Source organism: Schistocerca americana, chromosome 6, assembly GCF_021461395.2.
Source record: "Schistocerca americana isolate TAMUIC-IGC-003095 chromosome 6, iqSchAmer2.1, whole genome shotgun sequence".
NCBI classification, from domain to species: Eukaryota; Metazoa; Arthropoda; class Insecta; order Orthoptera; family Acrididae; genus Schistocerca; species Schistocerca americana.
Genome location: NC_060124.1, coordinates 302,083,484 through 302,155,572, shown reverse-complemented (window position 1 = coordinate 302,155,572; position 72,089 = coordinate 302,083,484).

Sequence of the window (72,089 nt, the reverse complement as noted above, 5' to 3'; positions counted from 1 at the left end):
TGAAATCATTGTGCAGTAACACAAGATGAGCGAGTGCAATGCTCGTGCCGGCTGCTGTGGCCGAGCGGTTCTAGGCGCTTCAGTCCGGAACCGCGCTGCTGCTACGGTCGCAGGTTCGAATCCTGCCTCAGGCAGGTATGTGTGTGATGTCCTTCGGTTAGTTAGGTTTAAGTAGTTCTAAGTCTAGGGGACTGATGACCTATTCCACGGTGCTTAGAGCCATTTAGAGACAGCAACGCTCGTTGTTATCGCACCGTAACACGTAAAAACGTGTCACAGGAATGCAAGACAAGTGACTGCAGTGCTCGTTGCTTTCAAAAAATAGTAAGTAAATTATCCTTACAGATTGACAGTGTGCACGAGGGCAATCCCTACACAGTGAAGTCAACCAGTTTGTATACAGTAGGTTATATTTATATTTTTAATGCATCCCTTAACCAGGACAAGTTGTAGGAGACGTTAAAAGGCCTTGAAATTTCAGTCAAAGCTTAGATTAAAAGTTGTTTATTTGCTATAATGTTTGACATAAATCACAATGAAATTAACAGAGAGCAAATTTCTATACAACTCAAATCAAACTACAAAATAATGCTAACATAATAGGGAGTTACTAAAAGGCGTGGATGACTGTGTCGAGTAATTGGAACAAGATCTGCTTACCTGAGAAGTTTGCGAAAACAAAGTTAATGATACAATAAGAAGCCACAAATTTTAACCAAATTAGGTACTACAAGTTGCGTGGCAAAGTAATCAAGTAACGATCTGCACAGAATAGGGATCGCGCTACCGCAACTGCGATACTTATATTCCCCTAAACAGGTAGCGTGTACTGGTCAACACCATACGGTGACCAGAGATGATATCTTCTCTATGACGGATTGGAGCAGAAACTGCAGAATCAAAGTTCACAGCCCACAGCTCTCTACTTTCAAAAAACGCTACATGGAGGGGATGACTCCATGCTGTTGCCAATGTTACGAGCGAGAACTGTTGCTAAGGTCATGAGAAAGCCGGGGAAACCACACGTAATTTACCTCCTTTTGCGTACAAGACGCACATTTTTAAACACGAAGTACGTACCGGGACAAACCAGTGTCTTCACGATTAGTATGCCTTATTCGCCAAGAAAGCTGTGCAGAACAATACAGTACTATTGGCTGAACCAAATATTTAGAGAGAGCGCAACTGACTGTCCCATGCTGTTGGGGCGGTGCCGTAGCGTGTGTCTCTCTGAAATGCACGTAGAAAGCAAAAGTGTCATTCTCAGTTATTCTCTAGGGATTATGTTGGAACTGTGGCGGTTCATTGACCATAGGGGATGCAGGTGCCTGCCCCGGATTCAGCGAATTTGCTCGTATGATGAAACCCTCTTGACCTAATGAGATTCACAGACTGCCTTTTGCCGACAGAACAGGCCATAGAGACGTTTTTGGCATCATGCCACCCCAGCGTGGGGAGCATAAGGCCGCCTTTCCAAACACATCGCACCAGAATCCTAATTAAACTAACTGCGAAGTAGCAGCATGAAACGAATTAATATCGCATAGCAATAGGTGACAGTAACGTCCCATCGCGATTGTAATGTCACAGTGTATTGAACGATTAATAGACAATCTGGACCTCAACATGTGTTTGGCACACAAGACCCTTTGTCTCGTAACGAGTGGAAGAACTGCCAATTCCACTTGGTTGACAAGTATGGGTGTCATTTTAATACACCCTCCGTAAATACGCAGAGCTGCTGTTTGCATATGGTTCAGGACCATCAATCGTGACGTGGGAGCGGAGTGGGAATGATTGCTTCACTGTTGACCGCCAGCCTAGTTGATCAACTTGTCTGACTCCGATGCAGAGGAACCACTTTAAATTCTCGGGTAATACCAAGGATTTTCATTTGTTGGGAGGACTGGAGTAGGGTGGGCTCAGCCTTGTCATGTCAGCTTAGGTGTTGCTTGAATAAAAAGTAGCGGCTCCGAGGTCTGGAGGGCTAACAACGTTCTACAGGAGGATATTCCGACCTCGTGCTCTTTTGTAACGTATTTAAATGACGCCACCAGTACATGGCGACAGAATGGCCGCTCGGCATTGCAGGGTTCGAACCTGGAGTTGGCATTTCACTACTAACCAGGATGTCACTAGTTACATGACATATTGTCTTAACTTTATTGGTGTTCCGCTATTCTGGCGAAATGCGTGGTATGCTGTTTTATATGTTTGATTTTTTGATTATTGAATGTTGCCTGGTGATATTTTTATGTAGACTCTATTTAAGGACTACAAATAAACCACTGTCATTACTCTCACATTAGCTGAACCAGCTCTTATTGATAGGAAGAGCAATACTGTTATTATACACCTTGCTTGCCAATACAGGCTGACACATACTAGGTGCAGCTGAACTGTGTCTGTGTAACGGTGAGCTGTGTATCGCTTGTAGACAAATAGGGCGATACATGTGGTACTTTACTGGCGCTGTTGATCAGCTGCTAGTCATCATTGGTTGGAAAGGCTTAACACAGGATAGGTCCATATTCTTTTACTGTATTGTTGACAAGGCGTGCTGAACATGAGCAGCGCTTCACATATTGAGAGGTGGCAGAAGCCCCCTCTCATATTTCTATCTTACTCTGAGTAATTCGATTTTCCTCTCTAATTGCATGCTGTGAAAAGGTGCTATTCCTCCACACGCGGACTTCCCACACAGCGTCTCTCGTCACCCGGGTGGTCCGGTGACAGGCGGGAACTGCTGATCTTGAAAGGGTTAAGCCGACGGGTGTGAGGGAGTCGAGTGAATGCTTTCCAGACGTCGACATTGTCAGTAGAGCGGTGGAGACACACCCGCAGGGGCCTGAAGGAGCGGCTGGGCTAGAGATTCCGTTACTTCACAGAAACTTGGCGAAAACACTTCCTGGCCGGCTACCAGCGAGGCGTGGGAATGACTTGTCCCCATGCAGTCTTGGCGGGCAAATTCCCGCGTTTTCTGCCAAATCGTAACTGTGATTGGCTTGCTCAGGACATAGCTCCGTGACGTAGCAAAATCGGCGCAGAAATTGGCGCCAAGAATCTCCATTGGTGGAATGGTAGTGCTTCGGCAATAGAGTGGAATTTTCCGCCGTTCTCGAGTTGCTGATTGGAATGTTTGACCATAGCCACTGTCGTGGGGGCGGGCATGTTCTGTGTTCGGTTTGTACGGGTGCTCTTGTGGGAGTCGGCTCTCGCCTTTCGGTCGGAGTAGGTTACAACACTGAGCTCTCTCTGCTCTGGACAGCCTGCCTTCCGTTGGCTGTCTAATATACTTTTTTTTGATTGTAACTGTTTAACGAAGTTGCTGAAGTTTCGACTTCAACGTAACTTTCCGAGTACAGTTGGCAGTTGAGCGTTCTGCGTACAAGCGGCCTATGTTGTCTGTCTTGGGCAGTTTTGCCTAAAGTTGACTGTATCGGAGTTACTGTGTGACTTCGCTTGTGAAAATCAATCACTGTACCGTCAGTGATTGTGTGGCGAGCCTTCTTCTTCTCCCTCAGAGGCGCTTTTGCATTGATAGGAAGTCTTTAGTGTGGAAGAACCAGACCAGGACAATTTGTTTCAGGCTATACTCGCAACATTATCATCCCCACAACGGGACGTTGAAGCAACCAGCCATCGCTTCCAGTAGGCCAGGTCGTGTCCTTGCAGCTAAGAAGACAGCTTTGTAATGTACGTCCGCAGCACCGGCAAAGCAGGCATTTTTGCTAGGCGATAATCAGAGCTCAGCAGAGCGCGCCTGTTCGTCTTTTCTAACTTTGTTCTATCTTGGATGATCATTGTCTGAGTTCTCACTAATGTAGCAGCAATTAATGTTGGGTTGGCTGTGTGTTTCTCTTAAGATTCGAGTTGCAGGGAATTGGCTCCACATACCACTTCGTCATAAATGTCACAATCTAGTTTACGGACAACTTCACCTTCACAGCATTTATTTGAGTATCCAATTTGAGCCAATTTGATGTATTGTAAATGTTTCATGTGTTTTGTTTATTATTTTGAGTTTAGTAATAATAAATCAAATTGTTATTTTGGACGTTACTGAAACTTTCCTTTATTTAATTAATGTCTATCAAATTAAATTATTGTAGGTGCCAAATTCATTTCTACTCCACTTGCAGGGTCGATTACAGTCAGTTCGCGTTTCTTCTTAATCAATGTGCAACAGCAAAAGTAGGAGTTAGAAAAGGGGGGGGGGGCTTAGAGGATCGTTTCCATATGAAAATTCGAGAAGAATTTAGTGTTAAATACACTGCTAGCCCCGGCACCTCGCAATATGAATGATGCAATGCTGTCATGTGTAAAGCAAAACCTTTCCTTATGACAAAAAAGTGAATTTTGAACTAGAAATCGTCATTGCCTTACGACGATGGACCCAGGCGCGAAACTTGTTACGGTGAAATAAATCACAAATTCGAAAAGCCGGCCGCTGTGGCCGAGCGGTTCTAGGCGCTTCAGTCCGGAACCGCGCAGCTTCTGCGGCCGCAGGTTCGAATCCTACCGCGTGCATGGATGTGTGTGATGTCCTTAGGTTAGTTAGGTTTAAATAGTTCTAAGTCTAGGGGATTGATGACCTCAGATGTTAAGACCCAACGCTTTGTTGGTTGATATTACAAGCCCAGATCAGTCAATCATGCAGACTGCTACCCGTCTTCAGGAAGCATAAGTTAAACAAGTCTTGCTACAGATATCATTCTGTTGTGATTAAAACTATGGCATGGCTATCTGTATCGTTGAGACAGGCAAATCACCGAACGTTGGAAAAATCGATGTTTCGTGTGGCGGGAAATGGGGGGGGGGGGGGGGGGGGGAAGGGGACGTGCTCAACTCCTCACGGACATAAACTTTTTAAATATACCCCAAACGACCGGTGCCGTTCCAAGCTGTGTACTTTTAGCGTGCCGAGCTACTGTCTGTGGGACCTGTTAAGGGACACTGTTGCCCTGCTGTCGACCCGGTTGCACGAGGAGTCTCGTTAATAGGTCTGAGGAAGACAATCGGAGGACCACAACAGATGATCTCTTTTATTTGATCTCGTCTGACAACTCTGGCCTAGCGTCGCGAGGACAATTGGAAAAGCATTTGTCTGATTAGTACTGAAGACTGAGACAGCGGAGCGGCGTTAAGCGGCTGGTGAAGCTGTCACCGGAAGCACTTGAGCCAAGAGCGGATAAGGCGCTCGAATATACAAGGTGTGTCCAGTCTTTATGGGAGGTTTCTAGAGCGACGGATTGTTGTGGATAAAGTGTCTTGCCTCCAAACTGCTCTCGAATGGCAGCAGAAACCGTTTTTTGAGTATATCAGTACACGCTTGAGCGGTTACGTAACCTGCGTATAAGAACGGACAGAGGTGGCGCATTCGTGCTTGCCTGAACGACATAAGGCGAATGCTGGGATGGTTTCTTCGAAAAAGATATCCCCAAATTGTTCCGTATCCATACATTTCTCGGCGTCGGCTGCGCTTCTGAAGACCACTTCGTCGATGGGACGTTAATCATTAACCTTCCTTCCTTCAGATACGACGAACAAAATTTACACTAGGCGAGGAATCGAATCCGGGTCCCAGTTTTCGCAGGCAGTACTCTTATTGAGGAAAGTCAACCACAGTCTAGAGCAGTGGTTCGCAACCTTCCTGAGCGCTATCAAACAGTAAGTAGTACCCGTTCCCCCTCAGCACCATCAGTCATCATCAGCATCAACATTAGCGCCTAACTAAGCTTCGTAATGAAAAAGGATTCCTTTTGAACACTTTCCTTTTTAAAAAGTCGGAAGATAAATGATATTTAGTTTCTGTATGTGTTTTATTACACGACTAGATAATGAGTTAATTACCCAGTTGATACTGCTTATTTCTAATAGCCTTCTTTTTTATAGAATGATGAAGCAATTTTCAGTGCATAGCGACTGTCATCTAGTACTCCTTCTCAGAAAAGAAAGCTAACTATTCACATTAAAGATAGATACTTGTTACAAAATATGCTACCTCTGCACAGTTATTTTCCCTAGCGGTATTTGATTCACCCACACACCGCACTCCCATTTACGATCAGTCAAATTAAAATATCCACACTATACTTAGGCTTACTGTACGTATATCATTTGAATGCTGACCTCATTACCTCTCAACTAGCGGAAATTGGAAGACTTCAGGCAGACATTTACTTGTGCGTGACCACTACTACTCCACCTCCTACTCCTCCTATTCTTCTTCTTTTGCGTCTTCCTGGTCTTTATCTCGTATACACACAGGATCAGCAAGCTGATCTGGGTGTGGTGATGTCCCCCCTTTCCCCTCCCCTCCCCTCCCCTCCCCTCCCCTCCCACGGGACGGAAATTGCGTATGCCGCCTGTTTGCATCTAGTGTTGTTCATGAGAAAGAGTGAGAACGTTTCCGAAATATTTTCGAATCGTGTAGTTGAGGTGGGACATGGGCATCTGACCGGTATTCAGCAAGTCTGTTGGAAACCAGCTAAAAACCTCCTCCAAGGTGGTCGGCTCACCGACCCTCGCCGTTAATCCCCCGGGTGGATTCTATCCAGGTCCGGCGCTCCCCAGAAAGCAGAGTGCTAATGAACGCAGCTATCCGGGGCGGGTGTTGACCACTGGCACTAATAATAATAATAATTAATACTTACACATTTTGAGGCTGAAACTCTTCTGTTCCTGTTTGCTCAGAAATAAATTTGTCTTTGGAGTGGGTCCGCAAAACACAATTTTTTTCTTTTCGTTTTTTAGCCAGACTTGTTTCACTGAAGTTTTAGCATCATCAGTGGGCTTTTTTTTTCCTTCATTAAACAGGAAAAGTGCTTTTTACTACTTAGACATAGATAATGCGTGCAATTTATTTAGGGACGGATTTCACACTCATACAAAACACTCACCCTGGCGTGCTTGGGGTCACAAGTAAGTAGTGTACATACCTGCAAAATATTCGTAAATCACCGAAATAGTGCAGTACACTGATGTGCAGACATGCAAACAACTCGTAAATTGTAAAAAAATAATGGAAGTCTAACGTTATCCAAACACGCTCTCAACACTTAAATCGCTGAAAATAATGCAGTGCACAAATACTCATTGCACGTAAAAAACGCTTTCTAACTATCATCAACTGTAACGTATCAGCAAACTCTTCCCTACAAAGGTCCCAAGGCATGAACACCGGTCGACGCGCTCGCGCCGGTAGCATATGTGAGACGTCTCTGGGCCGCGCACACGTGTTTTCCGTTGCTGGCGCGATGCCTTTCTACGTGCGGTACAGTAAAGACCTAATTGAAAATGGCTCTGAGCACTATGGAACTTAACTTCTGAGGTCATCAGTCTCTAGAACTTAGAACTACTTAAACCTAACAAACCTAAGGACATCACACACATCCATGCCCGAGGCAGGATTCGAACCTGCGACCGTAGCGGTCGCGCGGTTCCAGGCTGATGCGCCTAGAACCGCTCGGCCACTCCGACCGGCAAAGACCTAATTACGGAGTGACTCACGATCGTAGGTGCAGATAAAAGGTTCTCAATGTTATACTGACGTCGCATGTATATGTAAATAACAGCCAACTCTCTCTCTCTGAATGCGCTATAGAAATCTGTTGCAATGCTTCCCAGAATAGCACAGAATGCATTGTTCCTAGCGACTCTAACGGGACGTGAGAGATGCGTCTAGCTGTGCACGGGCTTTCTGTGGCTAACGTATAGATTTCAGAGATGAGGGTCCAGTGAGAAACGTTTGCATAGTGGCTCACCCATGCAGGGGCAGCTAAAAGGTTGTCAGTGTTATACCAACATCATGTGTCTATGTAAATAAGAGCCAAGACTACCTCTGGTAAATCGTAAGTGCAACAGAAATAGCTAACGTTCGCATTTGTAGGAACTTTCATGATATCTCTGCTTGTCTGCAATGGAAATTCTTGTCCTAACAGGGCCTGTTAAGAAAATAGTTCAGAATAACATTGAATTAATTTCTCCTGATGCTCCTAACGTGGCACCCCGTCCATCATGTGTTACCTTTCCTGGAAATCGTTAAGTCCTGCTTTCAACAAACTTCTCCAAAACGCAAACGTTCTCGCCGCTATGTAGAGGCTCCTATGTACAAGCACAAAGAATGTCTTTCGAATAAATGGAGCATTCTGATTTGCTCTTACTGCATTTACCCGCAAAATTACTGATGCTGGCCGTTTGGAAGCACTGTCCGCCATTTTATTTCTGCACACGAGACTTTCAGTAGCAAAACTATTTTGTACAAATGGTTCAAATGGCTCTGAGCACTATGGGACTCAACTGCTGAGGTCATTAGTCCCCTAGAACTTAGAACTAGTTAAACCGAACTAACCTAAGGACATCACAAACATCCACGCCCGAGGCAGGATTCGAACCTGCGACCGTAGCGGTCTTGCGGTTCCAGACTGCAGCGCCTTTAACCGCACGGCCACTTCGGCCGGCTATTTTGTACAGATCGCCATATTCCACTGACAGTTAAACCCTGCAAAAGTGGCCTACAGATCTGCAAATACGGAAAGACTATTACCCAGTTATACTGCTCTGCCATTGAGGCTGGAAGGCTGAATATTTCAGCGTGAAACCGACCATATCGGTGTAGTAAACATACAGTTCTTATCCTGCGCCATACAGAATCGCCCCTTTTGCTTCATGCATGTAGCTATCGACTGGCAGACACTAGCGCTAGATATTTCTCGTGAGGTTGGGTGGTCATTCACCGAAGCTGACACTCACAGGTCATTCACTCCCAACATGTGACCAGAGCGCCCTCAGTGGACTGAAGTCACTCTCTTAACTGTTGTACAAAGTTTAGCTCGTTTCCACTCAGCACAAAGGCATGACTGCTTCTGGCCATGACTTGCTTTCTTGCTTTCTACATCCATCTCCAGACTCTGGGATTAGAAGAAAATATGTAATTTCACATGCTTTGCCAGGATATCATAACATTTTCGCAATATTTTTCGATATCAAGCACATAGCAATATCGCTTGCATAGCTGTATTGCTTACACAGTATAATTCTGAAGATATAGACTGGAAATTATTTCTCTAGAAACTCAAAATTTTAGCGAAGTGGAGCATGCTGTAAATCACTGAGTAACTAGAAACTGATCTCGTCTACGAAGACCTTTACGTGAAATCTCGAAAAAATAGAGGAAACTGATATTCCCACTTGCAAAGAAAGATGTCGGTGATATAACACATTCCACATCATCCCAATACTTTACAAAGTCAACTAATGTCTTTCCCATGTCTACAGAACCAGCAAATGTGTCTTCCACCTGTCTTTAATCAGCTAGATGTACACACCACAATCGATGTTCTATCAACTAAATAAATGCGCGAAATGTGCTGAAGCAATTAACCAGACAGTTAACTTGGGACGGAGTAATGGTCCAGAGCAACCACACTTCCATATTCAATCTTCTCAAATTTCCATGTAATCACGAAAGCTGTCCAACACATACTAAGTATTAGTTCACTATTCGGCCGTCTGGTGGACGACACAGTTAAATCAGCAACATTCCTGTCTCTTGCTTTCACACCCTCTTCGCGCTAGTTCACAGGCGAGGTAATGATGCTATGCTGTGCATCAACCCTCTGTCCATAATTATGTTGTATAAATGGAGATGATGTTTTAACTACAACGACGCTTTTGGCACAATTGTTTTATGTATCTCCACTGCAGGATGCGATTTTAGTGTTTTTACTTTTGATTAAGGTGTATTTAGATATACCGAAACCGTGGTCAAGAATTTTAATAAATCGTTATCCTGCAACTGTTTGGCTGTTATCATTTTCCGTAAAGATATCTACTAACCTCTGATAAGCATGTAGAATCAGACTGACCTGAGTCTGTGTGACAGGACCATATTTTGACCATTCAGTGGAAATGGGAACATGTTGTCGTAGCTTCGCCAACAGTGTACATCGTGTAAGGTCAGTGCCAAACGAAAGCTGCTCCTGCAAGACGAGGTAGTATAAAAGACAGTACGGGAACTGGGAGAAGGACGAGGATTTTGCTACTGCACTGTTGTGCATTCCCAAACTACTTACAGGTACTGCAGTCCGAAGCAGATCTGTATCCCTCAGGGCCCATTCAGGTCTGTCACCCCAACATGCTATCATCGTTATTTTGTAGCAACCAACAGAGAAAAGTTACGATCTATAAAAGCTCCACTAACTTCATCCAATAGGGAACTTGATAACGTTTTTTACCACATTTCTCTCTTCCCGTATATCGAATACCAATACTGTCTGCACATTGGCATCGAGCACATGTGACGATCCTATTAAATATACAGGTAGTGATCCATTGCACAGAACAGTGTAAAGTTCCATTGCCTGTACTATAGGTGGATGACTGTATGCCACAAACTATTCTATAACCGCAAGAGATGCTTTCTGTGATCTTGTGTCGTTGTTTGAAACATTTTTATTTTCTGGTGTAACACACTTTATACACTGCCATAAATTTTGTTATTTCTGCCACAACTTCGAGGTCTGTGTCAGGTTCTAAACTGACATTAACACGTTTTGAGCCATTGCATCTTACAGAAAACAAGATGTCGCACGATGTAAATCATATTGTTGCTACTGCTGCCATAACACACCTTACACATTAGACGATTTTAAATGAAAGACAGTTACAACATAAGGAAACTGGAAGAGTTTGGTGGCCTTGTTCCCAAACTGCTGTCCGAATGTGACACCGAGCGAGGTGGCGCAGTGGTTAGCACACTGGACTCGCATTCGGGAGGACGACGGTTCAATCCCGTCTCCGGCCGTCCTGATTTAGGTTTTCCGTGATTTCCCTAAATCGCTTCAGGCAAATGCCGGGATGTTCCTGCGAAAGGGCACGGCCGATTTCCTTCCCCATCCTTTCCTCACCCGAGCTTGCGCTCCGTCTCTAATGACGTCGTTGTCGATGGGACGTTAAACACTAATCTCCTCCTCCTCCTCCTCCTCCTCCTCCGAATGTGACTGATAATGACCTCTATATTTAAACTTATCTGTCACAGTGATGTAATAGCTGATGGCTCTGCGTTCAGTTTCGACTGATTCCTCGTATTGCAGTCATATACGCGATCACCATTTCAATTCTAGCCATCCCCAGAAGATGTTGCCCCTCCACAAAAGCTCTTTCTCCATCTCAAACAAGCAATATTAGTCAATCATTATGTGGTAACCAACAGCATACGAGTGGACGGATGGGATGGAGAAGTCACCGTCTATGTACTGTAATCATAAGCATCACAGTTGGTAGTGCGAACAACCTTAGCAATTTTACAGTAATTTCAACACCAACCAACGATACAACAGTATGTTTCCGAAATTCAGTATCATCGCTAAACTGCCCCTTCTCTAATTTGAAAGTATTTTTGCGAACGTAGATAGATGACTGTGCAGTACGTCCATTCATTGTTAATTCTCGAACAAATGAATCATCAAAGTATACCAGACAGCTCTCTACGTATTTCTGGTGCATAATTTACGATCTACTCTATGCAGATGGGAATCAGCAGTCTCACAGTCTTAGGATAAAATTAGAGACTGAATGACAGCTCACACTGTCTTTGACCAACTCACCCTGCAGAACCGTTACTGATTTAATCTGCAGCTGACCGAAATCAGGACAATACATTCCGTGTCTCGTGAATGGCACGAGATTTCGCCAGATGCGCCCATGTCGAGGAGGTTAGCACTCCTTATCGGTGTATAGTAACACATTTGAAAGTGTTGTGATATAATAGCAGATAGTTAAGCAGAATAATAAATGGGTGGTTTTCATGCATGATGGAGCTCACGAAAGATGGAGTTCGAAGCATTTTACGTAAATCAACAAACTATCAATTTTAAAGTATTGTTCTAGTCTCTGGTATCAGTATCAGGAGGGTATTGGTAAGAGAGAACATAAACACATGCACTCCTAAGGCTACATGGTTCTGCACTTAAAACAGGCTATAATGTTAGACCGCTTCAGTTTCCAAACTATCAGTCATGTGGAATGCACCGCTGTTAATATTCCACTGTAAGAAATATATTTCGAGCGCATGACATACATCCTTCTGGCAGGTTTCTCTACGATAAACTGTGGTAACAAACCGCAAAATGAAAAAACTGCTTCCTTAAAACATTGGCTCTGTGTGATACACGCACAATACAGCTTTCCAGAGATGTATAGCATCCACTGTTCACATCCGATCACGGTTCAGAAATTAAACTATGCCCGCATCAGTCTCATATAAAATGATCGTTCGTACTGGAGAATATCCCTTGCAAGGAAACAGATAAATGCATAGCAGCAGCGTCCGACATGTGAAATTACAGATCATGGCACCACTAACTCTGTATACAGCACATCCATCAAGCAGATGTATACAAGGGGATTGCAGTGTGTCACAAACACCTATTGCTAACTTAGAATCATCTTAGTTATGAAACTGAAGTCTCGATTTTATGCCCAAGATACGACAGGGGAATGGAGTACATCACAAAAATCTTCGTTCAGAGGAATGTGTCGCAACAAGATGGTCACGTTTCATCGCACATGAGATGGAAGTCGTCTGATGACCGAGAGGTTTGCTGTTAACGATCGCAAGTAGACGGTGCTCTAAGTCACATACAGGACACGTGGTCGTACATGAGTCGAACGCAGGCTATGTCACACGACTCATTCATCCTGACTGAACAAAAGGAAAAAAAAACTGTCAAATCACCTGCTGCAACATCTCCCTCTCTAGAATGCATCATCAGTCTGCAGTTAAATTGTGCCTCGTTACAGCTCCATCTCAATCGATCACTCTGTCCACTCTCTGTTATCCTTTAATGCAGATGCATGTAAGTTTAGAGGCAGATGGTTCTCTGTTTTACTGAAAAGTGTTCAAATACAGTAGTCAACTAGTGTGTATCATTGTTACCTCAATAGACATACAGTACAGACCTGCCGCGATGGAAAAAAAAGTGACAGCTTCCCTGGCTGCATTCGCTTACATGTCGACGTTTTCTCTGATTCCTCTTGCTGTCCCATACTTGTTCCCATGTACAAATTGTTCTGTGCCATCCAGAAGACACGCAAGTACTTACTCAATTTCCCCTCATTTCGGTGTATATTCCATCAATTTATAAATAGTTTCCGTCATTTTTCGCAATTCTATCGATTTTGTTTCACTTCTACCAATGCGAACCTCTCGTACCGTGTTCTAAAATTGCTTGTAAATGTAGTACAGCTGCCAACACCTATCGCAAATGCACTACATTTCTGATCAGGCTGCATAGTATAGCACTGTACTGGTTGCATGCAGTCACCTCCACCCGCGTATTCCACATTTCCAAGCGGTTTGTTCTGTTTTGTGTATGTCTGTGACAGCAAAGGGAATAGTATGTCAAGTCACAATAACGGTACAGATATTTCTATTTCCAGGGCCACAGCCATCAGCAAGGTGTATTTCCGATACTTTGCTCATTGCCCAATGTCGTATAATTGAGACCACGATAGCAATATTTAATTGGAAGTGTAGCAATCAAATATGTATGCGGCCAGTTTCCTAGGACATTTCCGTCTAGGGGTGCGTGGTGGCGGCGGTGGCCTGTGGCGGGAATGATAACCGTTTCCACTAATGGCAAGACCGCCCGAATGGAGGGGCGTGTTTGGATGCAGGAATGTAGCTGACTTAACCGTGTCGCCCTCTAGACGGTCGAATAGTGAACTATTACTTAGTGCATGTTGGACAGCATTCGTTAACGTGTGGAAATTTGAGAAGATTAAATATGGACGTGTGTTTGCACTGGACCATTATTCCCTCCCATGTAAATTGTCTGGATGATTGCGTCTCCACATTTCACGCCTTTATTTGGTTGACAGAACATGACTTGTGGTGTGTGCATCAAGCAGGTGAAAGACAGGGGAAGACACGTTTGCTAGTTCTCTAGACATGAGAAAGACGTTAGTTGACTTTGGAAATTGTTGGGATGATATGGAATCTGTTACATCACCGACATCGATATTCATGAGTGGAAATATCAGTTTCCTCCATTTTTTCGAGGTTTCATGTAAAAGTCTTTGTAGACGAGATCAGTTTCTAGTTAGTCAGTGTTTTACAGCATGCTCCACCTAGCTAAAGTTTTGAGTTTCTAGAAAATAATTTCCAGTCTATATCTTCAGAATTATACTGCACAAGTGATACTGCTATGCAAGCGATATTCCTGTGTGCTTGATATCGAGAAGTATCGAGAAATTGGTATGATTTTCTAGCAAACAATAGAAATTTCTTATACTCTTGTAATCCTAGAGTCTGGAGATCGGTTTCACGCTGAAATATTCAGCCATCCACCCTCAGTGGCAGAGCAGTATCATTGAGTAAGAGTCTTTCCATATTTGAAGATCTGTAGGCCACTTTCGTAGGGTTTAACTCTCAGTGCAGTATGACGATCTGCAAAAAATTGTTTCGTCACAGAAAGTCTCGTCTGCAGAAAGAAAATGGTGGACAGTGCATCCAAACTGCCAGCATCAGTAATTTTACGGGTAAATTCAGTAAAAGCCAATCAGAATGCGCCATTCATTCGATTCTTTGTGCTTCGACACAGGAGCCTCTCTATAGCGGTGAGAACGTTTGCGTTTTGGAGAAGTCTGTTGAAAGCAGGACTTAACTATTTCTGCAGCACTTTACTATTTCCGAGAGGTAGACTTGGCACTTATTTACATAGATATGTGATGTCAGAATAATATTGACAAACTTTTAGTTGCGCCTGCGAGGGTGAGCTGCTCTGGAAGCTGTACAACAGTCCCAGTAAACCCGTGCACGGCTAGACGCATCTCTCATGTCCTGTTAGGATCGCTAGGAACAATGCACCCTGTGCTATTCTGGGAAACATTGCAACAGATTTCTATAGTGCGTTCGGAGAGAGAGACGTGGCTGTTATTTACATAGACATGTGACGTCAGTATAACATTGAGAACCTTTTATCTGCGCCCACGATGGTGAGTCACTCGAAAATTAGGTCGTCGCTGTACCGCAAGTAGAAAGGCATTGCACCATCAACGGAAAACACGTGTGTGTGGACCAGAGGCGTCTCGTGTATGGTAACGGCATGAGTGCATTGTCTGACATGCATGCCTTGGGACCATTGTAGGAAAGAGTTTGCTGATACGTTACAGTTGATGATAGTTCGAAAGCGTTTTTTACGCGCAATGAGTATTTGTGTGCTGCATTATTTTCAGCTGTTTAAACGTTGAAAGTGTGTTTGCATAACGTTACACATGCATTACTTTTTGACAATTTACGAGTTGTTTGCATGCCTGCACATCAGTGTAATGCATTATTTCGGTGATTTACGAATAGTTATAGCTCTGTACACTACTTACTGTGACCCCAAGCACCCCAGGGTGAGTGTTCTCTATCAGTGTGAAATCCGTCCCTAAATAAATTGCATGCATTATTTTGACAGTTTATAATTAGTGACTATGTCTGCAGAGCATTTTACATGCATTATTTTGGAGATTTGCGAGTAGTTTAAAGTTCTGTATGCTATGTAGTGTGTCCCCAAGCACGTCAATCGAGAGTTTTGTAACAGTGTAATAAATAAACTACGTGAAATTCATCCCTAGATAATTTCCCGCCATTTTCTTGGGGTGGGTGCAGGGGAGCTGGGGAGAGGAGGGGGGTGTTAGGTTATTGGAGGTAGCCCAGTTGACCGATTTTCCTGCTAAAATTTGAGCTTCCCGCCATAACGTCATTGCGATGTTGCCATATCTATCGCTGCCATCTTTGAACTGACGTCTTGAATAAATCTGGCAGCAATGCAAGATGGTGCCATACATAGTTTGCCTTACTCCTGATAGCATGGGTCCAGTGCTTATTCAAATACAGGAACTCTGATATCTGTATAGCTTCGTTATCAAAGTTCCTGCCCCGTTATGATAAAATATGCATCCATAATCCAAGACTGTTACGAGTAGTGTCCCATGCAAGTTGAGGAGATTTATTCTGTGCGATCCCCACTATGTACTGACCACACATCTCAGTACATTCGTCATTTTTTCTGTCTCAGAAGAAATATTTGAGGTCTCCATGTTAGTCTTGAGTAATTCTCATGTCTAGAAATATAGATTGACTCTTGAATGGATGTTTATTCCACCAACCCTCATACTATCCAGGCAATTTGGAACTCTGCGTTGCCTGTAAATAACTATCGATGATTTTTCTGGCGTTACCTCCAGCCGATTGTCTTTCAACGAAATTCTGAGGTTTGTTACAGAATGATCGAAAATTTCTTTTGCTGTCTGTACAGAATAAGCCATGAAATACAGTCAAAGATCATCAGCGAATTTTAAGTTAGTTACTCGCGGCGAGAAACATTTTTCAAGATCTCGCGCTTACACTAAGTACAGGTGGAGGTTTCGTATGGCTCCCTGAGGAAGACTGTTGTCGAGGCCCGATGGATTTTCATTGTACTTAGCGTAGATTCTTCTTCCTAAGATCAAAGATTTAATTCCCAAAATCAGTTTCTGCGGTAAACCGGTTGAAACAGGTTTTCTTTCCAGTACTGACTTTCACATGCCGTAACCCTGGCTATATCACAGAACATGGAAAGCAGGAAACATTTGTTCATGAAGGTCAGTTGAATTTCAGTTGTCAAGTGCACTGCTTCCGAAATCTGATCTTGGTCTTAGGAGAAACATTATTCCTCTCCATTCACCATTCTAATCCTTTTTCTTTCTTCCAAGCGTCTTTGATAGACATGAAAATAGTCTATCGGTCTGCAAGACGACGTGTTAGGAGTATTATTCTTTGGTTTAAGAATAGGAATCAAAATTTGTATCGTCCACTCTTCAAATACTGAACTACACATCCATATTTAATAGTACCTCATAAACTGGTAAGAGATGGAACTGATCCCCCATGGTACACAAAACAGGTCCGAACGCTGTTGCAGAGGCAACGGAAAAAGCATGCAAAGTTCAGAAGAACGCAAAATCCCGAAGATTGGCTAAAATTTACAGACGCGCGAAATTTGGCACGGACTTAAATGCGAGATGCCTTTAATAGGTTCCACAACGAAACATTGTCTCGAAATTTGGTAGAAAATCCGAAGAAATTCTGGTCGTATGTAAAGTACACAGGCGGCAAGACGCAGTCAATACCTTCGCTGCGCAGTGCCGATGGTACTGTTACCGACGACTGTTCCGCTAAAGCGGAGTTATTGAATGAAGTTTTCCGAAATTCCTTCACCAGGGAAGACGAATGGAATATTCCAGAATTTGAAACACGAACAGCTGCTAGCGTGAGTTTCTTAGAAGTAGATACCTTGGGGTTGCGAAGCAATTCAAATCGCTTGATACGGGCAAGTCTTCAGATCCAGATTGTATACCGATTAGGTTCCTTTCAGATTACGCTGATACAATAGCTCCCTACTTAGCAATCGTATACAACCGCTCCCTCACCGATAGATCTGTACTTACAGATTGGAAAATTGCGCAGGTCGCACCAGTGTTTAAGAAGGGTAGTAGGAGTAATCCATCGAACTACAGACCTATATCATTGACGTCGGTTTGCAGTAGGGTTTTGGAGCATATACTGTATTCAAACGTTATGAATCACCTCGAAGGGAACAATCTATTGATACGTAATCAGCATGGTTTCAGAAAACATCGCTCTTGTGCAACGCAGCTAGCTCTTTATTCGCACGAAGTAATGGCCGCTATCGACAGGGGATCTAAAGTTGATTCCGTATTTCTAGATTTCCGGAAAGCTTTTGACACCGTTCCTCACAAGCGACTTCTAATCAAGCTGCGGGCCTATGGGGTATCGTCTCAGTTGTGCGACTGGATTCGTGATTTCCTGTCAGGAAGGTCGCAGTTCGTAGTCATAGACGGCAAATCATCGAGTAAAACTGAAGTGATATCAGGTGTTCCCCAGGGAAGCGTCCTGGGACCTCTGCTGTTCCTGATCTATATAAATGACCTGGGTGACAATCTGAGCAGTTCTCTTAGGTTGTTCGCAGATGATGCTGTAATTTACCGTCTAGTAAGGTCATCTGAAGACCATTATCAGTTGCAAAGCGATTTAGAAAAGATTGCTGTATGGTGTGGCAGATGGCAGTTGACGCTAAATACCGAAAAGTGTGAGGTGATCCATATGAGTTCCAAAAGAAATCCGTTGGAATTCGATTCGATTACTCGATATATAGTACAATTCTCAAGGCTGTCAATTGAACTAAGTACCTGGGTATTAAAATTACGAACAACTTCAGTTGGAAAGACCAGATAGATAATATTGTGGGGAAGGCGAGCCAAAGGTTGCGTTTCATTGGCAGGACACTTACAAGATGCAAGAGGTCCACTAAAGAGACAGCTTACACTACACTCGTTCGTCCTCTGTTAGAATATTGCTGCGCGGTATGGGATCCTTACCAGGATTGACGGAGGACATCGAAAGGGTGCAGAAAAGGGCAGCTCGTTTTGTATTATCACGTAATAGGGGAGAGTGTGTGGCAGATATGATACGCGAGTTGGGATGGAAGTCATTAAAGCAAAGACGTTTTTCGTTGCGGCGAGATCTATTTACGAAATTTCAGTCACCAACTTTCTCTTCCGAATGCGAAAATGTTTTGTGAGCGCAACCTACATAGGTAGGAATGATCATCAAAATAAAACAAGAGAAATCAGAGCTCGAACAGAAAGGTTTAGGTGTTCGTTTTTCCCGCGCGCTGTTCGCGAGTGGAATGGTAGAGAGATAGTATGATGGTGGTTCCATGAATCCTCTGCCAAGCACTTAAATGTGAATTGCAGAGTAATCATTTAGATGTAGATTTAGTAGGGGTAGTGCCGCGGATGGCAAGTTTCAGATCATGCACTGACGTATTCCGTCGATACCTGGTGCCATAGTGCTGTATTGGGTGAATTTTGTGAAGCATTAATCAATTCTTGTTCTGTAGAAGGGGTGCACAATTCATGCTATGTTTCGTCGTCATGGAAGTAAATATGTTCATTACCGGTTGAAGCTGGTGCAATTCTGTCCAAGGACCATTCTAACCATAACATACGTTTCTTGATGAGTTTTGTATTTGATTTCCCATTTCTAAAACATGTGATCTATGGCCAAATCTCTGTCATGCTGGTATCTTTTCGTAACGACTCAATTTTCTGTCTTGTGCGGCTTACAACATTTTTTATTGTTGGTTCCGTTCGATTGTAATGTAAGAAATTTTGAAACGTTGGTATCTTTCGGTATTGCGATAGAACTAATGTTCTATGTGATAGTCCCTGGAACAGTTTACGTTCCACCAAACAGGTGCTGTTTCTTAGGGGCTGCTCGTTCGATTAGTGAGACGAACTTTTCATACACGTATGGGAATGTTGGAATTACTTTAATTTCTTGACGATAAGGTTCCTAGTTTTCTTTCCTAACGTTCCATGTAGCAGTGGGGGTAAGTATACTGATAGCGTCTCTATTCACAACTGAACTTCATAAGTATATGATAATGATCTGATCCTGGAGAATCCTGGGTTGCTTGCCACGTAGACATTATTGCAATGCAAAGGTAGTATAGTGTTAGATCTAATGCTGATTTTCCTCTCTCAGGGGCCATAACCATTGTAGGAGAGTTATCATCCACCACAGTCAGCGATTTATTATCCAGCAATGCCAGGATGTATTCACTCTTCTGTCATTAAACGTGCAGCCCCAACTAATGTTGTGATCATTAAAGTCTCCCACTGATCTTCTCAGCCAGAGATTTTGGTAAAATATACAACGATACAAAAGATATTAACATATTGCCTAATTCCGCCCTAGCAGCCACACATGCAAATTATACAAGTTTAAAGCTATTGGCTGGTGGATTATATCGTCTCTGACGAGAACCGCTCGTCTCCGTAATCTCTGTCAACTCTGTATGAAGTACAAACTTTGGTTAAAAATTGTTTATTTGGCTTGTGCCATGTTGCCGATATTACTGCAGCTGCTACGCATCTCTGGTGTAACTGTCTAACTAAACATTCTTTAATCGAAATAACGGAGCCACTGTTCCACTGTAAAATGTTAAACCCCTTAAGTTGATATTAGCAGTTTGTCAACCGGCGATTTTACTAACGAAGGCTGTGTGTTTCGTTCACTTCGTATTTGTTCTATCCAATTAAGTACTAAGCTCCAGAGTTTTTCAGCCAGGATATCACTGAAACCCCGCGCAGATTATGTCTGCGGTCCTAACGCCGGAGGGTGCGTGTTACCTCGGGTCTCATTTCCACAATTTTGTCTTGGGTCTGTTCACAAGTGGTATATATAACTATATCCTTCATGATTCCTTTGTTTGCTGGCCATACGTGTGCTCCCTGTCGGCAATTCTGCTCTATCAGTGGGTGGATTAGCAGTTTGTCGACACATGTCCTGCATATTATACTGTATGTCTCTGGGACCCTCTACAGTACTTTCTGTTTTCGGTTCTGCTCTTGCTCGAGAAAGTGGAGGAAACCCTAATTCGTTTGTAAGTTTAGTAAGTCCATATGGTTGTGTTGAGTTTCATTAATTGTTATAGACACAGGAGAAAAAGTGAAGAGCCTGTAGAATATTGAATTGGGGAGATAATTCTCAGAGTTTTTAAAGCTCCAGTTGTTTTGAGCTGCTGTTTCATTAACTCGTCTCCTAATTAAGAACTCTTTACATTTTTTGTTCGTAGTTTAATGCCCCTCACCACACTGTGCGCAATGTATACCGATGTTGTGGAACTGTTCTCTAGTATGATGACCGCCACATCGACAGCAACGATACTGGCTGCGACGTTGTCTGGCTATATGGCCATAACGTAAACACTTGAAACATTAGCATCTTCAACTTTTGTAGTTCCGTCTTCCTCAGTTGCGTGTAGTATTACGGTATATTGACAAAAAAAACAGTACCTAAACATGATACTCTATGACACTCTTCTAAAATTGGCGCAGAACGTAGGAAATCCCACAGATCTCATGACACTGACAAAAAGAAAAAAAAAAAAATCTGAACACAACGCATACACACCAGTGAAACATTTACACAACAAGTATAAACAGAAAATAATGAAACTAACAATAAAAAAGATACAAAAATACCTTTACATTTTGAATGTGAAACCACTGTAACACCAACACACATTCCACCCACGTTTAGTTACTCTGACAGAGACAAAGCTACACGTAAAAGTAAAAAATGCTATCGAAAAAAACGGTTGAAACACTGCTCCAACGGCAGGTTAAGCAACCAATACATGGAAAATCTCATAGTAGAAACTGAACACGTCCTTACAAGTGTAGAACAACAAAATAATTGCGAAAGAAACATAGGACTGACAAGAGAATTAGTAAAAAAAAAAAGAAATAAAAGGCATAATAATACAAACACAACAGACGCATAATAAGAACAACCAAACAGCAGCAGCCACCATGAATACGTTAAAACAAAAGTTGCTAAACAACAGCATTGTAATAACAAGAGCATACAAGGGAAATGTAACAGTACTTATGGACAACGAACAATACATCTCAGAAAACAAGAAATACATAAATGCCAAAACTATACAGAGACTGAAGTCCGATTCAGCTACATGATTCCAGGCAAACCTGAAACAAACACTGGAAAACATTGAACACACACTCACAGATAAATAGAAATACTACATAACACAGGAAAACTCACAAGCACCAACACTCAGCAGCCAACCAAAGATACCTAAAGATGGTACACCAATGAGGTTCGTTATTAACTTCAGAAAAGGACCAACATACCACATAGCAAAACATCTTCACAAATTAATCACAAAGCACTATGAAATACAAAACAACAGAACAGTAATAAACACAGGAAACCTAAGAGAACACTTTCAGAACATACAGGTACCACACACAGCATCACTGATTTCATTTGACATAGAAAACACGTATACATCCAGCCCTATCACAGAACCAATAGAAATCATAGAACAAAATCTCGTATCCCACAGCAACCTCGCTACAGATGCAATATCAGGAATAACAAATATGCTCAGACTGACAACCGAGCAAAACTGCTTCCAGTTTGAGAATGAGAATTACCTACCAAGTGATGGACTGTCCATGGGATCCCCAAAATGAGGAACATTAGCAAACATTTTTATCAGTCATCTAGAAAGATTTTTGAAAAGATAACCACTAATGAAAGATTTTAAATCATATATTGGTGCAGATTTGTGGCTGACATTATTTGTCTGATAGATGAGCCAAATGAAAAAAAATAGACGAACTCCACTCGATATCAACAAAGCACATCAGAACATAAAGTTTACACTCGAAAAACAAAATCAAATAAATTTTCTTGACATAACAATAATAAAAGAAAATGACAAACATACATTTAACACCTTCAGAAAACCAACAACCACAGACATAATAATACATTCCACACCTAATTATTCCCACAGTCAAAAGCTTGCAGCACTAAGACATATTATATACATTATACAGGATCGCACTCAACAAGAGAAACTATGAAAAAGAAATGAGTACAATCATACAAATAGTTTTGAACAATGTGTGACACACATGTAGTACACAGACTCAATCAAAAAATAAAAAACAGAAGCCAAACAAACACAACACTTTCAGTACACAAGATAACACGCAAGCTGCTAACTCATAAACACACTCAACAAACACACACAGTGACATCACATAGAAAAGAAGCAGATGATACACAATGACTTATGCACATACATTAACACACAGAGTGGCAAACACACTAAAGAGACAGGGCTTCCAAATAACATACAAGACTGTGCAAAACATCCAACCACACTTAAGCCAACCAATTACCAAAAGGGATAAATTCCAGGGATTAGGAATATAAAAACCTGAATGTCGAAGTTGTGACGTAGGATACATAGGCATGACTTGCAGGAATTTTAAAACATGGTACAAAGATCACATCAGGTGTAGAAAGTATGAAACAAACCATCGCACATTTGCAGAGCAGTTAAAACGTCATAACCACCATCCTACAAACATTTAACAAGAACTGAAAATAATGAGACTAAACAACCATGATAAATACCTTATATAAATTCAAGAAAACTTCCACATGCAGAAAACCATCGCTGAAGACAAACATGTGATAAATGAGCAAACACACATCAGTACAAACTCCCTACAACACTTATTAAAACAAATGATAAGACAAAAATCATCCCTCTAGCACAACAGCTCTCTCTCTCTCTCTCTCTCTCTCTCTCTCTCTCTCTCTCTCTCTCTCTCTGTCTCTCTCTGTCTCTCTCTCTCTCTCTGTCTCTCTGTCTCTCTCTCTCTCTCTTTCTCTCTCTCTCTCTCTCTCTCTGTCTCTCTCTGTCTCTCTCTCTCTCTCTGTCTCTCTGTCTCTCTCTCTCTCTTTCTCTCTCTCTCTCTCTCTCTCTCTCTCTCTCTCTCTCTCTCTCTCTCTCTCTCTCTCTCTCTCCCCCCCCCCCCCCATCCTCCTCCTCCTCTCCCTCTCTCCCCCCTTAACCTTCTGGTCACACACACAAAATAAAGTGAAAAAATGTCTCACGCGCACACAATTAAAAAAATGAATAAATGAAAATAAAAATAAAAAAGCTCACCAAAATAAATATCATTTCACACACACACACACACATATATATATATATATATATATATATATATATATATATATATATATATATATATATATTCAGTTCCTAGTGCTGTGAAATGTGGAAAACCCCAAACGGCAATAATGAGAAGAGGAACAGCGCAAAAAATGGAACAAAAGCATAACATATAGAAAATCGTTCATGGAACCTGTAAATAGAATGTAAGATTTTACTACGTCATAGAAAAATCGACCAGAACACTTTATAATCTATAGATAAATTGCCCCAAAATTTAAACAAAATAGTGAAAATATTTACACATTCCAGGCCACTGAAGGTGCCTTGCAGAGAATAAAGGCGAAACGCGTATGACACCAAATTGTGTTTCATTCACTTGTAGTTAGACAGTGCAAAACTAAAAATATCAGTATACTGGAAACGTTGTTTCACTGCTGGTGCGTATGAAGTAACTTCACAGCGTTTGCTACCAATATGCACATATGCACATACTGCGGAAGGATTTGAGACTCAAAAGTGGGGATACAAGTCTGCAAATTTATAACACGGCATGCGTCGCTCTGAGTGACGCTTTCGTCTATCGCGTTACTTTAATAACACGTACACTGAAGGTATTGATCCCTTAATTTGTACTTCAGAAAGTTCTGTATGGACAAGTAGAACTACACCTTGTTTCAACACCATATGGTTAGAAATATATGCCTCAAAATTCACTTCAGATATTGTTTCTGACTGTACCAAGTAATCTGCAGTTTCTGGAGATTTGGCTTTAATTTTTAATTTATTTCTACGCGATTGTGAGATACTGACAATGTGGTCACGGATCCTTGGCATACGATGGTGAATAATTTTTCGCAACAACATAGGATGTATCCTTTTCGCAACAGCTTTTTTACTTTCCAAACACACTATGTATGGACCGTTAGCTGTGGACCTATATAAGTTCCGTGGAAGTTTTTCTGGAGGTGGTATTCTACATTTGAAACTGTTGACAGCCGTTCCTGATGTACATGCGTCTCATTTTCTATTATTCCATCATTATTCTTGCTACTGTGAGTCGCCTACAGAGCCATCTGTTCGGGCGCTGATGACCGCCCAATTGAGCGACCCACAAACCAACCTTCATTAACACGGAGTCAAACTCATTGCTTTTTTTGTCATAATCTTGAATGTCTGTGTTACTGACCGGTCGATTTTTTCCGACTGCGTCATCTTCAGCTACAGGATTACTTATTCTACTTTTCACACAATGCATAGCACTTGCCGGAGAATCACTGTCATTATTGTTATCAGTGGAAATAATATTCTCTCCTCCGCCGTACGCCCCGCCTTCCACGTCGGAGGTGCGGTTTGTGAAGCCGGATTATAAACATACTGCTCCTGCAACCGCTGCTCTGATTCTTATGTAATAACGCCACTAAACAATAATCACGCTACCACGATTCACGGCGAATTATTTCACGAGAATTAATTCGCAGTTAATAGGCAGCAATCATCTTTCCAAAGATGTCACAGATTTTTTATCTGCAACCATATAACACTTAATGCGGAACAGTTGCTTCGAAGTTTTATGACTGGGAATGTTTTGTTTAGGCCTAACATTAATTCTTTGTGATAGATTGAGTGTTAGTGTATTTGAGTGTGTGTGTGTGTGTGTGTGTGTGTGTGTGTGTGTCTCGGTTTTTATGTTTTCCCATTATCTTCACTGTGAAAAACTGTACCATGCAACTTTCTCTTCAATGCCTACAAACTACGAAAACAAGATGGAGGACAGCGAACTCCTCAATGTTCTGGGCGGGCGCACGTACACACGCACACACACACACACACACACACACACACACACACACACACAAACACACCCAAGAGCGCTAGCATGCGCACGCAAAATGGCAGATACACCTTACTAAGATTCAAAACTCCCGCCCAGAACATACAGCTGTCCGCCATTTTGTTTTCGTAGTTTGCGAACAGTGGCAGTGGAAGTTACATAGCTTTTCACAGTGAAGATAATGTGGAAAACAGAAAAAGTAAGCGGAAGATATTGCAGATATAGAGGCAGACACACCCACAAACGCACACATACACACAAACACACAATCTTCCACATAGAATTAATTAATGTCAGTCGTAAAATTGACTTTTTTACATCAAGTTCTATATGGTTGCAGATAAGTTGTGAAAGGAAAGCAAAGTACAACGCAAAACACGATAACCCAGGAAAATCCCAGCATATGGCAAGAAGGTACACAAAGTGACAGAAGAAAAGTCGCAACACTAAAAAATAGTTAATGTAGAGTAATGAAATTTCAGGAATACATATGTTTAGGTAACATATTTAAGTGAGTAACACTGTAAGATCATAGATTAATGTAAGATTCTGATAAGCGATTGCTAGTGTGAAATCCATAACTGATGTAACTACAAGACTCTTGAATCCAAGCATGCAAACGTGGATGCATTTTGTGTTGTACATGTGTCGTACGTCAGTTTGTGGGATGGAGTCCCACGACTGTTGTACTTGGTTGGTCAATTCAGGGCCAGTTAATACAGTTTTTTCGATGACGCCAGAATTGTCGTCTGATTATGTCCAATATTGTTAGATCTGGAGACAGATCTGGTGATCTAGCAGACCAAGTGTTCTGTACACAGTTCCGCATAGTCAGCGCGTACGCAACTTTCCCACTAGAGCGCGCCCCACTAAGCACAACAGCGCAGGCACAGTGCTCGTCCATCTCCGCACTACGAGATGGCGCTGCCTTAGAGATGGACCAAATTCTGGTTCTGCCCATGCATGTATTAATATGTAACGCAGCCAATGAGATTGCTGCTAACATAGAACCATTTCTCCTCAGAGATCACACTCGCGCAGTGATACCTGAATGCGTGAGGTATTATAACGAGTATACAGACCTCCGATCAGTTAGTCTGCATTTGTCTGCAGCAGTCTATACCAGTCTACATTAGTCTGTACCAGTATATAGTCAGGTTTCAGTCTGCGCCTAATAAGATTATCATATTCCTGTACATAGCCATGAAGATAAATGTATAGACACTTTGTCAAGTATCAGAGATATGTGAGAATAAGATTAATGTACCAAGACCAAAGGAACTTCAGATTGTCAATTGTCAACAGGATCCAGAATCAAGTTACGTAATGTCTATGCTTTTTATTATTTTAATAAATGTGTGTGAAAATTAATCAAGTTCTGTTTAAAGTTGGTCACCGTCAATCTGCTACTCTAAGCGTGCAAGTCGCATTTCTATCGTCTGACCTAACGGCAGAAGATAAACACGCCACGATAAGACCACGAGACATATTGCTGACACTCGCCTATTTCGTTAGAACGACAAGTCAAATAATCTGATTGTGTGTGTACCAAAGGTCTTACAGTACGCACAACACACCAAGGCATCATGTCGATGCTCTGTATAGCATGCTCGGTCACAACAGAGGTATACGGGCAAGTGTTATCCTGTTGGAAAACATCCACTGGATTGCTGTTCATGAACAGCAGCATGACAGATCAAATCATCAGACTGACGTACAAAATGGCTCTGAGCACTATGGGACTTAACTTCTGTGGTCATCAGTCCCCTAGAACTTAGAACTACTTAAACCTAACTAACCTAAGGACATCACACACATCCATGCCCGAGGCAGGATTCGAACCTGCGACCGTAGCAGTCGCGCAGACTGACGTACAATTCTTCAGTCAGGGTGCATGGAATTACCACGAGAATGTTCCTGCTGTCATGTGATATCGCACCCCACACCATGATTCCAAGTGTAGGTAGGTCCAATGCGTCTAGCACGCAGACAGGTCAGTTGCAGGCCCTCAACTGGCCTCGTTCTGACCAACACACAGCCATATATGGCACCCAGAGAGAACAAGCAGTCATAAGAAAACGCAGTAGACCTCCGCTCTCGAGTGAGGTCTCGCTCGACGCCACTGGAGTCGCAAATGACGGTGGAATGCACGCTACAGGGCGTCTGGCTCGCAGCTGTCCTTGAAGTAACCGACTCGTACCAGTTCGGTGGGTCACTGTGGTGTCAACTGATGATCAAATTACTGCTGCAGATGCAGAATGGTGCGTCAGACACAGCCGCCTACAAACCAGGCTGGAGTGATTGCAGTGCTGCAACGCTGTCTCGTTGACCTGTTCGAAACCCATGCTAGATTACTTGCGTGTTTTGTATTTGTCTGGCTGTAAGGGGTCCGTAGGCCCTTACTATAAGTTTGCACTCGGCACAGGTCGATAGGGCAAACAATCGATACTGTCATCGGGCGAGAGCGTGTGTGAGTTGAGTTCTGTTCCCAGGTTGCGGGCCGAGCCGTGCGGAGGCCGGTTGCTGTAATACAAGGCTGACCGACAAAGGGAGTGGCCATCGCCGCGGTTTAACCCCTTTGTGTTAGAATAATAAGGGAAAGTGAAGAAGTATAATTACTAGAGTGATCAGGGATATTTCTGTGCCGATATTTTTGGTTTCGCGTCTACCGCACCGGCATCATTTGGATTGCAGTGTTGGATTGCAGTGTTGGATTGCAGTGTTGGATTGCAGTGTTGGATTGCAGTGTTGGATTGCAGTGTTGGATTGCAGTGTTGGATTGCAGTGTTGGATTGCAGTGTTGGATTGCAGTGTTGGATTGCAGTGTTGGATTGCAGTGATTGAATTTGCGTGTGACAATAATGAATAACGAAGAGGTCTGTGCTGAGATTAGCCGTAATTAATTATGTATGACGAAGGCAATGGCTGTCTTCTTTTTCTTGTGTTTTTGAGACGAATATAGGTCTTGATTAGTGAAGCTGCGTTGGCGTTCTTCTTGTCACCAGACATTTCATTATTACAGCATTGAGAAGGACAAAATGGAATGTAACAACTCCGTAGCAGTCAAAATCCGATTGCCTGCCCCATTAGGTACACGGTCACATTAATTAATATTTATTTGGGCTGCTATTCAGATCCCGATCGAGCGGGATACATAAATCGGAGGTGTTACATTGTACGTTAATAATATGTTTGCTAGTCCAGAAGCGAGAAGTTCCTTTTCACAAAATAGCTCGTATTGATAACGTGTTTCTTCTGCGAACATGAGAACTGCAATAAATCTTTAATAACGGAGAAAAGTAAGTATACGTATTGAAATTCTGGCCTGTAAAATTTTAACTTTTTAAGTACTTAAGTTAGCAAACTTTTGTGTTATCAGTTTACATGTACTGTCAAAATACTTTTATGGCAAATGATTGTAGCTTTCAACGTGAGACATTTGCCGATCTATTTGCATCATGGTAGTATACTGTAATTTTCGTTTGCAAATGGCTCTCAAATGTTTCAGCAACTACGAGAGCGCGATTAAAGAAGTGGGTTAGGCAACAACATTCCGGTTTCCAAATGACAAGGACAAGGCAGCTGCATGGCGTAGAGCTACCCCACGAAAATACTGAAAACCTTCAAAGTACGCAGTTGTTTACATCAAACACTTTGAAAAAGTGATATAAGTAATGTAGATGTTTCTTGAGAAAGATAAAGAAATATTCAAGAATTCGCTGGGAATAGAAACCTACTGAAACCCAACATCGTCCCACTCTCAGTATTTCATATCGCATTGAACCTGTTGCGAGAAGCGAGACGCAGGAAAACAGTACCCGTGATTGGGAAAGGATTCAGTTAAGTCATTTGAGGACTTTTTGTGAGTGATTAATGAGAAAAGGCTAAAATTCATAGTGGAAAATGTGTATACAAAGTTCTTTCCTATGTTTCTATGTTTCACTTTGTAAATGTGTATCCACGATTCCTGTTAATTTTGTTATGCAAAAGGATTTAAAAGTTGAAGTTTGTGTTAAGGATCAAGTTCTTAGAGCATCACAGATGTCATGGGTAATTCCTGGTCATAAACTGCAGAGATGGTTTCGCTTGCAGAAATTATTGATTAGTTATGTTGACACACAAAATTTTGTTCTAGTAACTTAATATCTGACTCAGAAAGGACAACTTTTTCATACATGAAGCTTCTGTCTAGTGAACAAAGAGTAGAAGAGAAACTAAATAAGCAACTGCTTTTTCTTCTGGAAAAGATAGTGCTTCTCCTCAAAAAGAAGAGAAATTACGGTTGTGAAACAATTTTCTTTGCATTCCTCTTGTATGAACAGTCAGCTTCAATCTATAGAATTTTAAGCCATAACGTATTAGTTGCTACATCCCAAATGCATGCAAAGTTTGTCAAGAAAGCTTTGTTTTCTAATGTTGCAAGTGAAAACAGAATTATTTGGAATCATTTTACGACAGGCTAAGTGAAAGAGAAGCATGTTATTGTTCAGACAGGTGAAATTTATGTTCGTAATGGCAGTGTAATAGTTTGCTGAAAAAAGTGTGGTGGCTTTGATAATTTCTTCTGCATTTGGTCATTTGAAAGAAATTGTCAGTCTATTTCCGGTAAGAGAACTTACAGGTTCAGAGTTATTGGAGCTTACTTTAAAAGTACTGACATTCACTTCAAGCTGTGGTTTCAGAGTACTCATAGTCGTTTCTGATAAGTCACTTCAACAGAAATATTGTATGTTTGATTTGTTTAGCAATGAACCATTGGTTAACTTTAATAACCTTCCAGCCCATATACTTTTGATTTGCACATATATTCAGGGGTATTAGAAACAGTTCGTTGAATGTGAAAGACGTTGACAAAGCATTTGCAATACCTGACTTTGATAATCCAGTAGAAAATGCACATCTACATGCAAAGTTTTCTGTAATTAGAGACCTGTACAAAAATGAAAGAAATAAGTTAGTCAAAACTGCACCATAGCTCAAGCATAAGACTGAGTATCACAATAATACAGAGAGATAGAAATTTAGTTCAGTTGATAATATTTTTCATGAAACCACTATCCCCGCTCTGAAATTAAGTAATCGTGACTCACTTACTCTGGTGTTCCTAGAGATAATCTAGAAATGATGGGAAACTGTTAATATTCGGAGTCCAATGAAAGATACATTAAAGAGGAATCTGATGATCAGTGTTTCAACTTCATGAGTAACTTCATAAAGTGGTCAGAAGTGTGGAACAAAATGTTTGTTGCAAATAATGGCTCAGGAGGTTCCTTGACAAAGGACACATTTTTGCATTACATCATGCAACTAAACAAATAAAGAAATAATTGTACACAGTTGAACTGAAATGAAGGCACCATATGTTCTACCTGGCAAATTTCAAACTGATGGGCTAGAAAACCCCTTCAATTCTTAGAGACAACTGTCAGGTTGTAAGTACATTGTTCCTGTGGGATAGAGTTTGTATTCTGAATAGGAAATTAGGATCAAAAAGCATTGAATTCATGGCAGAGTGAAGTTCAATATCATCTCAAATGGTTCAAATGGCTCTGAGCACTATATGACTTAACATCTGTGGTCATCAGTCCCCTAGAACTTGGAACTACTTAAACCTAACTAACCTAAGGACATCACACACATCCATGCCCGAGGCAGGATTCGAACCTGCGACCGTAGCGGCCGCTCGGCTCCAGACTGCAGCGCCAATATCATCTCACCAGAATTTGTAAATGCTAGGGAACCGACTGAAGTTGTGATAATAGAGCAAGATCTTTTTTTGCGATTCAGTTGTAATTGAATATTTCACAAACGATTTTGATGCTGATATGTCGGCTCTTATTTATGTAAGTGGTAATGTTGCACATAAGCTCCTCAATTACATCGATTGTAGTTGATGCTCCTTTTACATTGCTAATGACACAACTACGGACATATGGACACCTATTTCAGTGATCTTAATAGAGATTGTTTGTGTGTTCCATCAGAAGTGAATTTGGAGTTAGGTGTTAGCCCACATTTTCAACACACATTTCTACAGCAGAGTAATCAAAAAAAGGGTTTTATCTCAGCATGTATTGTGAAGTTATAAGAGTGGAAAAGGTTTCTACAGAACGGTACTGTTTTTGTGTGTCACGCCTCATCTCTGTGTTCTCAACATGATGCCACCACACTACGCCAATATTCTTACCTCAAATTACGCTGAGTTAAGGAATGGCAGTTATAGGTATAAAAACTCGGGAAACACGAGGAAACTTTTCACTCTCATCTAGTGTACAATGTTCTTGGTGTACAGTACTAATACAAAAAACGAATGTAACTCCAATTTTACTATTTAAATATATCCCCTCTACTGTTTCCTTCATGTTGTCACCTGTGGTGCAATTTAGAGCTAATGTGGATTGCTTTTTGCCTGCTGCAGACTGTACTGCAGGCACATAATGTTTCTCTGTTAAAGACTGAGTATTTTATAATTGAAAAACAAATATTGATTGTCAAATTGAATTTCTAGATTCTATGCCGATTTTGGTAATACAGGGCTGTTTCATCTTTTAACTCTCCTAGCAGCAGCCTTTTGTATAGAAAAGTTCCAAAACAGTTTTGTCATAACGTTAATTCAGGTGTCATTACGTTATACTGATGGAGGTAGACGTAAATAACAAAGAAATCAATAGTCTAGTAGATTTTGACATTGCTAGGATTTCTGTTTGTCTCATACAAAACAGCAAATATATTTTCAAGAAATTAAATCCATATACACATTTTACTGAGAGCAAGTTAATGAAGCTACATTTTAAAATCAAAGTAGAGTGAAGAACATGTTTACGCAAATACCAGAGCAGGCAATTTTGAAATATTTTTCTTAGAAGAAAATGTCATACCAACATGTGTAAATGCACAAAAAGTACTGCTGTCAGTGTTGTGGTCGTAAACTTTCTGAGAATGCCTTCGCTTTAGCTTTACCCTCCACTGCTGGTGGTTGATTGGAGTCGAGCTAGCGGCCGCAGATTGTATGTACCTTGCGCATCAGCGTCCAAGGGCTTTTCCGAATGCATGATCCGTTGACCTGGAGGCTTTCTTCTTTGTTGTTGAAGCTGTTGTCATGTTAGTGTGTTTCTATAGCTTCTCTCAACAAGCAGGTGTGATAGCACTTCTCTATAGCAAGAACTTCCGTGTCGGCGAAATTTCCTATATGATCGGTCTCAAACACCGCCGATTTCTCCACCTGCCCCAAACTGCAGTGCCGCTTATGTTCGGTGGTCCTGGTGTTGATTTTTCGTCCAGTAATTTCAACTTAGACTTTTCCGCATGTACATGGTATGTGGTATATTCCTGATATTGCAAGTGAATACCATTTCTCGTTTACTGATCTGAGACACTCTTTGACCTGCTTTGTCGGCTTATATATACTCTTTACGCCGTGGTTGTGCAATATACAGCCGATTCTGTCCGTCACAGCGAATGTATGGCAGAAAGGCCGTACACGAAAATATTTTTTTCGATGTGTCACTTTGGCGTTGTGAGTGACAGCTTTTCGTAGCCCTATTACACGTCTTCATTAAAACCCAGTGAGGTGTTGATAGCGGCTTCTTTAGCGTCTTAAAGACATTCTTGACTGACATCAGATCACTACGTCCAATCTTTAAGGTAAGTAACGTTCACGACCGCTACGGCGTATGTTTAAAGCAAACCTGATTTGTATCCCCATAGTGGCACTTCTAACACCAATGTTATGCGACTGGTGCGAACGCTGAATAGACATTATCTTTCAGATGTAGAAACACGCCTGCCAACTTCCGTTTATGCCGCACAACTCCTTCTTGATGTTGCTGTTTTTCTCCATCACTGTTTGTACAAAACTGTGTCTGTTTTTTCAAATTTGTAAATACTTTCCTAAAAACTCAAATTGACTTGTGTATAAGTAGTGAAGAGCATTTTTCCTGTTTAACAGAAAGAAAATAAAGGCCCATTGACGATGCTAAGACTTCAGTGAAATATGCGTGGGTAAAGAGGAAAAAGAAAAAAAAATGTGTTTTGCCCAATACCGAGTCCCGCCATAAACAAATTCACTTAATAATAATAGAACATAGGTTTTACTGCTCTGTAGTAGCTATTACATAGTTACTGTTGTGTTGTGTTTTTCAATTAGTTCTTCTATAATTGCGAAATGAATATTGAAACGATTTCTGGTCTATTGCGTGAGTTACCTACAACTTGGAGGGGGCATTTTCATGAGATATTTAAGCATATGTGTCGCATATGTCTTAATTTTACAAGGGAACAAAGTATGTGTGTAGCAGTAGGACTATGTGAGGAAGGTGGCGTTCATACATTCATTTCACAAGCTGTAACCTCCACAACATTCTGCCACGCAATGACTATAGTATTTGAAGCAAAATATTTATAAGTAACTTATGTCATCAGTATTTCTGTTTTACGGAATAGTGATAACAGTAATGATGTTTTAGGAATAGCTTAGTTTCGTGACCGGAAATCAATTGCACCGTTCTGTTTCACCCCGCAGAAAATTACATTTTATCCCCCGGGAGGGTAGGTTGGGAACCATTGATCTAGAGGTTATTTACGGAGGTAGTCCTTGTCCAGTAGCGAATTCTGATCTGTCGAGTGAAGTGTTCGTTTCGGAATCAGACCCTTCTCAGTGGCTAAGCCACGTCTCTACAGCAACCATTCTCCCTGAAGTTCTTGTTTGACAAGGTACGTAGGAGAACTTCTATGGATTTTGGAACTTAGCAGTATGTTGTTATGAAGGCGGTTCCTGCCATTTTTGTGTATGGCTCAGTAACTGATCATCGTCGCGCGGGGTAGCCGTGCGGTCTAGGGAGTCTTACCATGGTTCGCACGGCTCCCTCCGTCGGAGGTTCGAGTCCTCTCTCGGGCATGGGTGTGTGTGTGTTGTCCTTGGCGTAAATTAGTTTAAGTTAGGTTAAGTAGTGTGTAAGCCTAGGGGCCGATGACCTCAGCAGTTTGGTCCAATAGGAACTTACCACAAATTTCCACAGGTCATCATACACGAAAGACAGACGACTACATTCGAACCCCCGGTTCGGCACACTGTTTTAACCTGTCAAGAAGTTTCAAAGAGAGTACAAACTCTGTTGCTGAGTGAAAGCTTTATTTAAGCAGCGGACGACTGTAACCTCGCTGAAATAACGAGACGGGAAGGGCTACAGACTCGGATATCGGAGGAGAGGGGTTCAAATCCCTGTGTAGTCACCCAAAATTTGTGGTTTTTATTGTTATCCTAAATCATTCAGGATTTGCTCTTCCTCCCTTGTCCAACCACAACTTCTACTTCTTCTCTAATGATCTTGGCAGACACACTGTGTTGCAGAGCGAAAGCTTTATTTTAGCATCGGACGACCGAAACCTCTCTGCAGTAATGAGGCGAGAAAGGTTGCTGACTTTCATTTTTGAGGAGTGGTGTACAAATACCTGTACAGCCATCCATATTTGTTTTTTGTGGTTCCCCTAAATCAATCAGGATTTCCTCTTACTTCCTTTTGTCCAAACAAAACTTCTAATGCGTCTCTAATGACACTGAGGGTGGTGATGGAAAGTTAACCCATGCGTACGGAGCAATTTAAGTTTGATAGACTTTTTAAAACTAGTCTTAAGAAATGAAGATGGAGACTGAGGTTCAGTGGGAGAATTTTCAGGAAATGTGGTCCACCTGGGAAGGGGGTGTCTTACAAAACTCTTGTTCAGTCAATACTTGAATATTTCTGTTCCGTTGAGACCCTTGCCAGAAGTAACTTGAAACTTGACCGTTACATTTGCAACGTTTGATATTTAATTTATTATAAATGAAATGGAAATGACAGTATAGCATCGTTACTTTCGGTGTTCAATTATTTTGCGTACAATTTAATGCAAAGTCTTGTGTAAAGATGCAGTTGTGTACCTAGTTATCGATAGCGAACAACTTGATTAACTATTGGTCAGTCTGTGAGGTTTTCAGGAAGTATTCTTTGATACAAATATAGAAAACAGCAACCAGTCACTTTTTAGAAATAGTTATTTATTTGACAAACCGGTTTTCGAACCTATCCAGGCTCATCTTGAGGCGGTGCACCAGAGATTACACAACTTTCCCAAAGCGTAATGCTGGTTGCTGACACTGTGACAAGAAGATGAAACATGCTTTAACGCGTCGCCATGAGTACTGTTTATATGGCGATTTGGATCCAAACATGAAGTCTGTATTAACTGCGACAGTGTGGGCGGCTTTGTTATTAACATCCATTTGTTGGATTCGTTTCAGACTGGCAGATGGTAACGTATCACCCACTTTTCACTGGATATGTATTTGTTTATGGGTAGTTGAGAAACTCTGCCAGCATCCAGCAAATGCTGTATCGCTGTTGATTGTTACATAGATCTTCATACGACGATATAACATGCTTTGCTCAGAGACATTATTTGTTTTTGTTTGCATATAATACGGTCGATGTTTGGGCAAATATTTTAATCAAAACTGTCGTTAACATGAATGTACGAAATAATAAGTACAATAAAATAAAGTTTAATATTTGCAGAGAATTGCAGCTGTTTGCATGTACATGAATTTTACATTTAACAACAACAAGAACAAAACTTCGAATGGACTGATTTGTTTCTGTTCGGTCATTAACATAGTGTGCAATTTCAGTGAATCCAGATTCTATTTATTGCAGCTAAAGGTAATATGTTTATAAATATTGATGTATTTTAGCAGTATGTTCAATCAGAAATAAATATCCTAATGAGTTCTACTATCATGGCTTCTCTGTCGGGTTACTCACCCTTCATGACTTAAAAAAAACGTTTAAACATGAATCTCAGGCAGCGGAACTATCATTCCTACAAAAAGATTTTTAGAAGGGAGATGTTCCGTTTGAACCATAATAATGTTTATTGCTAGTATCCAGGAAAACATTCAGAAATAGCTTTTGCAAGCAACAAACTACAGTCTTTACATAAACTGCCGTATCAGACATTGTCAATCAGCGTAAAAAAAGAAAAAGAAGTGCCCGCAACGTACCTGATTTAATAAAGCAAAGGTGTTCTCAGAAAATTTGTGCGCACAACACTGACTGCAATTAAAAATTACTTCCTGACCGTCGAATCCTGCAAAAGGCCCAGAAATTGTTTGCATCATGTTTTTCACTGACGTGATGTGACATAAAAAAAGTGAATCAAATGCACATTTATATTTTATCGATTGGTTTCCTCAAAATCGGCTGAGAAACAATGCAGTAATTTCGAAATTTCCGTATGAGATGTGCGAATTCACTGAAAATGGAACTCAAGAACATGGTGTAGCTTTATTCATCTTTCGATGTTCTGCTACCAGCCACCACTGCGTCATGGGAATAACTTAATGCGCCCGCCACGAAACTCATACACACTGCAGTTGTCGAATGCTGCTGCCGTGTCCTAGGAACCACACTTCATAAAACGGTTATAATAAGTTAACTCGCAACAGTCGTAACCATGCTTCACTTCGTTGCAAAGACATTGGCTTGACTACGGAAGACAGTTCGTGAGTCATTCGCAAGGGACTCGAGGAAGAACGCAATGTTTTGTTTTCAACTGCGCTGCCTTCTGCTGAGAGCTCCACACAGCTACCAACGAACTTATTAGCCAGTTGAATGTTCCCTAATAGAGTCGGCGCGTCCTCGGCGTCCAATCAGCGAGCACGTGTCAGTGACGTCACGAGCCACGTGCCCCTGTGGACACAGCTGCGCCCCTCTCTATACGTCTTACCAGAGACTAAGTACCGCGCTGAAAATTGGCCGCCCGTCGGTTTATTTACTGCGTGGCCAAGGGTGCGCGGCCGGAAGTTCCCTGACGCTCGGCAAACAAATTCAGCCTGCCGAGCGGCCGCTGTCGTGTGCCCGAAGGGTTACGTCCTAGCTGCACTCGATTAGGAATCAAACTCTGCCTACGTTGATCAACTGAGCGCACGGGATTTGTTTACCGACGTCCGATATTGTATTAGACAGGCCCGTATTTAAGTTTACTCACTGGAAAACAGGCGTGTTTCTGTGACCAACTTTAAGTCATGAGAAAGGTAAATACTTTCTGTCTGAAGAACAGCAAAAGACAGTGGCCTGAGGCATTCAATGACTGTGTTTCGCTTATCTTCAGGTGCTACCAACATAATATTATTGTTCTGTTCTAGTTGCTCTAAAATCAAGCGTCACAGGGCCACTATTATCATCATCATCATCATCATCATCATCATCATCATCATCATCATCATCACCACCACCACCACCACCACCACCACCACCATGATTACAGAATCGCTTCTGTTTTTCGCTTGCCTTTCCCTGGATAAAAAGTGTGGTTTAATACTTTTTGTACTGGATGAAAAGTTTTCAGACGACGAAGTAGTAGGTAATAGGATTTTGAAATATGCTCAACGTCAGTTTCAGAAATACTTCTGGCAAAGACATTGACTACCATGTGTCAACACCGCTGGATTCCAGTGTACAGGTGGACCCGTTTGCTGGTCTGCCAAACCAATTTGACTCCGTCCCACGACTATGTGTGACAGAATGTCATATGTTTAAACAGCCGACTCAAGACAATTAAGTACGAGTACATCCATGCATCACTCATTGTGTGCATGTTGGTAGAAGCAGTACCTCTGGCAGTTCAGAAGGTGACTGGCACAGGCTCTAAGTGGCACACTAGCAAAGGAAACAAGTTTCACCATTTAGATAGAGACCTGCAGTTCTTTACTAGTGAAGCGCCAGTACATGAGTGACCACTCCTCTTTCTCCTCATCCTCGCCAGCTAGGTAGCAAAGCACATTTACATCTTAGATCACTCCCACTTTAGCACAAGCCAATCATGAGCTGGAGCATCGCATCCGAAGGTGGGAGCCTGCCACTTGCTCTGCACACACAGATTTGACCAATCAGAGACTTAAAAGTTAATTGGGAGAAAAGGAAAAAAAAAAATACAGCTTCGTGGCCTCTTTCCCACGTGTTTACGCCATGTCTTCTGCCAACAACATGACCAGGATGGAACCACAGCCCTCCATAAAAAGATCGTTATCTCCCCTGTTGCGTCCATTTCGACGTTTCCAAAGAACAGCCATAATTTGGCTAAAAGCCTCCTGCCTTTACAAATGTTTTGTATCACAATCTGGACGCCTGGGCGCCAGCGACCTGTCTTACGGAAATTCGGAGAAAGCTCATAGTTGTCTCATCGGCTTCCTGCCTAGCAAGGACCAATCCTTTGCTTTATTACCGCTCTTCAATGCGCTGGCCGTTCAGTGGCGACTTCTCGGCGCTAGTGAGCCTACCTGTACGTGGCAGTCGACCGTCCGGGGCCAAACAACATATCTGCACAATGAGACTGCGGAACTTGGCACTCCGGAAATGCTTTCACCCATGTTCTGCAGAAAAAACGCGCTCCCCTAGGCCCTCAGTCGCCATAAGCTTTTACTGCAGTCGCTTAAATCGGCACCCTATTCCTTTGAACACAGGTAAAGCTTACCGCTATTCCCTCACTAGAGCACACCAGCAAGAGCACAAACTACTGCCCACCATTTCATCATGATTTATGAAGTCAGATCATAATAAAGATCATCTTCCTAAGAAAATTAAGTGGCATGACCGCCCCTCAATCTCTCATGTGCACCCTGTCACTTCGATGAAATCTCGCCAACCCAGGACCAGCGAATGCTGAAGGACACCTACTATCGCCGGGAAGTGCCAGCGAACATTTTGTCTGTAACAAAAGTTGTTCCTTGTGATGTGAACTATCACCCCTGGACGTTTGATGCAAAGATTCTCAAACAACCGATAGATATACTCAAATTCCATTAAGACATTTGCATAGTTTTTCTTGTCTCTTTGGAACTACAATGAAACTTCATTGCTCCATCTAAAAGGCATTAACATGGCCACATGTACTGTACACTTTCACTGGAGCACTCAGTGCCAGATCACTTTTATGAGGTATGAAACCTGTCCAAGCTCGTAATCACTGGAGGTGTGCCGATAGTAAAAGTCGGATGGTTGGTATTGCCCAACCAATACGCTGTTCGTTACATTGCACTTTGCAAATAAAGAATTCTACGAGCGCTGAAATTATAAGAACGACCCCTGCATTTTTAATTTACGATCGCTGCGTCTCAATATAGTCAATTAAATGTGTAGCAGATCTTATACTAAATAATTTGAACTGCAGTGTTCAAATAGGACTGGGGAGTTAAGTGGAATTAATGTTGTTTGTAAAATAATAATTACACGTTTTGTATGGCTTTTCTAAGAATTGCACAACAGTGTTTCGATATGCGACGCCTAATCTTTTGTATCTCCAGAACTTCTCATAAATGATTTAGCTTAATGGTAATTAAAGACTATTCCCGAGCGGGCGAGCGGAATCGATCTCTCTCGAAAAACATACGTAGAGTCTTCCTCTACAGAAGGTAAAATATAAGAAGATAGAGATGTATGGTACATTCGATCTTTATCTGTGACTTGGCGTTTTCTCAGATCAATGTTACTCACTAAGTGACTACTTTAAAATTTCGTTAAAGGTTTACAACGAAATTTTTACCCACCGGAAATACAGTAGATGTTCCAAACTCAGTAAATAATGTGTTAAGTTTAGTAGTAAAACCAAAGTTAGTACTTGTCGCACCTCTATACCTACAGAGAAAAAGATACCGTAAAATGCACTTCCAAAACATGGATGCTTCATTTGAATCACAAGTGGGATAAGTAATAAAAGGAATTGTACCTCTGTTTGTCACATGAACTACAGGCGTTTCTGCTGAATAAAAAATGTGCTCAAGTTATTACTTCATTTGAGCCAAAAGTGAAGTGCGAAGTTACAGCATCCGTATTCTGAATGTTCATATAATACAGCGATACTCGTACAAGCCATTCGTCACAGTAAATACAACCAGTTGATACAAGTCTGTCAAGGCTAAGGAGGTTCGAGTGAAAGTAAAAAGGTAAAAGCAGTTTTTTTAAAGCTAGCGTTTTATTGGGAAAGCGTCATTGTAAATAACATCATTTCTCCACATAATGTCCCTCAACCTCTCAGCACTTGGTCCATAGATAAGGTTCCTAATTCTGTCACTGCAGAAGCTATGCGACGTCGTTCACATCCATTCATGCACTACCTAAACAGCCGGCCGGGGTGGCCGAGCGGTTCTAGGCGCTACAGTCCGGAACCGCGCTATCGCTACGGTCGCAGGTTTGAATCCTGGCTCGTGCACGGATGTGTGTGATATCCTTATGTTAGTTAGGTTTAAGTAGTTCTAAGTTCTAGGGGACTGATGACCTTTGAAGTTAAGTCCCGTAGTGCTCAGAGCCATTTGAACCATTTTGAACCACCTCAACAACTTCGTCGACCCGCCAAAACTTCGAATCACACAGGTGCTCCTTCGTCGGACATAAAAGGTAAAAATCTCTCTGGGGGCTAGGTCGTGGCTGTAAGGTAGATGCTCCAACAGCTTAAAGAAAAATTTTGGATGTAGTCGATTTTTTACCAGCTGCAGGACGGTGAGCCTTACCTTGAAGCGTGAATCACACTTTTTGGAGGCTTGCCTCTCATCTCTGTTTTGATTCTCGGTATCAGGTCTCGCAGTAGCTCACGGCAGGTGTCACTATCCTATGACTGACCTTTAGGAGTGTAATGAATCATCAGTGGACCTTTCATATCGCAAAACTGTCAGTCTCAACATTCGTACAGAAGCTTGGCCCCTGAACTCGTTTGCAGTAAGTGAAGATGGATATGTCCCCACCATGCTCTGCCTGCTACTCTGTGCTTCATATTTATTGACCCCTTCTCACCAACAACCGCTGCGCGGCAGACTATGTCTTCTCTTCCCTCTCCAAAAGGACTTACATGATACTTCGAAATATCCTGATGTTTCTGACTGCCATTTCACGTAATATCCAAGCAGCACTAACTTTGCCATAGTTCAGAGGTTCATGGACGATCACAGATGTTGAAACGTGGCTAATGTGCAGTTGATACACAGTAATTTCAGTTCAGACACGATAATCATTACGAATGATTTACTCAGCTGTGTTGATGTTCCCGTCCATTTTCGAAGAGGGTGGCCAACTCCTGTGCTTTTCGTCGCAGACAGACACAGGTCTACTTTTAAAGCGATTTATCGATTCGTTAGTTTTTCGTTCACTAACAGCCAATCAGGATTATGCAGCTGCATTCTGCGAATAATATCCACAGCTTTAGTCCATTCCAATTACAGAAAATGAATCTCTTCCCTCATTTCTTTGTGGGAGGAAACTGACAACGGACGACCACTCGTAATAAATTTCGCTGAATCGCTACGAACGGAGCAGTTCACTAACTTAACACAGCTAATGTAAAAGAGCAACAATGAGGATGTAAGGCAAGTCACTGTTGTGTCGGTACAGTCAACCTGATTGTTGCTGTCTTCAGTACAAAGGTACAGCTCTAGTCGACTCATATATAACTACATCTACAAGGATACTCTGAAAATCACACTTACGTGCTTGGCAGAGGGTTCATCGAACCACCTTCACAATAATTTTCTATTATTTTACTATCGAACACATATATCTTGCCACTCGAGATCTGATTGGTATTATTTTGTTAGGAAGATCATTTCCCCTACGTAGGTCGGTGTCTACAAAATATTTTCGCATTCGGAGGAGGAAGTTAGTGATTGAAATTTCGTGAGAGGATCCCACTGGAACGAGAAATTATGTCCACACCAAATCCTATATCTTTTCCGTGACACTCTCTCCTCTATTTCTCGATAATACAAAAGGTGCTGCTCTTCTTTGAACTGACTAGATGCACTTTAACCCTGTCTGCTAAGGATCCCACGCCGCACAGTAATATTCAAAAAGAGGACGCACAAGCGTAGTGTAGGCGGTCTCCTTAATAGATCTGTTGCATCTTCTAAGTGCTCTGCCAATAAATCACAGTCTTTAGTTCACGTTCCCTACAACATTTTCAATGTGCTCTTTATAATTTAAGTTGTTCGTAATTGTAATTCCTAGGTACTAAGTTAAATTTACAGGCTTTATATCTGATTGATTTATCGTGTAACCGAAGTTTAACGGATTCCTTTTAGCACTTATGTGGATGATCTTACACTTTTCTTTAGGTAGGGTTAACTGTCAACACACGCACCATACAGATATCTTTTCTAAATCGTTTTGCAATTTATTTTAATCTTCTGATGAATGTATTAGATGATAAACGACAGTATCTGCAAATAACCTAAGACGATTATTCATATTGTCTCCCAAATCTTTTATAAAAATAAACAGGAGGACCCATAACATAATATTTGGGAACTCCAGAAATCACATCTGCTTTGCTCGGTGACTTTCTGTCAATTACTAAGAACTGTGACGCCTCCTGCAGGAAATTACTAGTCCAGTCGCATAACTGAGACGATATTCCATAAGCACGCAATATGTCTGCAAGCCGCTTGTGAAGTACATTGTCAAAAGCCTTCTGGAAATCTAGTAATACGGAACCAATTTGAAATCCCTTCTCAACAGCACCAAGCGCACTCAACATTTCGTGTGAGTAAAGAGCAAGTTGTGTTTCACAAGAAAGATGTTTTCTGAATCCGTATTGATTGTATGTGAGCGTTCTCGTCGACGTAATTCATAATGTTCGAACTCAATATATGTTCCAAAATCGTGCTGCATATCGAAATTAATGATATGGGCCTGTAATTTAGTGGATTACTCCTATTGCCTTTCTTGAATACTGGTGTGACATGTGCAACTTTCCTGTTTTTGGGTACGGATCTTTCGTCGAGTCAGCGTTTGTATATGACTGTTACGTATGGAGCTATTGCATCAGAATAGTCTGAAAGGAATGTAACTGGTATACAGTCTCGAACTTAAGACTTGCTTTTATTAAGCGATTTAAGTTGGAGGATATCTACTTCTAAGTTACTCCTATTGGCAGCTGTTCTTGATTCGAATTCTCAAATATTTACTTCATCTTCCGGAAGGCTATGTTTAGTAACTCTTCTTTAGCAGCACTGTCATGGATACTATTTCCATTGCTATTGCCCAAAGAAAGCATTGATTCGATCTTGCCGCTAGCATGCTTTACATGCGACCAGAATCTTTTTCGAATTTCTGCCAGGTTTCGAGACAAAGTTACATGCTTACTGTATTCGAACCTCCGCCAGTCTCGACAATTTCTCAACCCCCATCCCCAACCTGAGCACATACATACAGATTCTTCCATTACAAAACTGCAGACTTCTTGAATACTCAGTGTGTGTCCTATCAACCGATTCCTTCTTTCAGTCATATGGTAGCACAAATTTACGTTTTCCCCAATTCAGTTCACTAACTCCTCATTCGATATACGATCTACCCATTAATCTTCAGCATGCTTCGGTAACACCATGTTCCAAAAGCTTCTGTTCTCTTATATGTCCATGTTCCATATCCATACGAGGTTACACTCCGGACAAACAGCTTCGTAAAAGATTTTACAACGTTGAGACATATATTCGATGTTAGCAAATTCCTCTTCTTCACTAATTATTTTCTTTTTACTGCGAGTTCTGTCTGTCAGAATCGCGATGGTATCAGCAAACTTCAAAGCTATTATTAATTCTCCCTGAATTGCCATTAAGTTTCTTCTCGATTTTCATCACAGTGTGGTCGATATAGAAGTTGACTAACATCGGACATATGCCAATAAGCACAATAAATGTGTTCCATATTTTAATCAGCTGGGTACTTGACTTAAGGTGCATTGGCATGCCAAAGTTAAAAGTAGTACTGCAATATGTTCAAAGTTAAAACCAGTATTTACAAAGGCTTTCGTCAAGTTCATCTGTATCATATTACAGATCACAGTGCACATCATTGATGCAAGAGCGCCGCTGAACAGTTTATACTATACATACTTTGAACATAATGTATGACGTTACAATGCCTCTTAACAACTATATAGCTAATTAAGATATGGAGTACATTAGTAGCGCAGATTGGCCACATGAATTAATGTGTACAGAGATTATATGGTCAAAATCTGTTTACCGAAACCGGGTTGCCGGCTCGGTGACCGAGCGGTTCTAGGTGCTACAGTCTGGACCGCGCGACCGCTACGGGCGCAGGTTCGAATCCTACCTCGGACATGGATGTGTGTGATGTCCTTAGGTTAGTTAGGTTTAAGTAGTTCTAAGTTCTACGGGACTAATGACCTTAGAAGTTAAGTCTCATAGTGCTCAGAGCCATTTGAATCATTTTTTGAAACCGGTGTTCGTAAATAAACGTTTCACAAATAATTTCTTGACAGAGAAGTTGTCTTTATTCCAGTTAAATCTACAAATGCTGTAAACGTGGCTTGTATTCCTTCAGTCTATCATCTAAGTTAAGTTGTAGGGTCAGTATATTCCACCTGAAACCAATTTCACTTCGTCTAGGTCGATCTGTACCAGTATTTTGATTCTGCTGTACATAACTTGGATCATTATTTTGCAACAATATTTTATTAATCCGATAGTTCATTAATATTCGCGCCTGTCAGCATCTGACTTTTTTATTGTTGGAGTTATTACTTTATTCTTCAACTAGGAGGGAAATTCGCCAGTGTCGTGTTTCTCGCACACCAGGTGGAATAGTTTTGTCATGGCTAGCTCTCCTAGAAATCGCAGAACATCCGAGGGAAAGACGTCGACGCCAGTCTTTCAGTGCTTTGTCAAATTTTTCTCGTAGTGTCTTGTCTCCCCTCTCCTCTTCATTTACTTTCTCTTCCGTATCTATTACATTGCCTTCAACTTAATGTTAACCTATAGATCAAAAAAAAAAAAAAAAAAAAAAAAAGCGAGAGGGAGAAGAAGAATATCTGTAAGAGTGAATTGACTGTTCCGTCGGTTCTTGCTAAAGTGTTTTATGCATTGTGAATTAAACACACAACACTGGTGTAACGTTCTATGATATTTGTTATTTATTTCACAAGCCGGAAACCTCTGGCTGTTACTCCAGACACACAGATAAGTGCGTGGTGCAGTGAAATTACTGTTGGATTAGATTTTAAACTAGTGCATCTACAGAGTATCCCTATTTTCAGAAATGAAAAATATTAATGTTAGGTCCAGGAATAAAACAAGAGGACATCTAATCACAGACATCAGTGACGATATTAACAATTTCAAGATTTATGGGAGACCTACCACCACAATTACTGTAATACCTTCTAATTTTCAACATGCCTTGATTCAGCGATACATTTTTTGTTGTTGCATTCAACAATACATTTTCTGTTGTGTTAAAAAAAATTGTATATCACAGCTGTTTCACTTATCTGCGTAATCTCACTAGTCTGTCTTAACTGTTTTTCATTTAGGACCTATTAAGAACAAGATTATTTTGTTCAACCACATCTCTGGAAAATGACACCAAAGTTTATGGTTCAATTTAGTTTTTTCTGTGAACAATTGCTGTAATTTCTATCTAGTTCATTAGTTAATGTGTCATTTATTTTATCTTAGTTAAATAATTTTACATCGCATTTACCCTGAAATAATCTCTCTTGTTTTATTCCTAAATCCAACATCGACTTTTTTATCTCTGGAATGGAAATACTCTCTACATTTACTAGTTTGAACATTTCACGTCACTACGTCTTTATCTTTCTACCTGATAACGATGTAATGGCAGAAACCGGTTTGTGAAATAAATAAGGAATATTGCAGAATATTACACCAGTGTTGTGTGTGTTTTCATTCATAACATATTTACGGGTGTATGTGCTGTTAGCGTCGTACTACGACAGATCCACTTTGATTTACCGTTGTGGACGCGCCCAGATCGGTTTGTTTATGTGACCTTCTGCCCCTGTGGCCCTTGTGCCTGACAGAGGAAGAGGGTCTCTTGTACAAAGAGTGTATCAATCGGTGCATTCATTCCAAGCGCAGACGATGTGCTTGCAGCTCGCGTGTTTGTTTGGACTCGCGGCGCGGCCCGCCATCAAGCGGGCAGACTCTTCGCTGGCTGGAACAGCCCCAGACGCGACCCAGACCAGGTCTCAACTTATCACTCTAGCGATAGTGAATGACAGACTTACGTTACTGCCATATTTCCTGACCCTCGTGTCAAGCACTTCCATATTCGGTCCCGGTTCTAGGCAGATGCGTCTTCGTTTGTCGAAAATTCAAGCTCTGGGGCCCTCAGTCGTCCACTATTTAGCAGTCGTAGGCGGCCTTCGTCGAAACTGTTGTTGTCGTCCAAAGACTCGTCTGACGCAGCACTACATTCTACTCTATCCTATTAAAGTCTCTTCATCTGTGCATAACTGATGCAACTTCAGTTCGATCCTGTTTACTGCATTCGAGACTTGACCTTCCTCTAGAATCTCCCCCCCTCCCCCCCCTATCACCTCTCTCTCTCTCACAACCTTCTACTTTAAAATTTACAGTTCCTTGATGGCGCAGGTTGTATCACATCAAACGATCCTGTCTTTTAGTCAGATGCACCATAATTTTTTTCTCTCAATTGGGTTCAGTACCTCAGTACTTACTCGACCGTCTCATGTGATCTTCAGCATTTTTCTATAGCATTACATTGCAAAAGATTATTTATTTATATTTATTCATCCAAGGAACTTCGCAAAATGAAGAGGATTTGTCAAAACAATACAATGCAAATCAGGAGTCAATATATACAACCCACAACAAACAAGTCATGCTTTATGAGGGCAGGTAGTCTATGGGGATAGGAGAGTCTTCTCTAAATTATTTATCGCCCATGTTTCACATCAGTTCAAGGCTTCACTCGAGACAAACGAATTTCTCTTTTCCGGATACGCTATTCTTGCTATTACCAGTCTACATTTTATATCCTCTCTATTTCACTTTCGTCAGTTATTTTGCTGGTCAAATAGCATTCTCTAAAACTTTTAGTATCCAATTTCTTCATTTAATTCTCTCTGCGCCGCCTGATTAGATTCAACTACATTACCTTCGTTTTACTTTTGTAGAAGTTCATCTCAGACCCTTTTGTCAAGATCCTATCCATTTCGCTCAGACGCTCTTGTAAGACCTTTGCTGTCTCTGAGAAAATTACGATGTCATCTAGGCGCTTCAGTCCGGAACCGCCCGACCGCTACGGTCGCAGGTTGGAATCCTGCCTCGGGCATGGATGTGTGAGATGTCCTTAGGTTAGTTAGGTTAGTTCTAAGTTCTCGGGGACTGATGACCTTGCATGTTAAGTCCCATAGTGCTCAAAGCCATTTGAACAATTTTATAGTTGCTTTCATCCTTAAGTTTTGCACACTAGCGTACGTCAGTACTGTGGGAACCATCGTGAACTGCATTGTGGAGCGTGTGTTCAACTGTATCAATTATTACGGCATTTTCCCGTTCCATTCACGCACAGAGCGCTGGAAGAATGACTGCTTAAATGTCTCTGTGCAGGATGTGATCAGTCTAATCTTTCTCTCGCAGTCTCTGTGGGAGCGAAACGTTGTTGTTGTTGTTGTTGTTGTTGTTGTTGTTGTGGTGGTCTTCAGTCCTGAGACTGGTTTGATGCAGCTCTCCATGCTACTCTATCCTGTGCAAGCTTCTTCATCTCCCAGTACCTACTGCAACCTACATCCTTCTGAATCTGCCTAGTGTATTCATCTCTTGGTCTCCCTCTACGATTATTATCCTCCACGCTGCCCTCCAATGCTAAATTTGTGATCCCTTGATGCTTCAAAATATGTCCTACCAACCGATCCCTTCTTCTAGTCAAGTTGTGCCACAGACTTCTCTTCCCCCCTAATCCTATTCAATACCTCCTCATTAGTTACGTGATCTACCCACCTTACCTTCAGCATTCTTCTGTAACACCACATTTCGAAAGCTTCTATTCTCTTCTTGTCCAAACTGGTTATCGTCCATGTTTCACTTCCATACATGGCTACACTCCATACAAATACTTTCAGAAACGACTTCCTGACACTTAAATCTATACTCGATGTAAACAAATTTCTCTTCTTCAGAAACGCTTTCCTTGCCATTGCCAGTCTACATTTTATATCCTCTCTACTTTGACCATCATCAGTTATTTTGCTCCCCAAATAGCAAAACTCCTTTACTACTTTAAGTGTCTCATTTCCTAATCTAATCCCTTCAGCATCACCCGATTTTATTTGACTATATTCCATTATCCTCGTTTTGCTTTGGTTGATGTTCATCTTATATCCTCCTTTCAAGACACTGTCCATTCCGTTCAACTGCTCTTCCAAGTCCTTTGCTGTCTCTGACAGAATTACAATGTCATCGGCGAACCTCAAAGTTTTTATTTCTTCTCCATGAATTTTAATACCTACTCCGAATTTTTCTTTTGTTTCCTTTACTGCTTGCTCAATATACAGAATGAATAACATCGGGGAGAGGCTACAACCCTGTCTCACTCCTTTCCCAACCACTGCTTCCCTTTCATGCCCCTCGACTCTTATAACAACCATCTGCTTTCTGTACAAATTGTAAATAGCCTTTCGCTCCCTGTATTTTACCCCTGCCACCTTCAGAATGTGAGAGTATTCCAGTTAACGTTGTCAAAAGCTTTCTGTAAGTCTACAAATGCTAGAAACGTAGGTTTGTCTTTTCTTAATCTTTCTTGTAAGATAAGTCGTAAGGTTAGTATTGCCTCACGTGTTCCAACATTTCTGCGGAATCCAAACTGATATTCCCCGAGGTCCGCTTCTACCAGTTTTTCCATTCGTCTGTAAAGAATTCGCGTTAGTATTTTGCAGCTGTGACTTATTAAACTGATAGTTCTGTAATTTTCACATCTGTCAACACCTGCTTTCTTTGCGATTGCAATTATTATATTCTTCTTGAAGTCTGTGGGTATTTCGCCTGTCTCATACATCTTGCTCACCAGATGGTAGAGTTTTCCCAAGGCCATCAGTAGTTCTAATGCAATGTTGTCTACTCCCGGGGCCTTGTTTCGACTCAGGTCTTTCAGTGCTCTGTCAAACTCTTCACGCAGTATCTTATCTCCCATTTCATCTTCATCTACATCGTCTTCCATTTCCATAATATTGTCCTCAAGTACATCGCCCTTGTATAAACCCTCTATATACTCCTTCCACCTTTCTGCCTTCCCTTCTTTGCTTAGAACTGGGTTGCCATCTGAGCTCTTGATATTCATACAAGTGGTTCTCTTCTCTCCAAAGGTCTCTTTAATTTTCCTGTAGGCAGTATCTATCTTACCCCTAGTGAGACAAGCCTCTACATCCTTACATTTGTCCTCTAGCCATCCCTGCTTAGCCATTTTGCACTTCCTGTCGATCTCATTTTTGAGACGTTTGTATTCCTTTTTGCCTGCTTCATTTGCTGCATTTTTATATTTTCTCCTTTCATCAATTAAATTCAATATTTCTTCTGTTACCCAGGTATTTCTACTAGCCCTCGTCTTTTTACCTACTTGATCCTCTGCTGCCTTCACTACTTCATCCCTCAGAGCTACCCATTCTTCTTCTACTGTATTTCTTTCCCCCATTCCTGTCAATTGTTCCCTTATGCTCTTCCTGAAACTCTCTACAACCTCTGGTTTTTACAGTTTATCCAGGTCCCATCTCCTTAAATTCCCACCTTTTTGCAGTTTCATCAGTTTCAATCTGCAGTTCATAACCAGCGAAACGTAGGGAGATATAATATACTCCTAGATCCATCACCTAAGGTAGGTTTTAGAAATCTTCTAGATAAGTTTTCACGGGTTAGTTTGCGTTTATCGTCTTTCTGTCAGAACAGTTTCTCAGCATCTTTGTGACTCTTGGTCTCGAGTCGAAGAGACCTGAACCATTCGTGCTGACCTTCCTTCTGTCCTGTCAATATCCCCTGTATCTCCTATTTGGTACTGATCCCACGCACTTGAGCAATATTCTAGGATGAGTTGCACGAGTGTTTTGTACGCAGTCTCATTCTAGACTAATTGCGTCCCCTTAGTGTTCTACCAATGAACCGCAGTGTACGATCAGCTTTGCCAACGACCGAGTATAAGAAACAGTGCCTTACAGGCCTGTATAGCCTGGAAAAATAGAATTAGTGTGGTGAAGGCGATAGTGTGCAATTACGTCGTCACAGCCGCGGAATATCTGTGAGAATTTCATCAGCGTAAACTTAACAGGCTCACTGAAAATTTCTGCATGCTCGTGCAGTGTAACCCCCCTAGCAAGATGCAACGCAGCTGTGTGGAACATTTTTGCCATGAAGCCAAGTTTAAACATTCAGACTTGGAGGCAAAATACACGTGGTAAAACAGCAGGGAAGATAGGGTGAGATAATGAATACGCGGAGCTGAAGTGCAACATAATATACAAGCAGATAAAATGTACTTCTTCGTGGCCATGAATAAACATCGATTCACAAAATATGATACACTTTCATACTAGACAATTTTTACTTTTTAATTTTTTCCAAGTCGATGCAAATGGTTTAGAGAATGGCTTGCCAAACCGTGTTCCGCTGAACACTGATATCCCGGAGGACCTGAATAAATGCTCTTCCAAACACTATTAGTAACAAATTGAAGTAATCACTGAATAAAACAAGGTTTTTTCACTTTTAAAAAAAATATTAACCTTAAAAATGAAGAAGTTCTTCCATGAAAGTACCAAGATTCTCAGTGTTAGTATAGAGGCGCATTCCGATCACGTCAAGTCCACATGCAGAAGAAAAGGCGAAAAAGACATGATTTTACGTATCTTTCATGTTATCATGGATTTCGTCATACGAATACAACTGAAATAATCACTGCTCGCCATAAGCTCATCATAATGATCGAATGAGCGAACATCAATTTGAAGACAAATTTCTGGAGAGTAACTGTTGCAGCGTGCTGGCCATAACGAAGGTGTTCGTTTTTTTGGCAAAGATGCATCGCTATTGCGAACAGAGACGAGACTAGAGTTATAAAACTACCGTGGACTAAGTTTATACTCGGGGCGTTTACCTAATAGCGTTGATCAGTTAAAGACGAAGCTGCATTACATGTACGGTATGAGTGTTGCACACCTGTCGTGCATTACCTCATACCGATGGCTTTGTTTAAGTAAGCGATCAGCGTCTTACTAGAGTCACCTAGAAACTGGAAACGGTGAACCGTGTAGAAGCTATATAGGGCCGCAAACCTACGGAAAATTTTTGTTCTACGTACTTTCTTCTTGTTTGTTACTTAAAAATAAAAAGCATTTATAGAAAAAATGAAATTGTTAATATTAAATTCAGGATTTATTCGAAAATTATTCATTTGTAACGTGAAACAAAGGGGGTATTGTGATTATCACTGTTTAATTCTAATTTTATTCGAAAATTGTTGCATTGTAATGTACAACAGAGGGGCATAATAGTAAAAATTAAAAATAATACAGATCTATCATACAGCACTAGGAAAAGCAATCGTGTATGTATCAAAATTGAGGGTCACGAACTAGTAATGATGGAAATAAAGTGAAAGTTCAAAATTAGAATTAAAATTCAGGGTGAAACGATAGGATTCGCTGCTGATATTCCTATCCGCAGTGAAAGTGAAGAAGAATTGTAGGATCGACTGTATGGAATGGACAGTTTGAAGAGTACATAATAAGGACTGAGAGTAAATCGAAGGAGGACGAAATTAATGAGAAATTGCATAAATCAGAACAGCAAGAAACTTAATATCAGGACTGGTGATTACGAAGTACATGCATTTGATTAATTCTGCTGCCTTGGAAGCAAAATTACCCGTGACGGACGAAGAAAGGAGGACACAAAAAGCAGAGTGGCACAGGTGAAGAGGTCATTCCGGGCCAAGGGAAGTCTGCTGGTATTAGACATCGGCATAATTTGAGGAACAAATGTATGTCTGGAGCACAGCGTTATACGGTAGTGAAACACGGATGGTGGGAAAACCGGAACAGAAGCGAATTGAAGAATTTGATACCTATTGCTACAGAAGAACGCTGTAATTTAGGTCTACTGATAAGATAAGGAATGAAGAGGTTCTCCACAGATACGGCGAAGGAAGGAGGAAGTGGAAAACACTGACAGAAGAAGGGACAAGATGATGGGGTGTGTGCTGAGGCATCAGGGAGTGATCTCCATGGTACCAGAGGGAACTGCATAGGGTGAAAAGAGTAGCGGAAGACAGAGATTTAAATATATCCAACTAATAATTGAGGACGTAGATTGTAAGGGCTACTCTGATATGAAGAGGGGAACTGTGATGGGCTGCATCAAACCAGTCAGAAGACAGGTGACTCAAAAAAAAAAAAGTAAAAAAGCCCTTTCCACTGCACCAGCCTCTGACTGGAGAGTACTGTAATACACGTGGCTCGTACCTCGCCCTACCCGCGCCAGAAATGGTATTTCTTTAAATAATTGGCTACTTCGGGACGCCCGCTTTCGCCACTTTCATTTCTGGCCTAGCCCTGCATATACCACAAATCTGGACGAAACCAGCGGTGGGCTGGTTGGCTGTCTCAGCTTGCACATGGACCTAACATTCCGACGCAACGACGGCGCTGTTCCCCAGCCAGGAGCGCTCTCGGGTCGCTGGTCGGGCAGTGTTTGCCAGCGTCAGTCGGCGCCCTGCTTGAGCGCTGCTGCTCGCCCCCGCCGCGCTGTCAGCGGCTCGTTCTGTGCCTCCGACCCTCGGCAGAGTACAAAAGCCACACACGTAGCTGCGGAAGTGCCGCAGCGCCACTCAGGAAGCACAGCGGCCGCTCTGGGCTGTTAGGTGGCCTCTACACGTGTGTCTTCATCTGCATTCTGCTAACGTTGTAAGGTGCTCATCAGGGAGCTCTATTCTACTAATGTGTTAGTCGCTATCCTAGGATCACGATAAGCTTACAACCATAACCACAGCGGGTGCAGTAATGTTTTGCAAACATTGGAGTGAGTAGCGTTCACCGAGTGAATGGAAAAAAAATCGTGATAAGTGGTGGTAATTATATTGATTAAATAGTTCAAAAAATGGTTCAAATGGCTCTGAGCACTATGGGATTTAACTTCTGAGGTCATCAGTCCCCTAGAACTTAGAACTACTTAAACCTAATTAATCTAAGGACATCACACACAGCCATGACCGAGGCAGGATTCGAACCTACGACCTTAGCGGTCGCGCAGTTCCAGACTGAAGCGCCTAGAACCGCTCGGCCACACTGACCGGCGCACTTAATCATTTCGAGCGAAAACAAGACAGTGTCGGTCGTGCAGTTGATGAATGCTGAACGCATTCGTATACACCAATAACTGCTTCTGCAGGTTTATATCTATCTTCAGGGACATCAAGGCAAATTAAGATGAAAAATTTAAAAAAAAAAACTGTTTAGTTGCAAAAATCTTGTAATATGTGTAGCAAAATCTGGAAAAATGAGAATAATTATCAGTGTTTCATGCGAACATTCTTCTTACCATTTTCAGACATTCATTACTTTTGTTGGACTCGGCCTTGACGTAACGACACCTCTGTCTTTAGGACAAAGAAAAGACTTAATGTGATTCGTATTTCACTCGCAACTAATAATGAGTTGCTCGATAAAAAATTTTCAACAATCTAAAGCATTTTTCAGAAGATTGTCGGTCAATACAATTTCCGTTTGCTCTTTGTCATTTCACGTTTGTCATCGGAACAGTATTGTTAAACTTCAGTCATTTCCGCATTGTCAGTTTGCTTGCTATTTTACGAATTTTATCCACTACACTTAGTATGGAGCAAAGTATGCAGAACAACGGCACGAACATTTCTTACTCAATTCCGGTAGTGTCTAAATAAAACTAGTAATTACCGTGAAGTGGCTGAATACATTAATTTTGGTCGTCCAATAGACGCTTCACATTTTTATGAGAACTACAGGAAATAAACAAGGAACTGTTTCTTTGTTAGTAAAACATACATTATTCAAAAATATCATATGAACTGTGCTACAGGAATTGTTATAAAATATTTAATCTCAACAAATTAAAAGTCCCGATCTGTGGAAGTCGAGTGTAATGTAACATCAAACACTAGCTTGATTTTCTTTCCTCTTCTAGTCACTAGAGTAACGATTATACCTGCAATAGTTTAGCTGTCGATTTAACTGCAAGTTATTCAAAAAATGAATGATATGAGGCATTTTTGGTGTGGTCAAGTGCTTAAAATTCGCGCGTGTGCACATCGAACTTCGCGCTACGCGGCGCGATTTCTTCTAGTCACGGTTGCGTCTACTTATTTGCCGATTTGGCGCTAAGCAGGAAGGGCTGTACAAACAGATATCATAAGCGGTTTCTCGTACGACAGAAATGAGTGACCTTTTTAAAAAAATACGCTTAGTGCGCCTTAGCAGCTAAAATTTTCAAAGTGCATTTCTTTCGGCGTATTTTTCCTGCGTGAAAATTTTTCGACACGACGATTTGGACCGTTCACTTGTAAAATGCGTGAGAAACGTGGAATTATGCACGTTTTGACTTATTACTTCTTTACTACCAACTTTATTCATAAGACACTTTGCAGACATTAGCCACATATGAGCTCCGTGAAAATGAAACTGCAGGGCGAAATTTGTCAGAGATACAGGCGAAAGATGTGTACAGTTATGGATGAAATATGTCAAATAAATGTGATGTGCGCGTAGCCGGCAAAGCCATAGGTAAATAGATCCTAAGCCCCTGGAACGTTTTAACCAAATTTCGTATACATTTAGTTCGATCTGAAAAGAGAACCTGTGGGGGCATGGGTTGAGCGTGGTAGCGTGGAGAGCGAAGGGAGAAGGAGGAGATGGAGAGTCAGTGTGGGGGGGAAAGAAGAGATGGACATAGACAGGTGGAGAAAGAGATGTATAGAGAGAGATGAGGGGAGGAGATGGACAGGAAAGAGCAGATGCACAGAGTAAGGAAAGGAGGAGATGTAGACGAGGAGGAGAAAACAGGCTGTGAGACTGGGAGGAGGAGATGGACAGAGAGAGAGGGCATAGAAGGAGATGGACAAAAAGAGGAGGAGGAGGAGATAGTGTGTGGAGGAGGAAAAGGCGGAAAAGCAGATAGAGAAGGACATGTGACAATGAGACAGGGGAGGAGGAGACAGACAGAGTTGGACAGTAGGAGACTGAGAGTGGTGTGTGGAGGAGATGGACAGAGAGAAGGGTGGAAGAGATGGACAAAGGAGGAGTGAAGTAAGAGAGGGATAGAGAGAGGGAGAAGAAGGAGATGGACTACTAACAGATTGGGATAAATACGTATGCGGGCAACGCCGGATATTCAGCTGCTAATCTATAGAATGAGCTAGTCAGTCATATTAAGATTAAAAGGCTGGAACGGGCAAGAGATGCACTGAGATTAACAACAGAATTGTTAAGAAAAGGTTCAGCGCAGTAGCTGAATGATCTAGAAGAGACGGAAGACCAAAGCTTCGGTGTGGGGAAGGTGTCAGAGAGGGCGTAAGGTAAATTGGAATTCAGGACTGGAGGATACAAAAGATACGGGCTTGCAGAAGACTGTCGTACCAATGACGAAATGATGATGCTTTTGGTAAACAACATAAATTCCATTTAAGATTTGTAATTCGTCAGTTAGGAAATTTACCTAGCTATATCAGAGCAGATACAATTGACACTGGGCATCACTGGAAAAAAAGGAAGATCAGGATTTAACGTCCCGTCGGTGTCGAAACCATTAGAGATGAAGCACAAGCTAGGAATGTTTCAAGGTTATGGAAATCGGCCTTGCCCTTTCAAATGAGACATCCAGGCATTTGCCTAGAGCGATATAGGAAAATCAAGGAAAATGTAAATCTGGAAAGCCGGACGAGCCGTATCTAAATCTACCAACCAGGAAAGCACGCATTCTCGCATTCTGAAACCAGATGTACTGCGCGGGCTGCAGTCTGGAGTCGTAATTGACACTCCAGCGCGTAAGGCTGTGTATGCAGTGTCTCCGATGATCTTGTTAAAATGTTTCTTAAATGTGTTTTGATGGGTACCGTGAGATCGCGGACATCTTTATAACAATTCTTTTAATGGAAGTCCTGATAAGACCCTGTGATGAAGCGAGACAGACCTTTCGTACCACCGGGTGGTTATAATTAATGTGCAGCTTCTCACGCTGGTCCATTGTGGGCTGTAATTGTAGTATGGCAGCGAAACTTGGTAGATAGTCTGATGCTTTGATGAGGAACCGATTTACGCTGGAAAACTAAGTAGTTCCAACTGTGCCCACCAGATGCAAATCTGGCGCTGTACACTGTTTGAAGGTGCGGTATCCACGCTGTCATATGACGAGCCTTAACGTGAGCCAACAGTATGGCTATCGAAAAGAGAGACTGTGCGCTGTTAGTGAAACTGTTTTATGTGAACGGCAGCAATTACAGCTGTGCATTGAGAGAGTATCGCCGACTGAAAGGTATTACAGCCCACACTGGTTCTCCGTGAGTAGCTATACTTAAATTACTGCCACCCCCGTACATGTCGTAACTCTACGTTGCATATTCCAGAAATTACTTAGAAACGAAGTAATGGCCTATACAATACTTTTGGCGAGCATAACAACAAAATGAACATCGCATGAAATGAAGACCGTTTATAAACTGGCTATATCGAGATTTACTGACAGAGCGTCGTGAGTTCGATGCCACTGTAGACTGTTGGTGTGAATGTCGTCGGAGAAACTGCTGAACTTCGAAGAGAAATTCTTGAACAGTGCACTAGAGATTTGCATTTGGCATTAGGGTGCGGACTTGGAAGCTTGCATAGATAGGCTCTTTGACAATATGCGTCATTTGTTCTTTAAAACGCTTAGTTGACGTAGTATAAAACCAAATCCACAAAAGGAAAATGAAGTTACAGTCTTTCAGCTATTTCAAATAATGGCGCCGTCTAGGGACTCAGGCGAAGCATTCGTACTCTTTTACAGATGTTCTTGGGTGAATTACACTGCGTATCGCTGTTGATCAGTGAGGTGAATGTGTGACACTTGTTGAGGTGCATGAAACGCTCTCTTGCAGCATTGCTACCATATACGACACGTTTCTACGATTCAGCTGCAGCTGTCGTCCTAGGACCATTGACAGAGGGAATATTTAGGTAACATGTTCCGGCTTGGGTAGATGTTGACGTAGATCACTCGCTGGATTGGATTCGGGCTATGGTGGAGATTGTGTTGGATATGGGCTCTTGTCGTCTGAAGCAAATGGCTGTAGGCGTTCGCCACCGTACGGCGGTTATGTCCGGTAAATGTGATATCCAGGTAACGAAGTTTGTCCACTGTGGGCAGCGGCAGTGCACCTTCGTCTTGGAGGCCACGACCGAGGTTCATAATCGCTGATTTGACCACACTGAGGATGCTTTCCGAGGGTCTCCCATACTGCCGTATCCACGTGATGTCGTTCTGTATTTCCGTAGGTGTACTTGCCAGGAGCAGGAGGTCGTCCACATATGCCCGGTGACGGAACGTATGGCTGCGTAGGGTGAGTACTGTAAGGTGTGGTAGGAGGCCTCCGATAAGGGGCGATTGGGAACAGCACAGTGGACAATCCTGTCTGACGGAAGGCCGCATTGGAATCGGTCCCGCCTGTCGTCCGTTGACTTGAATACTTGTTGTCGCACTGATAAACAGGCGTTACAGGGTGTCGACGACTGGCGGAGGGAATCCCATACGCATCGCTACCGACAGAAGGAACTGGTGTCGGATCCTATCAAAGACTCTTTCAAGGGGTATTGATACCAGTGCCGGACGGAGATGGGAGGACGTGACGACCGCGATGAGATCTCGTCAGTTTGTAGGTTGACACCACGACCATGAAACGTCTGCTACGTTGAAGGAACAGAGGGCACTACCGAGCGTGTGCGTGCCTCCATAGATCTTATAGTCCGCATTGAGATCACCTGAAAGTTTGTGATCTCTGGGCCTCGGGACGGTCTATGTTCTGGAACTAAAAGCTCTGCCACTAAGGCCATTGGCACTTGGAAGTTGAGAATGAGCAGCTCTTGGAAGATTTCGGTACTTCACTGGATGACCATGGAGCGGTACGCCCGGTAGAAATCAAAGAGAAGGCCGCCTGGGCTGACGATTTGTTCGTCGCGGCAACGTCGATAGTGTCAGCAAATTTGTCCATAGTAACTGCCGCCATCAAGGATGTTGCCTCTGCAGGGTCGAAACTATGTGTGACGTGTCGGAGAACGTCCCCAGATGTAGCATCGTTCGCGATTCTGTCGTCGTAAAATTGTCGTTAGTGGTCAGCAAAGGTGGAGACAACAGTCGCCTGTGTACTGACAGTGTCTAGCTTGAGGAGGATGGTGATAAGCTGTTGACGAAGGTCACACGTGGTATGTAGCGTAGAGGGTGTTTCCTCAGGCGCGATATCCTGTTTGCGTGATCTCACCAACATACCCTGTGGCTTACTGCGTGTCAACGAAAGGAGCTTGGCCTTAATGCATTGTCGTTCCCTGTTCGTTTCAGGTGATGGAGGTTAGTTGTAGAGTTCCCCATGGTGCAGTAAATATTAATGGTCTCGCGGTGCCACGCAGCCGATTCTTTTCCGCATTAGACCAACTTTGCGTGATCATTGGTTTGGCGCAGTTGAGCCTCCACAACAGTGTATAGGAGTATCTGGGAAGGCAGCGTTCACAGAAAGTCCACATTGCTGTGTCGCACTGTCACCAGATTGGGTCGAGAAGGAGGGACGTGTTATCCTACTGAGCTACTCAAGCACGGCTTTTGTTGTAGAAGGTAAAAGAAGAGGTGCTGGCGGAATTAGGGCTGTGAGGACGGATTGTGCATCGTGCTTGGGTACCTGAGTAGGTGGAGCACTTGCCCGCGAAAGCCAAAGGTCCCGAGTTCGCGTGTTGATCTGGCACACAGTTTTAATTTGCGGGAAGTTTCATATTAGCGAACACTCCACTGCAGAGCGAAAATTTCATCCTGGAATCTCAATTAAGATTAAAAATGAACCACTGGAAGTTATCTCCCTGGTCAGCACGTGTTTAAAGCCTCTCATATTAACGCAAGAATAAAGATTAAAAACCGAATAGTCCTTGATAATCAGACAGCTCTGAAGAATCCAGTGTGAAAATTTGGGTGGGTTGCACTAAGTATCGTTAGGATCACAACTGAGAAACAATAGAGCATCTAATTACGGACTAAGTTACACAGTAACATCAGTTGAAAATAATGTTCTCAGAAAATGCTATATGCTCATCATAATAGTGAACCAACTTGTAAGAGGTCCATGATTAAGAAATTTGTTGATAGCGCACACGCGCTGCCTGCGATATGCAAGGTATAAGAGAATCGCTGACCAGAGAGCAGTATTGACTCAGTAGCAACTGTGTAGCTGTAGCATTAAGTTGTTGCTAGCGAGCAGTCTAGTCTGGTGTATCGTGTTGGCTGGGCCGGTCGTGGTGCAACGAGGTTTAGGAATTTTTCTGTTTCGAGCTTACATTAAATGAGAAAAGAATTTTGTCGGTACATTAAATGGTAAACAAATTTTGTGTGGAGGTTAAATGTGAATGAATTTCTGTAGGGAGGTTACACTAAATTAGAATCACATTCATTATTCATATTAATATTTATTAAATTTTCTGTGGAGGGGTTACACTTGGCGACAACCGGCCAGGATCGTATTCTTTGTGAATCTATGAGAAATAGTCATATATCTGCTCTTATTTACTTCAATCTAGTTTACATCTGGCGCAACGCATTTACTAATTTCTCACATTTTCTTTCACAGATCATCGGCAATTTATTGCTCTTTGTTGTAATTGTGTTTGTTCCATTTCGCTTTGTCTTTGTTTCACTTTGTGCTTAATTTTGATTTGTGAAAAATGTCGCGAAAAACTGTTAACAGTACATCGCGATGTGCCATGAGTGAAATAGCCGACTCGAATAATTTGAGCGATAATACTTGCGACACTCAGTGTAATAGTGAAAATCCCCTAATTACAGATAATCAGTGCGTGCCGATCACTAGTAATGATTTTGATCCTAATGATGAACAAGTAAGTTCAGTTATGTCCACAGTAAATGTAACAATTGATGACGCGGCACGTTCCGATACAATGGACGCTGCCCAGTTTGACACACCCGGTTTGCAAAATTTGAATTGTGAACAGATAAATTTTTCTCACGAAGATGAACAATGTAGTCAAAATACGTCAAATTTATTTGATTCTGAGGTAGTGACCCACAGTGCACATCAGATTGGCAAACCTTTTCGAGAATCACAGAATGACCAAATGGTTACACAAAATATGACAATTGCAGGTACGCCATCAAACAGCACAGAGAATAGAGTAGGTAATTTTGGCATGGATCAAGTTGTAGCATTATTACTACAATTCAAGAAAGAACAAGGCGACAGTCTCAAACAACTTTATGAAAAACTAGACAATAATTCCAAACAGTCGAATGAAAAACAAGACAACAATTACAAACCACTTAATGAAAAACTAGATAACAATTCCAAACAGCTTAGTGAACAGATTACAGCCGTTGCCGTGCAATGTCATGATACTAAGGAACAATTACGTGAGGAAATTAAGGCTTCTGCTAGGAACAGTAGTGAAGAAATTAGATCTGTGGCACAAGAATTAAATAATACACATGCAGCCACAACTAAATTACTTAGAAATGAAATTAGTGCAGTCGCTAAACAATGCTCTGAAAACGCAACACAGTTACGCGACGAGTTTAAATTAATGTCAGCAGAACTTTCACGCACGCTGGATTCGAAAGTAGACGCGAAATTTAACCAGCAGAACAACCAAATTGACGAACGTTTTAATCACCACCTACAAAACAGTGAAACGCGTTACTGTAAATTTATACAGGAACAGAATAAAGTAAAGCGACAACAATTACTGCACAGAGATAGGAAGATAAGCGTAAATTGTTTACGAAAGCAAAAACATACGTAGACAACAATATTGCTACAGTATCAGACGAAATTAATACTATCAAACAGTTGAACACCGAATTAGATGATGAAATCTCTGATCTTAAAACAAAAACAGACACACACACAGTAGACTTTCAGACAGTGACCGACAGACTTGAACAATTAGAACTAATACAGGATCCCGATGCCATCAAAGCAGACGTTAAAACATTGAACGAAACCACACGTAAAATACAGAAACAAATTAACGCTTGTGATAATAAAAACGATGATCAGGTAAAAGTACTGACTGAAAAATATGATGAATTGACCAGTCGTATTGATGTTATCGAAAGTAATAATGACACCAAATCAGACGATACGTGACCTGTTTCGTTTAATCAAACACCCGAATTCCAAAATTTACAGCAGACGATCAGTGAGATAGGTTCGTCCAGTAATACATTACGTAGAAAATTGTCATCTTTACAGCAAGAGGTGACAGAGATGAAAAATGTTTCAGCCTTTAACACATCACAGCATACGCCACTTTGCGAACATTTGTCAGACTCACACAGCCAGTATAATTTAGGTAATTTACAGAGAGCACGTGACTTAGATTCCGAACAGTCACAGATAAATAGATTATCATACAATCCTGAACCTGTTCAGACGTGCAGAAACGATAATTTTGATTACAAGCACTTTCTATCCATGAGAAAATTTGAAGTATTTAATAATGACAGAACACAGATTCACTCTTTCGACTGGATACGACAATTTATTTTTGTACTTTCACCAGCTTGGCCTGTAACGCAGAAACTAGAATCGGATTGGATACAACAACTTGCTTTTGAATTTTCACCAGCATAGCCTGTAACACAGAAACCAAAATTTATTTGCAGTGCGTAAATGACCTCAGGGGATTCATTACGCTTCGATGAATATGTGCCGTAGCGTGCACAGGGCCCCGAGCCGTAGTAGTGCTATTTCATCTTTAGTTTTCTGCACTGCTGGCTTCTCTTCTACTATCCTTTATATCTATCAAAACAGCTCTTCAACTATCGATCTATCTAGAATTTTAAGAATGAGTAAAGAAAACCTGATATGACAAATTATATCGAAAGTGACAGTTTTCTTTAGACACTCCCGAAATGACAACTACCACCGTAATTTTAATAACAGATAAAATTGTAATCATCAGTATGTACAACATTTTCAGCAATCGTCAAAATTATCAGCAACAGCATTTTGGTAACAATAGAGACTTTTCTCCGCAACAGCATCAAAGCCAGCCGGTTAGCATACCTAACCAACAATGTAGTCTTCAAGGTCAACCAAGCTTTAATATTTCGCCGCCTGCACGTATAGCATCGGCTCCGCCAAATAGTAACGCACAGCAACAAAGAAATAACTACGTACAGAAAACACACCATTTCAACTCATATCAAAAAGCACCGTATAGAAATGACTATCATGACAGACGTAAAAATAATGAGCACAATTTTCAGCGTACGTTTAATAACAGTCGGTCTTACCAGCAGCAAAATCATCCGCAACAACAAATTATCATGAATGAACCAGACAGTAGATATCATCCCGAACGTAATACGTCAGGACGAAATAACAGAACAATAGAAACAGTTGAAATGCCACAGCATCCTCCCGCAAATAACAATACGTCAGAAAGAATTTGACTAGATACAGTACAGGTTGCATCTTCCAGCAACGTAAGCCATACTTTTGACACACAGAATCTTGTTCACGAAAATGTTATTAGTTTTGACGATATCCGATACACACTTCTGCATGAAAGACAAAATCATAACGTATGTAGACGACATTCTTATTGCAGAAGCTAACTGGTCTGTACACAATCTGATTCTTGAACAACTGTTACGAACTTTTCGTGCACAAGGACTCACAGTTAATCTCAGTAAATCGCACTTTGGCAAAACTTCTATAAAATTTCTTGGACCTGTAATTTCAGCAGAAGGCATTGCGCCTGACCCGGAAAAGCTTCAAGCTTTACGTGACATTACTATTCCTACGACGAAGAAACAACTACGCAGCTTTTTGGGTTTAATTAACTTTTCTCGTAAATTTATTCATTACTCTGCTTTAGACACCCCTAGATTATGTCAATTGACGGGTAAAAACACTATTTGGTCCTGGGATAGCCAAGCACATTCTGAATTTGTGAATCTGAAAGAAGCTTTGTTGAATGCACCACTTTTATCACATGCAGATCTTACTAGAAATTTTTCCATTGCCACCGACAGTTCTAACACCGCCTTAGGCGTACACATTTTTCAGGAAATTGAAGAAGATGGTTCTACAGTAATTAAAAACATCGCCTTTGCGAGTCGCATTCTGTCACCTGCTGAACGCAATTATTCTGTCACAGAACTTGAAACATTATGTGTTGTATGGGCATTTACGAGATTTCGGCATTTTCTTTATGGAAGACATACGACCGTTTACACAGATCATAGAGCGATACAGTTTCTACTTTCAGCAAAATTTAGCAGATGGAAACTTTATTTATAGGAATTTAATTCTACAATTGTTCACATTCCCGGTACACAAAATATTGTAGCAGACGCACTATCCCGGTCTCTCAGCAACAATCAGCAAGACATCGCAGCCAACTTCTGCAAAGCAAATTTCAGCGTCATGTATATTCAACAAGATGCATTTGAAAATTTCATTTCGTCGTCATTACGAGCCATAGCACAAGAGCAGAGTAAAGACAACGTATGGAAAGAAATTAAACACCTTTGGAAAGATAGGAATAATGTTACCATCAGAAATCATTACACTGTACGCAATAATATTGTTTCGCCGCTCTCACCCTGACAGCAACAACTGGTTACTATGCATTCCTGACGAACTGGTTAACAAATTAATTTGGTATACTCATTTAAGTTACGCACATTACGGAGCCAGAAAATGTTTTCTTATACTGAGACAGAACTGTTATTTTGCCAACATGGAGAAACGTGTACGACGAGTTTTAGCGTCATGTAAAATCTGCCAGAAAGCTGTGAGACACGACTTCACATATTCCTCCGTTACATCCCATTGTACCTGTTAAATTGAGACACATGGCCGCTGTAGATATTTTTGGTCCGATTCCCAGAACTAATAGAGGTTTTCGCTACATCTTTGTCGCTGTTGAACTCACTTCAAAATTTGTTACCTTCACTCCGTTACGCAAAGCTACTGCTAAATCTGTTTCGAAAGCATTTATAAAACATTTTTTATTTCATGTAGGACATGTATTGAAAGTAATTTCCGACAATGGATCACAGTTTCGATCTGCTATATGGACACGTATGTTACGAGCTAGAAACATTTCTCCGATCTATATATCCAGGTACCATGCTTCTTTGAACCCTTGTGAACGACTAATGAAAGAAATTGGTAAACTGTGTAGAATATACTGCTATAAAAGATATATTGATTGGAACACACACATACTCTCATTCCAGGATGTAATTAATTCCATACCAAATGAATCTACTATGCTATCTCCGACTGTTATAATGAAAAATGTTGAACCACCTAACAAAATGAAGGAATTAGTATCCTTTCCTACATCTCGTCGACTACGACACCATGAAATAATTGACATTGCGCTGAACAACATCAAACGTGGCGCAGAGCGCCGGAGAAGACAGCAAAAACAGGTTTGTACACGCCGTGACTTTCACATTGGGCAGAAGATATTAGTACGTACACACTATCTATCCAACAGAGGAAAGAATAGATGTAGTAAATATGAGCTTCTATATGCAGGTCCATATCGAATTCGCAGCATTCCTCACATGTAGTACATGTCGAAACTCTGAGAACCAGAAAAAGTAAAGGCAATCACCATGTCTCCAATATTAAACCCTTTATTGAATGAACATACTCTATGATTTATCACACTGTAATGCCATTTCCTGATTTTTATATGACTACTTACTGATGATTATCATATTTTTCTTGGCAAGTGTCCGGCAAGGTAAGGTTAGCAGGTCGCTTTTCTTGTCGTTATACATCAGACCGTGCACATTTTTCCGGATAAACTTACACATTTAATGACCAATTATGCAATTCTATCTAGTGACATATTAATTTTATCAAATTCTTTCTCCATTAAAGTCTTCAACTTTCGCCTCTATCAACTACACAACATACAAGCTGAACACAAAGAAAGTCATTTCTTTTCGTTGTATATCAGACCGTGCACTTTCATGTATGTATGATTGTTTTCCTGTTTGTTTGTATGCACTACGAAATCTTTAAGATATAACAAACACCAGTTGACTTTGACATTTTGCCTTATGATATCTCAATGTCGTGACTATTTTACATTTTTTTTTTTTGCTACTACATTATGATACTCTGTGTACATTTTTGCACCTGAACACTGTCTGTGTTTTTGACATAATACGTTTTCTGTCATGCTATGCTGTATGCTTAATTATATCACTAGAAACAAGTTTTTATTTAATGGGTATATGATTTAAATGCAAGACATTAATCATTGTTCATCATTTTCAGAAAGCAATAACGTGTAAAAGAAATAAATTAAACAAACCACAGTGGATTACTATGAAATGGGAATTTCACCTTCGGAATAAACGAAAGAAGATGCAATACCTCGTCACAAAGAGTAAATGGATCAGAATTAACAAACACTAACAAGAATATACTATACACATCGTATGATAGCAGTCTTAACTAATTTTTTTATTTCAGAATACGGGGCGGTTGATGCAGGCTGTCAGACAGAACTACACATCTTAGTTTTAGTGATGAAATATGCTAGAAATAAGAAACACTATACTATGAATAGTTTTATGAAGTAAATGGTGATATGAATAATGAAGTGTCTTTTTTGCAGATGATAATGAATGATAATGAATAGTTTTATGAAGAATATGGTAATATGAATAATGAAGTATTTCTTTGCAGGTCATGATAGTAATGAAGTTATGGTAATATGAATAATGAAGTTTTTCTTTGCAGATGAGAGAAGTTTATATATTTTCTGTTAGTTAAGAAATGCTCTATAGTTATTTAAGTATTTGTTGCAGTTCGTTTTGACAGTATGTCTTATGTCACATGGTATAGTGACTGAATGTTTTGGAAAGGACAGCTAGAGTTCATACATATTGAGTACACGTTTCATTACCTGTTAATTCGAAGTTCACTACTTTTCAGCATAATATGCGTTTCTTCTTTCAGCTCAATAATCCGTTTTGTATTTTTTCCAGATGAAGCTTTTCATGCTATTAATATGCTATAAACACGTTATGAAACCTGTTCTAGTACTTGCATTTTTTTACCTATTTGTGTGTGTCATTCATGAATGTGATCACATATACTCTACTTGTTTCATAACCTTGCTACAGCTGACTCATGACGAATGACGTTACCTATCCTCATTTGCAGCAATAAGTCAAAAGCAAATATTTTCATGCCCCAGCAACTAATTATCGATCCCAACACAATGCATTGCTAGCACAAAAAAAGTATTACCAGTCCCAAATAATGCTACCAGTTTAAGAGAGTTCTGAGTAATATTGAATGATGTTTTCTAACCACAGACCTTGAGTAATAGTTACAGTGTGTTACATTTTAAATATGTCTTACGTCACTGGAATGATGAGTTCTGAGTAACACTGAATGATGTTTTGTAATAATGCATAAATACTATGCCAATAATTTCTGTAAATAATATTTTTGTTATACTCTATAAATGCTATGCCAATAATTAACTCTCATTTTGAATGATGACTTCTGAATAATACTGAATAATGTTTTATAAAAATATAAGAATACTTTGTAACTGGCCATTGAGTGCCAATAATTATTTTAAATATGTCGTTTGTCACTTGAATGACGAAAAATGTTGTGAAATATTCAATGCTTGCTATATGTTTAGTAACTGGCCAATGAATGCCACTGTTTCTTATATTTTAAATTTGTATTATGTCACTTACATGCTATTATATATGAATACCAGTAGCTTGATGCTACACTCAGTAGCTCCTGTTTTGAATGATGACTTCTGATGGTTTGTAACTGGCCAATGAGTGCCAATGATTACTATAACTAGATGAATTATGTAAACGGTATGCCATTAATTAACTCTTGTTTTGAATGATCACTTTTGAATAATGCATAAAAATGGTTTGTAACTGGCCAATGAGTGCCGATGTTCACTGTAATCAGATGACCTATGAATATTATTCTGTAATACTTCATATATAGTACAGAAATATTTAGTAACTAGGCAGTGAGTGCCACCAATTACTCAAATCGGTTGATAGACCAGTGTAATTCTCAATGATGACTAGCATAAGACTTAATGTCCTTCATCTTCTGACCTAATTACCAGAAATTACTGAAATATCCGTTTGTCCTGTCCATCCTTATGATCATGGAGCACCATATTTGGTTTTGCACTAATTATACGTTGGTGAAAGAGTATGGTGTTGACACATCATGCTGCCCATCACCTTGAACAATGGAGATGTTATTATGGTTATACTATTTGGTGTACCTAATGTACTACCAAAATGATAACATACAATATTAACACAACATTTCAGTGTCTTGGCTACACTGATAAATACTTCAGGAACAGAACTTCAGATTGTCTCACTTGGTCTTGTGCTTATGTAGAAATATATGGACTTTCAGTGCAGCTACGTGCAACCTACTGTGCTACAGCCATGATGCAATCCTTCCCATTCCTTTCCTAGTTCTTGAAAAATGCTAAAGACTTCTACAGTGCGTGTGCGCTTCATTTCATTTGTTAGCAAGATCAGTTGTCCTAAAAATGCTAAAGACTTCTACAGTGCTAGTGCACTTTATTTCACTCCATGATATGTTATGTAAAAATGCTAAAGACTTCTACAGCGCGTGTGCACTTTGTCATTTGTTAATATAGTTTGTATTCATTGCACATACATTTTGTCTTTCTTAATATGTTCTGCACTTATCAATAGTGTATATACTCTGTGACTGTAGACTTAGTTAATTAAGTAGATTATAGAAAAAATTGTAGCTCATGGCAAGTCCAATTGACTCACCATCGCTGCCAAATTTTTGGACCCCCCCCTCCCCCCAGTGGAGGGTTATGTAAGAGGTCCATGATTAAGGAATTTGTTGATAGCGCACACGCGCTGCCTGCGATATGCAAGGTATAAGAGAATCGCTGACCAGAGAGCAGTGTTGACTCATTAGCAACTGTGTAGCTGTAGCATTAAGTTGTTGCTAGCGAGCAGTCTAGTCTGGTGTATCGTGTTGGCTGGGCCGGTCGTGGTGCAGCGATGGCGGAGCCTGAGCGTTATAGTATAAGGTAAAAGCAGCCTCGCGCATATCTAGTAATGTTATGTGAAATCCCTTGTAAATCTTTTAAAAAATGTCCTAATAATAATCTTTGTGATATAAAGTAATTTTTAACAAGCATTCATTTCAATTTAAAGAATTTACTAATTTCTTCAATCCTTGATCATTCCTGTTGTTGCAAAAGAAAAATCAGTTGCTTCCTTTCATAAATGTCAAATCTATAGGCCAGCATCGCACAGAGCTGTGCCGGAAAAAGCTATTGTAAGAGCAGATAGTTGGCGACTTTATTGAGGTAAGAGTTTTTGCTTTTTACTCAGAATGATCTTATAGGGCCATGACGCAGCACTGCTGTCGTCCAAAATTTACCAGGTTACTGAATTATATATATATATATATATATATATATATATATATATATATATATATATATATATATATATATATTTTAATACGAGGATTAGGAATTTTTCTGTTTCGAGCTTGCATCAAATGAGAGAAGAATTTTGTGGGTACATTAAATGGGAAACAAATTTTGTGTGGAGGTTAAATGTGAATGAATTTCTGTAGGGAGGTTACACTAAATTAGAATTACATTCATTATTCATATTATTATTTATTAAATTTTCTGTGGGGAGGTTACAAACTTCATAAACAAATACGTGGGAGGAATGATGATAAGTAAAAAGATAGGATTCGTCAAATTACACGCAGACACACATTGGTACCAACAATCCACACGCAGAAAGAAGAAGCGATAAGGATAATTCCGTACACTAAACTTATGCTGTGCGGGTACATCGTGGGGTGATTTAATATCGATAGACCCCTCTGGTTGGCAACACCAGAGGTGATAGTCAGAGTGAATTTCCGCCGCCACAGGGAACGCAGTGACGATTAACTCGATTTAAGCGCAACCGCGGGGCAGTTGTTCTCTCTCTCTCTCTCTCTCTCTCTCTCTCTCTCTCTCTCTCTCTTTCAATGATAGGTTGTAAAGTGGTTTGTGTGGCGACGGTGAGTAGTAAGCGCCCTGACATCGTGGCCGATAAGATCTTTGGCTCGCTGCTCCATTTGGAATATTAGTCAGAGCGGGCTATGTGATGCCCTGTGTCGGCCGGTTCAGTGGTTATTGACCGATATAGAAGTTATTTCGATATGTTGCTGGAACACCTACTTGTACTTGGATTTGGGTCATTCCAGAGAAGCATGTGTCCACTGTGGTACCGGGTTGGCTTCCTGTGAGCCAGTTCCAAAGCACTGAGAACGAAGGTGACTGGCGGATATGCTCACCTGATTACAGACATTGATCGGGCGGGTGCTGACTTATGTTCCCACATTCTGGGAATCATGTTACAGCCCCAAACGTGAGTGAAAAGGCTATTCTCTTACTTGCCATCCTGGTTACCCATCGTCGACTGTAAACCAGTTTTTATTAACCGTTGATGTGATCTCAATCAAGTCATTTTGCTGCGTAGTTTTGACTATTAAACTCGCGATGTGGAAGACTGTTGCCTGGGTTTGTCCGCTCTACCTGGCGCTATTTAAATTAAGCAGTACATAACGTGATTTCAGAGTACGACTTATTTTTCTTAATTTTTTCCTGTGTCTTGTGGTGTTGTAATTTTTTCTGAAGTTGTTAACTAATAATTTAAAGGATAGCGTGAGTTCATATGTGCTTTATGTTGTGAGTTCCGCTAAGAGGATCTTGATAAAAGGAACGGTTAATCTTAAAGGGGTTGACCTCTCTGTTAACCGTACTAAAGCGAGAGTCTAAAACCTCAGCTGGCCAACGCGGATAAGTGTCGTTCATAAACCAAACGAAGAAGTCTTGTCTGCACGACCAGCTGATTGTATTTGTCAGTCTTTTTACTTGGATTTGCTTGTTTTATCTAATTATTTGCGATCTGTTTTAACTGCTAGTAGATGTCGGATGTTAATTGCTTCTTAATCATTTCTGTAGGTTCCTTAAGCTTAAATTTGGAATGTACATCATTTTGTTGATTTCATTAAACATCTGTGTACGGACCTTCAAGATTTATGACAATTTTTCTTGAGATTCTTTTCTTAAATTTTTTTCTTGGGTGCTATTTTAGAGGTTTTGCCAATTCTTGCTTTCAAAAAAAAATCGCTACTAAATTAAATTCTTGTGGGAGTTGCTGAGATTTTTTGTATCTTTTGATGTGACAATATGTGATTTATTTTTCTTTAAATTTTTTGGTAACATTATGGTCTAGTAATCTGGCACCCAACACCGGGTCCCCACCGCATTTCAAAACTTATACACGAAAGCTGACAATGGGCGGGAAGGCAGGGTGCTGACCACGTGACCCACCATATCTTCACCCAATGACGCCTATTGCCTGAGAATGACGCTGTGTTCGATCGGTACTGTTGGGCCTTCCGATGCCCATTCGGACGGAGTTTAAAGCTACACGCGAGAGCCAGAGAGTAACTAGCTTTACCTAGGAACTCATAAATACAGCATGGATACGTAATAAGCACGGTTAGAGGAGTGCATGTACGCTTAATATACTTACAGACATTTGAAACGTAAAACATAAGTTGAGAAAATACAATATGTGAGTATTAAAGTGCCGCTGTGGCTGTCTGATGAAACCCTCTGGCGTTCATCCCTCTCTCCAGGATGAAAAGCACAGATGCATCGCCAAACAGAGATACTAAGAGGGAATGAGAGAAGAGAATCTCTAATTGAGTTCTGCAATAAATTTCAGATGGTGATAGCGAATAATCTGTTCAAGAATCACAGGAGGGGTGGGGGGGGGGGGGGGGGGGGGAACTTGGAAAAGGCTGGAAGATACAGGAAGGTTTCAGTTAGACTACGTCATGATCAGGCAAAGATTCCGAAATCAAGTATTTGATCGTGAGGCATACCCAGGGGTAGATACAGACTCAGATCACAATTTGGTAACGAAGAAGAGAACGCTCAAGCAAAGAAGTGGGAAAGGATATTCCAAGGAATGCAGAAATACCCTTGAAGTTCTCTGAGGATATATGTACTGCGATAATGGATAGTTCAGTAGGCAATTCAGTTTAACAAGAATGGACAACTCAAAAAAGCGCAATCACAGAAGTTGGAGAGAGAAGGTAACTGCAGGGGTACCAGTGGCAACAGAAGAAATACTTCAGCTGATCTACGAAAAAATAAAATACAAATATGTTATGGGAAATTCAGGAATACAGAAATACAAGTCACTTAGGAATAAAATGAATGTGATGTGCAGGGATGTTAAAGCGAAATGGCTACTGGAGAAATGTAAAGAAATAGAAAAATAAATGATGGTCGGATGGAGTAGCTCAGTATATAGGACAGCCAAAACAGTCTTTGGTGAAATTAAAAGCAAGGGCTTTAACATTAAGAATGGAATGGGAATTCCACTGTTAAATGCAGAGGAGAGAGCGGATGGACGGAAAAGCCTCCATGAGGGAAGG